This window comes from Procambarus clarkii, chromosome 16 (genome assembly GCF_040958095.1).
Source record: "Procambarus clarkii isolate CNS0578487 chromosome 16, FALCON_Pclarkii_2.0, whole genome shotgun sequence".
NCBI classification, from domain to species: Eukaryota; Metazoa; Arthropoda; class Malacostraca; order Decapoda; family Cambaridae; genus Procambarus; species Procambarus clarkii.
Genome location: NC_091165.1, coordinates 35,673,405 through 35,745,493, shown reverse-complemented (window position 1 = coordinate 35,745,493; position 72,089 = coordinate 35,673,405). Strand labels below are relative to the sequence as shown.

General features: G+C 41.9%; 4 protein-coding genes across 4 annotated transcripts; all 4 read left to right on the top strand.

Moving 5' to 3' along the window:
- Positions 1–12,974: 12,974 nt before the first annotated feature.
- On the top strand, positions 12,975–16,233 carry LOC138365332 (micronuclear linker histone polyprotein-like). Its single transcript, XM_069325627.1, has 3 exons — positions 12,975–13,559; positions 13,747–15,644; positions 15,939–16,233. Exons 1-3 carry the CDS (start codon positions 12,975–12,977, stop codon positions 16,231–16,233), a joined length of 2,778 nt encoding a protein of 925 aa, XP_069181728.1.
- Positions 16,234–23,728: 7,495 nt separating this feature from the next.
- Positions 23,729–40,062, top strand: LOC123752671 (peptide transporter family 1-like). Its single transcript, XM_069325442.1, has 4 exons — positions 23,729–23,778; positions 36,448–36,668; positions 37,175–37,341; positions 39,085–40,062. Exons 2-4 carry the CDS (start codon positions 36,466–36,468, stop codon positions 39,939–39,941), a joined length of 1,227 nt encoding a protein of 408 aa, XP_069181543.1. The 5' UTR covers positions 23,729–23,778; positions 36,448–36,465; the 3' UTR covers positions 39,942–40,062.
- Positions 40,063–41,356: 1,294 nt separating this feature from the next.
- LOC138365331 (solute carrier family 15 member 1-like) lies at positions 41,357–45,414 on the top strand. The gene is made up of 2 exons (XM_069325626.1): positions 41,357–41,374; positions 42,127–45,414. The coding sequence occupies exons 1-2, from the start codon at positions 41,357–41,359 to the stop codon at positions 42,766–42,768; spliced, it is 660 nt and encodes a 219-aa protein (XP_069181727.1). The 3' UTR covers positions 42,769–45,414.
- Positions 45,415–64,144: 18,730 nt separating this feature from the next.
- On the top strand, positions 64,145–70,586 carry LOC138365427 (peptide transporter family 1-like). Its single transcript, XM_069325740.1, has 4 exons — positions 64,145–64,439; positions 64,881–65,047; positions 67,085–67,887; positions 68,766–70,586. Exons 1-4 carry the CDS (start codon positions 64,297–64,299, stop codon positions 69,369–69,371), a joined length of 1,719 nt encoding a protein of 572 aa, XP_069181841.1. The 5' UTR covers positions 64,145–64,296; the 3' UTR covers positions 69,372–70,586.
- Positions 70,587–72,089: the final 1,503 nt, after the last annotated feature.

Sequence of the window (72,089 nt, the reverse complement as noted above, 5' to 3'; positions counted from 1 at the left end):
TATTAGGGTAATAAAAGTTTCAACACAAGACATAACACTAAACAATGTATATAAAAGTTTGTTGAGTTCGTGAAGTCGGATTGCGAAAGGAATCTGGGAGATATGATTAGTAATTATTTAAAACCAAAATAAAATCAATGCATAAATGTTCGTAATAATACAAATAGGACACTGGATTTATTATTCGAAGCGGTACTAATGGGACACCTAGAGTTGTTCTTCACCTGTAACCTGCTTTGGTTTAGATTTGGCAGTTCTGATTTGGTAGCCGTACTATAGAATGGTTATAAGTTTGACCAGACCACACACTAGAAGGTGAAGGTACGACGACGTGTCCAGTCCGTCCCTGGACCACTCTCAAGTCGATTGTGATGAGGAATGATTGATTAATGAAGATTAAGCCACCCAAAAGGTGGCCGGGCATGAATAGCCCGTAAGTGGTTGGCCCTTCTGATCCATTACCAGTATCAATAGATGATACTGGAGATCTGTGGAGGTGCGACTGCACCCTGCGTGACGGGAGATCCCTTTCCATTGTGATGAGGAAGTAGATGCAGGGAATAAATAGGCAAGAGAGATATTAGGAGCAAAGTGTAATAGAGGGGATAGTAGTAGGAACAAGAACTGCAGAGGGCCTCGTATGGGCCTATTGGCCCATACGAGGCACCTCCTATTATAACCACCGAATGGGAAGAAAATAGTAATAGTCTTTCCATATATATGAAAGATATTGGGTGGATATATATAGGAACTGCCTCATATGGGCCATTGGGCCTTTCTGCAGTTATCTTCATCCTTATGTTTTTATGTCTATCCGTGAAATATTTTAGATTTTAGCTCCATGTATTTCCCAATAGATCTTCCGCAACTCCCATACTTCTTATGTTTTGAAGTGAGGTGAACGGAGAAGCGTTCACATTAGCCCCAGTGAGTTGAGTGTACTTTTAGTATAAACGGAGACCCTGCCAGACGCGGATCGTCACTTGTCCTACTCTCTCAATACTTCCGTGAGTTAGACCTCATCTCTCAACACCTGTGTGAATTGGAAATGAAATAATTAATTTACGTGCGCGGCTCCAAGAGAAAACGGAGTGAGCATCACTACAGCAATGACGCTCCGACAAAAAAACAAAAATACAGGCAATGGAGCAGCTGATATAAAAACATTCTACAAAGGACGCACTGGATTACAGAACCACCGGGATAACTCATCTAGAATACAGGAATACTGGAATAGAAAAACTGAAATACCGAAACGCTGCAATGAAGAACAGAAGCACTGGAATAAATCATCATACAGCAATGTAGCAGCTGATATACAAACATTCTACAGAGGACGCACAGAATTACGGAACCACCGGGATAACTCATCTAGAAACAGGAATACTGGAATAGAAAACTGAAATACCGAAACCCTACAATGAAGAACAGAAGCACTGGAAATAAATCACCATACAGCAATGTAGCAGCTGATATTCAAACATTCTCCAGAGGACGCACTGGATTACGGAACCACCGGGATAGATCATTTTAGAATACAGGAATACTGGAATAGAGAAGCTGAAATACCGAAACCCTACAATGAAGAACAGAAGCACTGGAATAAATCATCATACAGCAATGTAGCAGGTGATGTACAAACATTCTCCAAAGGACGCACTGGATTACGGAAACACCGGGATAGATCATTTAGAATACAAGAATACTGGAATAAAGAAGCTGAAATACCGAAAACCCTGCAATGAAGAACAGAAGCACCGGGATAAATCATCATACAGCAATGAAGCAGCTGATATACAAACATTCACCAAAAGACGCACTGGATTACAGAAACCACCGGGATAAATCATTTAGAATACAAAAATACTGGAATAGAGAAGCTGAAATACCGAAACCCAGCAATGAAGTGCAGAAGCACCGGAATTAAATCATCTGAAATACAGAAATTCTGTAACGAAATTTCTAGAGAACAGAAAAAACCGGGATAAGTTATCTGATATACAGAAATACCGAGATAAATCATATGAAATACAGAAAAATTCAATAAATCATCTGAAATACAGAAATCCTGCAATGAAGTATACATACTCCTGGATAAATCATCTGAATTACAGAAACAAAGGGATAAATCATCTGAGTTACAGAAACAAAAGGATAAATCATCTGAGGTAATGAATCACCGAGATAAATCATCTGAATTACAAAAAAGACCAGGATAAATTATCTGAAGTACAGAAACCCTGTAATGGAGCATCTGAAATACAGAAAACGCCAGGATAAATCATTCTGAAATACAGAAACACCGGGATAAATCATCCGAAATACAGAAACACCGGCATAAATTATCGGAAATACAGAAACCCTGTAAGGGAGCATCTGAAGTACAGAAACACAAGAATAAATCATCTGAAATACAGAAATCCTGTAATGGATCATCTGAGGTACAGAAACACCTGGATAAATCATCTGAAATACAGAAACCCAGCATTGAAGCATCTGAAATACAGAAACCCAGCATTGAAGCATCTGAAATACAGGAAAACGGAAATGAAACACCTGGGTATGAGGTTAGTTTCAGATGGTGAAGTCCTCACATTATACCTATCTTTTCCTCCTATTCTAACTTGTCACCCATCGTTGGAGGGTTTGGAAGAGATTTCTCTAGACGGACATAACTACCTCCCGGTGGAAGTCAATGGTAAATGCTGTAAAATGTTTGTCGATTCTGGAACAACAAGCAATGGTATTGAACACAGACTCGCACAGAAGCTGGGATTAGATAAGAAAGTCGACTCAACCATTCTCCGTGATTCTTGGTTTTCGAGTGAAAACAAACACCTCAAAATAAGGCAAGTAGAAAATTGTAAAATTAAATTACAAAATGGCAAAGAGCTCGTTGCCACTGTAAATATTTTTCCCACCAGAATTGGACAATTACTTCATCTCTGAGGACACACCAATGTTCTTCTTTAGCTTCCCACTGATGACAGAGAATCACATAATTCATCAGTTTAAAAGCAATAAATCTTCCATCTTTTTAAAACCTTTGAGAAGATTTACGAAAAAAGGATATGGGTTGAGCAGTTCTCCCTTGCCTTATCTTAGGATAAAGTTTCCATTATCTGCCAAAAGACAATTATTGCAGCGATAAAGTTGTGGTCAATACTGGCTCCGATGCTTCAACCATTTCACAATTATTTTTGAAGCACATCGGCATGGAAACATGTCCTCCCAAAAAACTAAGAATACATGTGAAGGGTGACCTTTACCTGGAGGATGACTTGGAGGTGCTGGAGAATCCAAAGACAGAAATTCCTCTAACTTTAGGCACAACGTTCTTGTCAAAATACAATTGCACATTAGATTCCTCATCTTATTATCTGTTTTACAACATTAATAATAAAACCTATATGTCTTTACTCTACTGAAGACACAGGCCTAATTTGCTAGGTGTTTATATGGACGGTGTCTTTCAAGTATGGACAGTGTCACTCAAGTATGGACAGCATCACTCAAGTATGGACAGCATCACTCAAGTATGGACAGTGCAACTCTTGTAAACATTTTTAACAAATAAAATGTATTAAAAGTTTTAATAATTGTATTATTTTTTCATATTAAAATGATAAAGAATTGTATAAATTGTAGAATCTTATTATGTAGCAAATGTTAGCACCCAAACTTCTACAGTTACCTATGTTCTTATGATGATAGATTTCCTTATGACTAAAAAGATAGATGCTCATTGTATTGGGATGCTATAATAAATTGAAATTGCTATATTAAATTGGTTATACCAAAGGAAACAAAGAGTTAATATAAATGGCGCTAAGTCAGACTGGAAAAATGTTGCAAGTGGAGTGTCTAAAGCCTCTGTCCTGGGATCACTGTTGTTCATAATATACATAAATGATTTAGATTCAAGTTTGAGCAGTAATATTTCAAATTTGCCAATAATACAAAAATCGGAAGAGAAAATAAACACAGTAAAAGACTCAGTATCACTTCATGGCGATCTAAATAGGGTTTTGAAATAGCGAAGAGTTTGGCAGATGCAGTTTAATGCTGACAAATGTGAGGTTTTGAGGCTAGATAATGATGATTGAGTACGAGCTAAATAGTGTTGAGATTGCGAAAGCGATCTAGGAGCAATGATTAATAGAAATTTAAAGCCAAAAAATAAATGCATATATGTTCGTAATCAGGCAAACAGGACACTGGGATTTATTAATCGAAGCGTTAGTAACAACACACCTGGTGCTGTTCTTTAAACATAAGAACAAAGACAACTGCTAAAGGCCTATTGTCCCATACGAGCCAATTCCTATTTATATCCACCTAATCCCACTCATATACATGTCAAACCCACGCTTGAAGAAGTGATGGGACCCCCACCTTTACCACTCACTGTGGCAACTGGTTCCTATTACCTAACCAGTTTTTTCCCATGAACAAATCTACAAGGGCCGTGATGAGGATTCGAACCTACGTCCGAGAGCATCCCAGTTGCTGCCTTAATCGACTGAGCTAAGGCAGCGTCTGGGATGATGTCGGACGTTGGTTCGAATCCTCGTCACGGCCCTTGTGGATTTGTCCATTTAATGCATCACGCTATTGTGATTTCTGTGTGTTGTGTAGTATTTACCCAGGTTTTCCTAAATTTAAACTTATTCAGTTAATACCGATTGTTTCGTGTTCTGTCTTTTGTTAATACTTTTAATTCCCTATTAATATCCCCATTTAGATTATGCAGTTCAATTATGGTCGCAATACTACAGAATGGATATAAATTTACTTGAACACGTCCATCATAGGATGACCAACTTAATCCCTCAGATTAGAAACCTGTCATATGAAGAAAGATAGACAAAGCTTTCATTATATTCGTTGGAAAGGCAAAGAGTCAGGAATAACATGATAGATGTGTACAAGTGGATGAATGGATATCACAAAGGACACATTATTAGGGTAATAAAAGTTTCAACACAAGACATAACACTAAACAATGGGTATAAAAGTTTGTTGAGTTCGTGAAGTCGGATTGCGAAAGGAATCCGGGAGATATGATTAGTAATTATTTAAAACCAAAATAAAATCAATGCATAAATGTTCGTAATAATACAAATAGGACACTGGGATTTATTATTCGAAGCGGTACTAATGGGACACCTAGAGTTGTTCTTCACCTGTAACCTGCTTTGGTTAGATTTGGCAGTTCTGATTTGGTCGCCGTACTATAGAATGGTTATAAGTTGACCAGACCACACACTAGGAGGTGAAGGTACGACGACGTGTCAGTCCGTCCTGGACCACTCTCAAGTCGATTGTGATGAGGAATGATTGATTAATGAATATTAAGCCACCCAAAAGGTGGCACGGGCATGAATAGCCCGTAAGTGGTGGCCCTTCTGATCCATTACCAGTATCAATAGATGATACTGGAGATCTGTGGAGGTGCGACTGCACCCTGCGTGACGGGAGATCCCTTTCCATTGTGATGAGGAAGTAGATGCAGGGAATAAATAGGCAAGAGAGATATTAGGAGCAAAGTGTAATAGAGGGGATAGTAGTAGGAACAAGAACTGCAGAGGGCCTCGTATGGGCCTATTGGCCCATACGAGGCACCTCCTATTATAACCACCGAATGGGAAGAAAATAGTAATAGTCTTTCATATATATGAAAGATATTGGGTGGATATATATAGGAACTGCCTCATATGGGCCATTGGGCTTTCTGCAGTTATCTTCATCCTTATGTTTTTATGTCTATCCGTGAAATATTTTAGATTTTAGCTCCATGTATTTGCCAATAGATCTTCCGCAACTCCCATACTTCTTATGTTTTGAAGTGAGGTGAACGGAGAAGCGTTCACATTAGCCCCAGTGAGTTGAGTGTACTTTTAGTATAAACGGAGACCCTGCCAGACGCGGATCGTCACTTGTCCTACTCTCTCAATACTTCCGTGAGTTAGACCTCATCTCTCAACACCTGTGTGAATTAGAAATGGAAAGAATTAATTACGTGCGCGGCTCCAAGAGAAAACGGAGTGAGCATCACTACAGCAATGACGCTCCGACAAAAAAAACAAAAATACAGCAATGGAGCAGCTGATATAAAAACATTCTACAAAGGACGCACTGGATTACAGAACCACCGGGATAACTCATCTAGAATACAGGAATACTGGAATAGAAAAACTGAAATACCGAAACGCTGCAATGAAGAACAGAAGCACTGGAATAAATCATCATACAGCAATGTAGCAGCTGATATACAAACATTCTACAGAGGACGCACAGAATTACGGAACCACCGGGATAACTCATCTAGAAAACAGGAATACTGGAATAGAAAAACTGAAATACCGAAACCCTACAATGAAGAACAGAAGCACTGGAATAAATCACCATACAGCAATGTAGCAGCTGATATTCAAACATTCTCCAGAGGACGCACTGGATTACGGAACCACCGGGATAGATCATTTAGAATACAGGAATACTGGAATAGAGAAGCTGAAATACCGAAACCCTACAATGAAGAACAGAAGCACTGGAATAAATCATCATACAGCAATGTATGATGATGTACAAACATTCTCCAAAGGACGCACTGGATTACGGAAACACCGGGATAGATCATTTAGAATACAAGAATACTGGAATAAAGAAGCTGAAATACCGAAACCCTGTAATGAAGAACAGAAGCACCGGGATAAATCATCATACAGCAATGAAGCAGCTGATATACAAACATTCACCAAAAGACGCACTGGATTACAGAACCACCGGGATAAATCATTTAGAATACAAGAATACTGGAATAGAGAAGCTGAAATACCGAAACCCAGCAATGAAGTGCAGAAGCACCGGAATAAATCATCTGAAATACAGAAATTCTGTAACGAAATTTCTAGAGAACAGAAAAACCGGGATAAGTTATCTGATATACAGAAATACCGAGATAAATCATCCGAAATACAGAAAAAATTCAATAAATCATCTGAAATACAGAAAAAATTCAATAAATCATCTGAAATACAGAAATCCTGCAATGAAGTATACATACTCCTGGATAAATCGTCTGAATTACAGAAACAAAGGGATAAATCATCTGAGTTACAGAAACAAAAGGATAAATCATCTGAGGTAATGAATCACCGAGATAAATCATCTGAATTACAAAAAGACCAGGATAAATTATCTGAAGTACAGAAACCCTGTAATGGAGCATCTGAAATACAGAAACGCCAGGATAAATCATCTGAAATACAGAAACACCGGGATAAATCATCCGAAATACAGAAACACCGGCATAAATTATCTGAAATACAGAAACCCTGTAAGGGAGCATCTGAAGTACAGAAACACAAGAATAAATCATCTGAAATACAGAAATCCTGTAGTGGATCATCTGAGGTACAGAAACACCTGGATAAATCATCTGAAATACAGAAACCCAGCATTGAAGCATCTGAAATACAGAAACCCAGCATTGAAGCATCTGAAATACAGGAAAACGGAAATGAAACACCTGGGTATGAGGTTAGTTCAGATGGTGAAGTCCTCACATTATACCTATCTTTTCCTCCTATTCTAACTTGTCACCCATCGTTGGAGGGTTTGGAGGCGATTTCTCTAGACGGACATAACTACCTCCCGGTGGAAGTCAATGGTAAATGCTGTAAAATGTTTGTCGATTCTGGAACAACAAGCAATGGTATTGAACACAGACTCGCACAGAAGCTGGGATTAGATAAGAAAGTCGACTCAACCATTCTCCGTGATTCTTGGTTTTCGAGTGAAAACAAACACCTCAAAATAAGGCAAGTAGAAAATTGTAAAATTAAATTACAAAATGGCAAAGAGCTCGTTGCCACTGTAAATATTTTCCCACCAGAATTGGACAATTACTTCTTCTTAGAGGACACACCAATGTTCTTCTTTAGCTTCCCACTGATGACAGAGAATCACATAATTCATCAGTTTAAAAGCAATAAATCTTCCATCTTTTTAAAACCTTTGAGAAGATTTACGAAAAAAGGATATGGGTTGAGCAGTTCTCCCTTGCCTTATCTTAGGATAAAGTTTCCATTATCTGCAAAAGACAATTATTGCAGCGATAAAGTTGTGGTCAATACTGGCTCCGATGCTTCAACCATTTCACAATTATTTTTGAAGCACATCGGCATGGAAACATGTCCTCCCAAAAAACTAAGAATACATGTGAAGGGTGACCTTTACCTGGAGGATGACTTGGAGGTGCTGGAGAATCCAAAGACATAAATTCCTCTAACTTTAGGCACAACGTTCTTGTCAAAATACAATTGCACATTAGATTCCTCATCTTATTATCTGTTTTACAACATTAATAATAAAACCTATATGTCTTTACTCTACTGAAGACACAGGCTTAATTTGCTAGGTGTTTATATGGACGGTGTCTTTCAAGTGTAACGGTTCTATTGTTACGTAAAGTATGGTGACAAATAAACACAGACACTAAGATACTATATATATATTTGGTCGAATATACAGAAGTACACAGGTGATACGTTTGGTGTGAGTTGAGCGCACTGAGCGTTGGTACAGTATCTCGCAAGTGTCTGCTCTAGACCACACTTGAAAGTAGACTAGTTAATGTTCGCTACACCGCTGCTTATATTGCTCGGGCATCTCACCGTGTTGCCCGGGCAACGCCTCACCTCATTCATCTCCAAAGGTTGACAGGAACATTAACACTATACTTGGAGCGAGTATATTATTGGGATAATCTACTCGCTACAGAACTCCCCCTCCCAGGGGATGAAAGGAAAAATACTTGATCAAGGAACTTAGCTGGTCGGCGAATTGTACGCCCTGCTCGCGTTACATAACCATTAAAGTTAACTTCCTCCTCTTCGCTGATGTCATCTAACTGGGATCGTAGGGTGGGAGGTCGCACAGGATCGTCCGTCGTCGCAGGATCAGGTTGTGGTGCGGCTGGTAACTGGGGTTGTAGGGTGAGAGGTCGTACAGGATCGTCCGTTGTCGTAGGATCAGGTTGTGGTGCGGCTGGTAACTGGGGTCGAAAAGTGAACTGCGTAGTCGGCGGATGTGTCTCTGGATTTAGCAGTGTCGCAGACGTTGAGACGAAGCCTGGAGCAGAGCAGAGAGCTGAGTGAGGCCGGAGTCGTGGAGCTCTATGTGGGAGAGCGTGGCGGCTCGATTGAGAATTGTGAGTGTCTGAACTCTGGGAGCGAGAGCGTGGCGGCTCGATGCGGTCGTAGTCTGCTGTCTGCTCTGTGTCGAAGCTGTAGCGTCTTGGGTTGATTAGGACTGTACACGCCGAGTACTACATTGTTGACTGTGGAAATTGTAGTCTGGTACCAAAAGATGTAGGCAGTGTGTGGACAAGCTCGGTGTAGCAGGAGAGAAGAATGTGCATAATTGTTGCGTCCTTGGGTCGCTGGTGGAGCATTTAGATCCGGGGCGGATGGGCTCGGGCACCAGGACATTAGGAGGTAATGTAGGCACGTAGTTAGGACAACGAGGTAATCACATCTAGAGCTGAATTGTCCTGAAGGCGACGAAGTGTCGGAAACGCAAGCTGTAAGTCCTGTACTGCGCAAAGGGCTTGAGTCGGCCGAGTATCAAAATGCAGTGAACGTGTAGACGAATCTGATGACAGAGCAGCTGTCGTGGGCGTAGGACGAGCAGTGCCCTGGCAGCGACGGAGAGTCGGCAGGACAAGCTGTAGATCCAACATGATGTAATCATTGATGAGGCTGTCAGATGAGTGAGTAACGATCGTGGAGCAGCAAGCCGTAGATGAAAATGCAGAGATGGACGCGATGAAAATAGCTGTGGCGAGGGTGTTGGCAGTGTTCCATCACAGCAAACAGTAGCAGTAGAGGTCCAGTGAGAGTCCATGTTGTAGTCCATCGTGGCTGGGTATCGTCGAAACTTCGTGAAGGTCGAAAATAGCCTCCATCTGCATGAACCAAAATTCTGAATCATCTGCGTTGTATGCTGGAAACCTGGTAGATAAATCCATGACGAAGATCTAGTTTGTGACTAGGTGTTCTTTTTCACTCACTGGGTCACCAATGTAACGGTTCTATTGTTACGTAAAGTATGGTGACAAATAAACACAGACACTAAGATACTATATATATATTTGGTCGAATATACAGAAGTACACAGGTGATACGTTTGGTGTGAGTTGAGCGCACTGAGCGTTGGTACAGTATCTCGCAAGTGTCTGCTCTAGACCACACTTGAAAGTAGACTAGTTAATGTTCGCTACACCGCTGCTTATATTGCTCGGGCATCTCACCGTGTTGCCCGGGCAACGCCTCACCTCATTCATCTCCAAAGGTTGACAGGAACATTAACACTATACTTGGAGCGAGTATATTATTGGGATAATCTACTCGCTACACAAGTATGGACAGTGTCACTCAAGTATGGACAGTGTCATTCAAGTATGGACAGCATCACTCAAGTATGGACAGCATCACTCAAGTATGGACAGTGCAACTCTTGTAAACATTTTTAACAAATAAAATGTATTAAAAGTTTTAATAATTGTATTATTTTTTCATATTAAAATGATAAAGAATTGTATAAATTGTAGAATCTTATTATGTAGCAAATGTTAGCACCCAAACTTCTACAGTTACCTATGTTCTTATGATGATAGATTTCCTTATGACTAAAAAGATAGATGCTCATTGTATTGGGATGCTATAATAAATTGAAATTGCTATATTAAATTGGTTATACCAAAGGAAACAAAGAGTTAATATAAATGGCGCTAAGTCAGACTGGAAAAATGTTGCAAGTGGAGTGTCTAAAGCCTCTGTCCTGGGATCACTGTTGTTCATAATATACATAAATGATTTAGATTCAAGTTTGAGCAGTAATATTTCAAATTTGCCAATAATACAAAAATCGGAAGAGAAAATAAACACAGTAAAAGACTCAGTATCACTTCATGGCGATCTAAATAGGGTTTTGAAATAGCGAAGAGTTTGGCAGATGCAGTTTAATGCTGACAAATGTGAGGTTTTGAGGCTAGATAATGATGATTGAGTACGAGCTAAATAGTGTTGAGATTGCGAAAGCGATCTAGGAGCAATGATTAATAGAAATTTAAAGCCAAAAAATAAATGCATATATGTTCGTAATCAGGCAAACAGGACACTGGGATTTATTAATCGAAGCGTTAGTAACAACACACCTGGTGCTGTTCTTTAAACATAAGAACAAAGACAACTGCTAAAGGCCTATTGTCCCATACGAGCCAATTCCTATTTATATCCACCTAATCCCACTCATATACATGTCAAACCCACGCTTGAAGAAGTGAAGGGACCCCCACCTTTACCACTCACTGTGGCAACTGGTTCCTATTACCTAACCAGTTTTTTCCCATGAACAAATCTACAAGGGCCGTGATGAGGATTCGAACCTACGTCCGAGAGCATCCCAGTTGCTGCCTTAATCGACTGAGCTAAGGCAGCGTCTGGGATGATGTCGGACGTTGGTTCGAATCCTCGTCACGGCCCTTGTGGATTTGTCCATTTAATGCATCACGCTATTGTGATTTCTGTGTGTTGTGTAGTATTTACCCAGGTTTTCCTAAATTTAAACTTATTCAGTTAATACCGATTGTTTCGTGTTCTGTCTTTTGTTAATACTTTTAATTCCCTATTAATATCCCCATTTAGATTATGCAGTTCAATTATGGTCGCAATACTACAGAATGGATATAAATTTACTTGAACACGTCCATCATAGGATGACCAACTTAATCCCTCAGATTAGAAACCTGTCATATGAAGAAAGATAGACAAAGCTTTCATTATATTCGTTGGAAAGGCAAAGAGTCAGGAATAACATGATAGATGTGTACAAGTGGATGAATGGATATCACAAAGGACACATTATTAGGGTAATAAAAGTTTCAACACAAGACATAACACTAAACAATGGGTATAAAAGTTTGTTGAGTTCGTGAAGTCGGATTGCGAAAGGAATCTGGGAGATATGATTAGTAATTATTTAAAACCAAAATAAAATCAATGCATAAATGTTCGTAATAATACAAATAGGACACTGGGATTTATTATTCGAAGCGGTACTAATGGGACACCTAGAGTTGTTCTTCACCTGTAACCTGCTTTGGTTAGATTTGGCAGTTCTGATTTGGTCGCCGTACTATAGAATGGTTATAAGTTGACCAGACCACACACTAGGAGGTGAAGGTACGACGACGTGTCAGTCCGTCCTGGACCACTCTCAAGTCGATTGTGATGAGGAATGATTGATTAATGAAGATTAAGCCACCCAAAAGGTGGCACGGGCATGAATAGCCCGTAAGTGGTGGCCCTTCTGATCCATTACCAGTATCAATAGATGATACTGGAGATCTGTGGAGGTGCGACTGCACCCTGCGTGACGGGAGATCCCTTTCCATTGTGATGAGGAAGTAGATGCAGGGAATAAATAGGCAAGAGAGATATTAGGAGCAAAGTGTAATAGAGGGGATAGTAGTAGGAACAAGAACTGCCGAGGGCCTCGTATGGGCCTATTGGCCCATACGAGGCACCTCCTATTATAACCACCGAATGGGAAGAAAATAGTAATAGTCTTTCATATATATGAAAGATATTGGGTGGATATATATAGGAACTGCCTCATATGGGCCATTGGGCTTTCTGCAGTTATCTTCATCCTTATGTTTTTATGTCTATCCGTGAAATATTTTAGATTTTAGCTCCATGTATTTGCCAATAGATCTTCCGCAACTCCCATACTTCTTATGTTTTGAAGTGAGGTGAACGGAGAAGCGTTCACATTAGCCCCAGTGAGTTGAGTGTACTTTTAGTATAAACGGAGACCCTGCCAGACGCGGATCGTCACTTGTCCTACTCTCTCAATACTTCCGTGAGTTAGACCTCATCTCTCAACACCTGTGTGAATTAGAAATGGAAAGAATTAATTACGTGCGCGGCTCCAAGAGAAAACGGAGTGAGCATCACTACAGCAATGACGCTCCGACAAAAAAACAAAAATACAGCAATGGAGCAGCTGATATAAAAACATTCTACAAAGGACGCACTGGATTACAGAACCACCGGGATAACTCATCTAGAATACAGGAATACTGGAATAGAAAAACTGAAATACCGAAACGCTGCAATGAAGAACAGAAGCACTGGAATAAATCATCATACAGCAATGTAGCAGCTGATATACAAACATTCTACAGAGGACGCACAGAATTACGGAACCACCGGGATAACTCATCTAGAAAACAGGAATACTGGAATAGAAAAACTGAAATACCGAAACCCTACAATGAAGAACAGAAGCACTGGAATAAATCACCATACAGCAATGTAGCAGCTGATATTCAAACATTCTCCAGAGGACGCACTGGATTACGGAACCACCGGGATAGATCATTTAGAATACAGGAATACTGGAATAGAGAAGCTGAAATACCGAAATCCTACAATGAAGAACAGAAGCACTGGAATAAATCATCATACAGCAATGTAGCAGCTGATGTACAATCATTCTCCAAAGGACGCACTGGATTACGGAAACACCGGGATAGATCATTTAGAATACTGGAATAAAGAAGCTGAAATACCGAAACCCTGCAATGAAGAACAGAAGCACCGGGATAAATCATCATACAGCAATGAAGCAGCTGATATACAAACATTCACCAAAAGACGCACTGGATTACAGAACCACCGGGATAACTCATCTAGAAAACAGGAATACTGGAATAGAAAAACTGAAATACCGAAACCCTACAATGAAGAACAGAAGCACTGGAATAAATCACCATACAGCAATGTAGCAGCTGATATTCAAACATTCTCCAGAGGACGCACTGGATTACGGAACCACCGGGATAGATCATTTAGAATACAGGAATACTGGAATAGAGAAGCTGAAATACCGAAATCCTACAATGAAGAACAGAAGCACTGGAATAAATCATCATACAGCAATGTAGCAGCTGATGTACAAACATTCTCCAAAGGACGCACTGGATTACGGAAACACCGGGATAGATCATTTAGAATACAAGAATACTGGAATAAAGAAGCTGAAATACCGAAACCCTACAATGAAGAACAGAAGCACTGGAATAAATCACCATACAGCAATGTAGCAGCTGATATTCAAACATTCTCCAGAGGACGCACTGGATTACGGAACCACCGGGATAGATCATTTAGAATACAGGAATACTGGAATAGAGAAGCTGAAATACCGAAACCCTACAATGAAGAACAGAAGCACTGGAATAAATCATCATACAGCAATGTAGCAGCTGATGTACAAACATTCTCCAAAGGACGCACTGGATTACGGAAACACCGGGATAGATCATTTAGAATACAAGAATACTGGAATAAAGAAGCTGAAATACCGAAACCCTGTAATGAAGAACAGAAGCACCGGGATAAATCATCATACAGCAATGAAGCAGCTGATATACAAACATTCACCAAAAGACGCACTGGATTACAGAACCACCGGGATAAATCATTTAGAATACAAGAATACTGGAATAGAGAAGCTGAAATACCGAAACCCAGCAATGAAGTGCAGAAGCACCGGAATAAATCATCTGAAATACAGAAATTCTGTAACGAAATTTCTAGAGAACAGAAAAACCGGGAAAAGTTATCTGATATACAGAAATGCCGAGATAAATCATCCGAAATACAGAAAAAATTCAATAAATCATCTGAAATACAGAAAAAATTCAATAAATCATCTGAAATACAGAAATCCTGCAATGAAGTATACATACTCCTGGATAAATCATCTGAATTACAGAAACAAAGGGATAAATCATCTGAGTTACAGAAACAAAAGGATAAATCATCTGAGGTAATGAATCACCGAGATAAATCATCTGAGGTAATGAATCACCGAGATAAATCATCTGAATTACAAAGAGACCAGGATAAATTATCTGAAGTACAGAAACCCTGTAATGGAGCATCTGAAATACAGAAAGGCCAGGATAAATCATCTGAAATACAGAAACACCGGGATAAATCATCCGAAATACAGAAACACCGGCATAAATTATCTGAAATACAGAAACCCTGTAAGGGAGCATCTGAAGTACAGAAACACAAGAATAAATCATCTGAAATACAGAAATCCTGTAATGGATCATCTGAGGTACAGAAACACCTGGATAAATCATCTGAAATACAGAAACCCAGCATTGAAGCATCTGAAATACCGAAACCCAGCATTGAAGCATCTGAAATACAGAAACCCAGCATTGAAGCATCTGAAATACAGGAAAACGGAAATGAAACACCTGGGTATGAGGTTAGTTCAGATGATGAAGTCCTCACATTATACCTATCTTTTCCTCCTATTCTAACTTGTCACCCATCGTTGGAGGGTTTGGAGGAGATTTCTCTAGACGGACATAACTACCTCCCGGTGGAAGTCAATGGTAAATGCTGTAAAATGTTTGTCGATTCTGGAACAACAAGCAATGGTATTGAACACAGACTCGCACAGAAGCTGGGATTAGATAAGAAAGTCGACTCAACCATTCTCCGTGATTCTTGGTTTTCGAGTGAAAACAAACACCTCAAAATAAGGCAAGTAGAAAATTGTAAAATTTAATTACAAAATGGCAAAGAGCTCGTTGCCACTGTAAATATTTTCCCACCAGAATTGGACAATTACTTCATCTCTGAGGACACACCAATGTTCTTCTTTAGCTTCCCACTGATGACAGAGAATCACATAATTCATCAGTTTAAAAGCAATAAATCTTCCATCTTTTTAAAACCTTTGAGAAGATTTACGAAAAAAGGATATGGGTTGAGCAGTTCTCCCTTGCCTTATCTTAGGATAAAGTTTCCATTATCTGCAAAAGACAATTATTGCAGCGATAAAGTTGTGGTCAATACTGGCTCCGATGCTTCAACCATTTCACAATTATTTTTGAAGCACATCGGCATGGAAACATGTCCTCCCAAAAAACTAAGAATACATGTGAAGGGTGACCTTTACCTGGAGGATGACTTGGAGGTGCTGGAGAATCCAAAGACAGAAATTCCTCTAACTTTAGGCACAACGTTCTTGTCAAAATACAATTGCACATTAGATTCCTCATCTTATTATCTGTTTTACAACATTAATAATAAAACCTATGTCTTTACTCTACTGAAGACACAGGCCTAATTTGCTAGGTGTTTATATGGACGGTGTCTTTCAAGTATGGACAGTGTCACTCAAGTATGGACAGTGTCATTCAAGTATGGACAGCATCACTCAAGTATGGACAGTGCAACTCTTGTAAACATTTTTAACAAATAAAATGTATTAAAAGTTTTAATAATTGTATTATTTTTTCATATTAAAATGATAAAGAATTGTATAAATTGTAGAATCTTATTATGTAGCAAATGTTAGCACCCAAACTTCTACAGTTACCTATGTTCTTATGATGATAGATTTCCTTATGACTAAAAAGATAGATGCTCATTGTATTGGGGATGCTATAATAAATTGAAATTGCTATATTAAATTGGTTATACCAAAGGAAACAAAGAGTTAATATAAATGGCGCTAAGTCAGACTGGAAAAATGTTGCAAGTGGAGTGTCTAAAGCCTCTGTCCTGGGATCGCTGTTGTTCATAATATACATAAATGATTTAGATTCAAGTTTGAGCAGTAATATTTCAAATTTGCCGATAATACAAAAATCGGAAGAGAAAATAAACACAGTAAAAGACTCAGTATCACTTCATGGCGATCTAAATAGGGTTTTGAAATAGCGAAGAGTTTGGCAGATGCAGTTTAATGCTGACAAATGTGAGGTTTTGAGGCTAGATAATGATGATTGAGTACGAGCTAAATAGTGTTGAGATTGCGAAAGCGATCTAGGAGCAATGATTAATAGAAATTTAAAGCCAAAATATAAATGCATATATGTTCGTAATCAGGCAAACAGGACACTGGGATTTATTAATCGAAGCGTTAGTAACAACACACCTGGTGCTGTTCTTTAAACATAAGAACAAAGACAACTGCTAAAGGCCTGCTGCTAAAGGTCCCAACTGCTAAAGGTCCCATACGAGCCAATTCCTATTTATATCCACCTAATTCCACTCATATACATGTCAAACTCACGCTTGAAGAAGTGAAGGGACCCCCACCTTTACCACACCCTGTGGCAACTGGTTCCTGTTACCTAACCAGTTTTTTCCCATGAACAAATCTACAAGGGCCGTGATGAGGATTCGAACCTACGTCCGAGAGCATCCCAGTTGCTGCCTTAATCGACTGAGATAAGGCAGCGTCTGGGATGATGTCGGACGTTGGTTTGAATCCTCGTCACGGCCCTTGTGGATTTGTTCATTTAATGCATCACGCTATTGTGATTTCTGTGTGTTGTGTAGTATTTACCCAGGTTTTCCTAAATTTAAACTTATTCAGTTAATACCGATTGTTTCGTGTTCTGTCTTTTGTTAATACTTTTAATTCCCTATTAATATCCCCATTTAGATTATGCAGTTCAATTATGGTCGCAATACTAGAGAATGGATATAAATTTACTTGAACACGTCCATCATAGGATGACCAACTTAATCCCTCAGATTAGAAACCTGTCATATGAAGAAAGATAGACAAAGCTTTCATTATATTCGTTGGAAAGGCAAAGAGTCAGGAATAACATGATAGATGTGTACAAGTGGATGAATGGATATCACAAAGGACACATTATTAGGGTAATAAAAGTTTCAACACAAGACATAACACTAAACAATGTATATAAAAGTTTGTTGAGTTCGTGAAGTCGGATTGCGAAAGGAATCTGGGAGATATGATTAGTAATTATTTAAAACCAAAAATAAAATCAATGCATAAATGTTCGTAATAATACAAATAGGACACTGGGATTTATTATTCGAAGCGGTACTAATGGGACACCTAGAGTTGTTCTTCACCTGTAACCTGCTTTGGTTAGATTTGGCAGTTCTGATTTGGTCGCCGTACTATAGAATGGTTATAAGTTGACCAGACCACACACTAGAAGGTGAAGGTACGACGACGTGTCAGCCCGTCCTGGACCACTCTCAAGTCGATTGTGATGAGGAATGATTGATTAATGAAGATTAAGTCACCCAAAAGGTGGCACGGGCATGAATAGCCCGTAAGTGGTGGCCCTTCTGATCCATTACCAGTATCAATAGATGATACTGGAGATCTGTGGAGGTGCGACTGCACCCTGCGTGACAGGAGATCCCTTTCCATTGTGATGAGGAAGTAGATGCAGGGAATAAATAGGCAAGAGAGATATTAGGAGCAAAGTGTAATAGAGGGGATAGTAGTAGGAACAAGAACTGCAGAGGGCCTCGTATGGGCCTATTGGCCCATACGAGGCACCTCCTATTATAACCACCGAATGGGAAGAAAATAGTAATAGTCTTTCATATATATGAAAGATATTGGGTGGATATATATAGGAACTGCCTCATATGGGCCATTGGGCTTTCTGCAGTTATCTTCATCCTTATGTTTTTATGTCTATCCGTGAAATATTTTAGATTTTAGCTCCATGTATTTGCCAATAGATCTTCCGCAACTCCCATACTTCTTATGTTTTGAAGTGAGGTGAGCGGAGAAGCGTTCACATTAGCCCCAGTGAGTTGAGTGTACTTTTAGTATAAACGGAGACCCTGCTAGACGCGGATCGTCACTTGTCCTACTCTCTCAATACTTGTGTGAGTTAGACCTCATCTCTCAACACCTGTGTGAATTAGAAATGGAAAGAATTAATTACGTGCGCGGCTCCAAGAGAAAACGGAGTGAGCATCACTACAGCAATGACGCTCCGACAAAAAAACAAAAATACAGCAATGGAGCAGCTGATATAAAAACATTCTACAAAGGACGCACTGGATTACAGAACCACCGGGATAACTCATCTAGAATACAGGAATACTGGAATAGAAAAACTGAAATACCGAAACGCTGCAATGAAGAACAGAAGCACTGGAATAAATCATCATACAGCAATGTAGCAGCTGATATACAAACATTCTACAGAGGACGCACAGAATTACGGAACCACCGGGATAACTCATCTAGAAAACAGGAATACTGGAATAGAAAAACTGAAATACCGAAACCCTACAATGAAGAACAGAAGCACTGGAATAAATCACCATACAGCAATGTAGCAGCTGATATTCAAACATTCTCCAGAGGACGCACTGGATTACGGAACCACCGGGATAAATCATTTAGAATACAGGAATACTGGAATAGAGAAGCTGAAGTACCGAAACCCTACAATGAAGAACAGAAGCACTGGAATTGCATCATACAGCAATGTAGCAGCTGATGTACAAACATTCTCCAAAGGACGCGCTGGATTATGGAAACACCGGGATAGATCATTTAGAATACAAGAATACTGGAATAAAGAAGCTGAAATTCCGAAACCCTGCAATGAAGAACAGAAGCACCGGGATAAATCATCATACAGCAATGAAGCAGCTGATATACAAACATTCACCAAAAGACGCACTGGATTACAGAACCACCGGGATAAATCATTTAGAATACAAGAATACTGGAATAGAGAAGCTGAAATACAGAAACCCAGCAATGAAGTGCAGAAGCACCGGAATAAATCATCTGAAATACAGAAATTCTGTAACGAAATTTCTAGAGAACAGAAAAACCGGGATAAGTTATCTGATATACAGAAATACCGAGATAAATCATCTGAAATACAGTAAAAATTCAATAAATCATCTGAAATACAGAAAAAATTCAATAAATCATCTGAAATACAGAAATCCTGCAATGAAGTATACATACTCCTGGATAAATCATCTGAATTACAGAAACAAAGGGATAAATCATCTGAATTACAGAAACAAAAGGATAAATCATCTGAGGTAATGAATCACCGAGATAAATCATCTGAATTACAAAAAGACCAGGATAAATTATCTGAAGTACAGAAACCCTGTAATGGAGCATCTGAAATACAGAAACGCCAGGATAAATCATCTGAAAGACAGAAACACCGGGATAAATCATCCGAAATACAGAAACACCGGAATAAATTATCGGAAATACAGAAACCCTGTAAGGGAGCATCTGAAGTACAGAAACACAAGAATAAATCATCTGAAATACAGAAATCCTGTAATGGATCATCTGAGGTACAGAAACACCTGGATAAATCATCTGAAATACAGAAACCCAGCATTGAAGCATCTGAAATACAGAAACCCAGCATTGAAGCATCTGAAATACAGGAAAACGGAAATGAAACACCTGGGTATGAGGTTAGTTCAGATGGTGAAGTCCTCACATTATACCTATCTTTTCCTCCTATTCTAACTTGTCACCCATCGTTGGAGGGTTTGGAGGAGATTTCTCTAGACGGACATAACTACCTCCCGGTGGAAGTCAATGGTAAATGCTGTAAAATGTTTGTCGATTCTGGAACAACAAGCAATGGTATTGAACACAGACTCGCACAGAAGCTGGGATTAGATAAGAAAGTCGACTCAACCATTCTCCGTGATTCTTGGTTTTCGAGTGAAAACAAACACCTCAAAATAAGGCAAGTAGAAAATTGTAAAATTAAATTACAAAATGGCAAAGAGCTCGTTGCCACTGTAAATATTTTCCCACCAGAATTGGACAATTACTTCATCTCTGAGGACACACCAATGTTCTTCTTTAGCTTCCCACTGATGACAGAGAATCACATAATTCATCAGTTTAAAAGCAATAAATCTTCCATCTTTTTAAAACCTTTGAGAAGATTTACGAAAAAAGGATATGGGTTGAGCAGTTCTCCCCTGCCTTATCTTAGGATAAAGTTTCCATTATCTGCAAAAGACAATTATTGCAGCGATAAAGTTGTGGTCAATACTGGCTCCGATGCTTCAACCATTTCACAATTATTTTTGAAGCACATCGGCATGGAAACATGTCCTCCCAAAAAACTAAGAATACATGTGAAGGGTGACCTTTACCTGGAGGATGACTTGGAGGTGCTGGAGAATCCAAAGACAGAAATTCCTCTAACTTTAGGCACAACGTTCTTGTCAAAATACAATTGCACATTAGATTCCTCATCTTATTATCTGTTTTACAACGTTAATAATAAAACCTATATGTCTTTACTCTACTGAAGACAGGCCTAATTTGCTAGGTGTTTATATGGACGGTGTCTTTCAAGTATGGACAGTGTCACTCAAGTATGGACAGTGTCATTCAAGTATGGACAGCATCACTCAAGTATGGACAGCATCACTCAAGTATGGACAGTGCAACTCTTGTAAACATTTTTAACAAATAAAATGTATTAAAAGTTTTAATAATTGTATTATTTTTTCATATTAAAATGATAAAGAATTGTATAAATTGTAGAATCTTATTATGTAGCAAATGTTAGCACCCAAACTTCTACAGTTATCTATGTTCTTATGATGATAGATTTCCTTATGACTAAAAAGATAGATGCTCATTGTATTGGGGATGCTATAATAAATTGAAATTGCTATATTAAATTGGTTATACCAAAGGAAACAAAGAGTTAATATAAGTGGCGCTAAGTCAGACTGGAAAAATGTTGCAAGTGGAGTGTCTAAAGCCTCTGTCCTGGGATCACTGTTGTTCATAATATACATAAATGATTTAGATTCAAGTTTGAGCAGTAATATTTCAAATTTGCCAATAATACAAAAATCGGAAGAGAAAATAAACACAGTAAAAGACTCAGTATCACTTATAGCAACAGTGACGGTGCCACCCGTCAGCGTCTGTCTGCGTCTATTTATAGCAACGACGAGGACCATCATACACATGTTGACGCAATACACAATTATAAAGTAGAATTTGGTACTATTGAATTTGGACAAATCGGAAAAGGTTTTTGTATTTATTTTGTTAATAAAACCTAACCATCCTAGGCTTAATACACGCTATAAAAGGACTGACATAGTCCTATACTAGGCTTAAAAATGTTTAAGTTTGGTTTTAGCTTATTTTTTCCAGACTCAAATAAAGAGAATAGTACCAAATTCTATCTAACTGTCCATTACGTCAATATATGTACGACAGTCCATATAACTACGAGAGGTACTATCTAAACAGGAGGATGGGCAGGTTTACATTGTGCCCAAAACTGTGTATTAGTGACTTTTATAATGTACAGTGTTTACCTGCGAGTTCTCAATTGTATCTCGTATCAAATTTATGTATTTTCTATAAATATAAATTATTATTATTATTATTATTATTATTGTTATTATTATTATTATTAAACTGACGGGAGAAATGTGCTGAATGGAATACAGCTTTCTGTCACGTACGTCAATGACAGTTTAGGATATTACAAACCGCATCATCAAATTTGCAGATGACATATATTAAGATCCATGTTATCTTGAGACGATTTCGGGGCTTTTAAGTGTCCCCGCGGCCCGGTCCTCGACCAGGCCTCCACCCCCAGGAAGCAGCCCGTGACAGCTGACTAACACCCAGGTACCTATTTTACTGCTAGGTAACAGGGGCATAGGGTGAAAGAAACTCTGCCCGCTGTTTCTCGCCGGCGCCCGGGATCGAACCCAGGACCACAGGATCACAAGTCCAGCGTGCTGTCCGCTCGGCCGACCAGCTCCCTCCAAAGTAACATGTTAACTTTAACATGACATGTTAAAGCAACAGCCAGCCTCCCCACAACAACTGTTGGGCAGCTGGCTGTTACTGATGCTACTGGGGTCAGTGTGGACCTGAACACGGTGGGTACCGCAGCTCCTCCCCACCACAGTTGTTCACTCTGGTAAGCTCACCATTACTGTTCGTATTTTATACAGTAAAATGTCATCTCTGAATGTGCAGAGGTCGGTGTTATCATGTTGATATTTTTGCATATGAGCTTAAGGTTGTGTGGGGTAGACAGTTCCAGGAATGGTTGTGGGGTTACGTTAGAAGGGGTGACGTTGCCTACAAACAACGTTACCATATTATTCATCAAGGTTTACTTCATGTTCTGTGTACATCCTCTCGTCTGCCCAAGTAATAAAATGTCTGGAAAAGGTTGATACAAAAATAAGGAATGCTGACAATATTATAAATTCATAATGACTACTCATAACTAGAAAAAAAATGAATTTTACTAAATAAGCAATCTTTTATAGTAGTGATAAAATGTGTATTATGCCACCAAGATCAAGAGGTACCTGCAATTACACTATGTGTGTGCGTGAGTTTATAATTATCTAAGTGTAGTTGCAGGATGTGAGCTACGCTCGTGGTGTCCCGTCTTCCCCTTCATCTTTGTCATATGACCGAACCCGCTGATAATTTTGACCTCTACTGACATCCCTTAAATTGTTGTAACCTTCTACAACTGTTCGCAAAGCAGAACTTTTGCATACCTTTTCGACACTATTGCTTTCTAAGCTTTAGGCTGTGGCCTCTTATAATAATTCCACTTTGGCAAATTTTTCAATTCCTGTCAGGGGTTTTATGTGGTGATTATATCTCCTTACCTTCTCTTTCATGGCTTGTGCCTGTTTTACGCCTCAAGCTCATAGCTCTTGTGTGCTTTAGGTCTGGAAGCCATTTAGACGCTTGTCTTTGTACCTTTTATATTTTGTGTATGTGTTTTTTTATATGACCACCATACAAGTACTCAACCTAGCCCCCATTGCCGGCGCCATCCTGGCCGATGTCTATCTGGGCAAGGTGGGTCGGGTGTGTGTGTGTATATACTCACCTAACTGTACTTGCGTGGGTTGGGCTTTGGCACTTTGGTCCGCCTCTCAACCTGATGTAATCTGATGTAAAGGTTCCTGAGCCTATTGGGCTGTTATCATATCTGTTTTTGAAAATGTGTGTGGAGTATTCCTCCACCACAATACTGCCTAGTGCATTCCATTTACTAAACACTGAAAAAGTTCTTTCAAATGTTGTGTGGCTCAATTGGTTACTAGGTTTCCACCTGTGTCCCTTCGTGTGCCTTAACGACTCTTCTCGTTAGTTTTGCATCATTTTGCGTTTTGCATATTTATATGAACGCGTCTCTTGTTTAGGACATTATCAAATGTTTTCTGATAGTCAAAGAATATACAGTCTACCCATCCTTCTCTCTCTTATTTCATTTCTGTCTTATTACAGAACTGCAGCAAATTTGTCAAGCAGGATTTTGCTTTACAAAATCCGTGCTGGTGTTTTGAGACAAAATTTATCTGTTCGAAATGTTCGATTAGTCTGCTTCAGATCAGTCTCCTCTATTAAGTGGCTGGGGATACGTTAATGATACTGTTTTACAGTATAACGGTTTCTGCCGTTATAGTATAGAATGCAGAGTGGTACCACATTAGCCATCTTCCAGCAATCAGGAAACTCTCCTGTTTTTGAAGAGGAATTAAATCATTATAGCAAGGGGGACTGCACAATTGCTTCAGCTGCCTCTTTTAGTGTCCATGGCAATATTTTGTCTGGTCCTACAGCTTTCGTCACGTCCAGTTCCTGTAATTGCGTCCTTACTTCCTCTGGTGTCATTATCATATCAGTGAGGCTTCCCTGTATAAGTCTCCATTCGGTTTGGACTCTTAGCTCTAGTGGCAAAATTAGATTCCAGCTTGAATACTTCTTAGAACTTTTGTTAAGTTCCTCATCATTCTTATTATTACCTCCTTATGATGTTTCCTCTCTCCCATTTTACAAGTCTGATAACTTGGTTATTCGCAGTCATCTTCCTCCTGATGTTGCTATACAACAGGTTTTGGCCGGGACTTAGCACTGTATTCACTGTTAGTCTTGTAATGTTTCTCTGCCTCTCACTAGTTTCTGTGTACTCATTTCTGGACACTTTGTAAATATTGTGATTTCCTTCTGTTCTGTGTTCTCTTTATTTCTTGCATGTTCTTTTGCTTCTTTTCTCAACTTCCAGCTCAACCACTTGGGCTGGATGGTAGAGCGACGATCTCACTTCATGCAGGTCGGCGTTCAATCCACAACCGTCAAATGGTTGGGCGCCATTCCCTCCCCCCGTCCCATCTCAAATCCTTATCCTGACCCCTTCCAAGTGCTATATAGGTTATATTGTCTTAGCACTTTATCCTGGTAATTACCTTACCTTTTCTTTACTTCCCAAACACTGCCACTTTAACCATCAGGTAATGTTCGTCGTGCTTCCTTTAACCCTTAGTGGTGGTATAAATCTTTCTTCAACTTCTCTGAGTTTGTTCGTTACGTAGTCCATCATGTCGTGTTGATTTTCCTCTGAGGTCTCATTCTATCCTCTCTCCAGGAATTATCTGATCTTATGTATTCAAAGACTAAAACACAGGGGGGGTCATTGGCCTCTTATGGCCAATGTTTTCAATATCATCTCATTCTGTGTGCAGACCAGGTCTAATCTAGCTGGTTTGTGTTGACCCCAGGCAGCCTGGTGAAGTGAGTCTACCAAGTGAGAGTTATTCTGCACACCTGACCAGAGATTAAGATAGCAGAGGAAGTAATTATTAAGTAAACGTCAGTGACTTTAAAGGAGACAGTCAAAGGATGAGCATCTTGTAAAAGTTAGATGGAATAAGATGTCGACATTTTGTGACGTGACGTGACACCGACTGATGTCATAACGCATCACTTGAGTTACCACAGTCGTCACGATCAGATGTACGAAGTGAAGTCTGCAGTCTCCGCAGAGTAGTGGTAAGACGCTCGCCTGGCGTTCTGCGAGCACTTTGTCCTGGGTTCGTATCCTGGCCGGGGAGGATTTACTGGGCGCAAATCCTTAACTGTAGCCTCTGTTGAACTCAACAGTAAAATGGGTACTTGGTTGTAAAAACGATTCTTCGTGGGGGTCGTATTCCAGGGGAACATAGGATTAAGGACTTGCCCGAAACGCTACGCGTACTAGTGGCTGTACAAGAGTGTAAGAACTCTAGTATATATAAATAAAAAAATCTCCTGGGAAGAAGGAAGAATACAGTTCCCTGTTTGGTAGTTGAGTGGAGGCTACTTGTTATCAAGTGTGAGGGACGCCGTGCATCAGTTCTCAGTGCTAGTAAAGATATTAGAGGCGACCTGAAGCATAGTGGGGTGGTCGTGCCTGTGCGGACTCTAATGTTTTATATCCTTAAGTGGAGGAAATTGAGCAGGTATTTCTGTGTGGAGCCTGCCAGGCGACTTTGTGTGCTCAAGTCAGAACTGAAGGAAGCTGCGAGGGACAGTTCTAAAGGATTTTCTTGGACGACCAAGAGTAGCGCCATCTTGGGGCGCCAGTGGGCGAGGTCGTCACGTTGTCACTTTATACAGTAAGGTCCCATTAGATTATCCTACAGTGTTTATTAGTGCTTGATCGTATGCCCAGCGATTGTAGATGTTTATGTGCATAGGTTAAATATTTTTATTAAGATAGTGAGCTGATATATGAAGTTAGAGATGATAAGTGGACAAGTGGACATGCTGAAGAGAGAAGCGGCATATGAACTTCATTTGCAGCAGATATTGGAAGATCTGCAGGAGTACCTACCTGATTTTGAGGACCCAGATAGATGTTCTCAGTAGTGGGCCTCGAGAAATAGAACAGAGAATCATATGGACACATTGAGATGTTCGAGGGAGTGCTTGATTGCATTTTGGCATGAAAGGGGTAGTGTAAGGTGAGAGATTGATTTATTTTTCTTATTGGAGATAATTTGTGTACCAGGTATTTCAGCCCCAAGCAGTGAGGGGGCAGTAGATTGTGAGCTGAAGATTAAGCAGCAGCCTAATAAGTTTTATTTTGTGTAGGTCTGAAGTAATATTGGAGTGCTATCGGTTGGTAGCAGCCTAGGGTGCTGCACTGTAATATTATCTATATTATATATTTTTTGTTGTATGTGTTCTCATGCATTAAATGTTTGAATGTTAACAGCTGATTTTTGCCTTTGTCTGGGTGAGGCTTCCTGGATAGTAAGGGAGAGGGAGAGAGACACGATTGCAAATTGGTGGGCAAAGGTCATTAACACCATGAAGGGAACTCAATAGATTATCCAATAATATGGAAAGTGTGGGAGTCACGGCGGCTCGTGTGGGTGGGTACTCATGACAACTAGTCCAGTTTGGAGCTGCGCCCTTGAATAAAGGAGACGCTGATCCCCTCTGAGGGAGCCGGTCGGCCGAGCGGACAGCACGCTGGACTTGTGATCCTGTGGTCCTGGGTTCGATCCCGGGCGCCGGCGAGAAACAATGGGCAGAGTTTCTTTCACCCTATGTCCCTGTTACCTAGCAGTAAAATCGGTACCTGGGTGTTAGTCAGCTGTCACGGGCTGCTTCCTGGGGGTGGAGGCCTGGTCGAGGACCAGGCCTCAGGGACACTAAAAGCCCCGAAATCATCTCAAGATAACCTCAAGATAACTCTCCGAAAAAAAGACAATTACAGGGTGATCTCCCAACAATTGCAAGCACTCCAGTGTTCATTGCTGGTCGACTGACGGCAGCAGAAGTGTGGTTGGCGTGGTCGGTCATATTTTTATCAGGGAGTGGTAGGGGGTTTCTGTTCGTCGGTAAGCAAGTATCAGTTTGGTTCAATAACCAGTTTCTAAAACCCCCCAACCCCTGATATTTGTCACCACCCCTTCTTGTTTACTTTCTTAATTATTTATTTATTTTTTTATATATACAAGTGTTCTTTCATTCTTGTACAGCCACTAGGACGCGTAGCGTTTCGGGCAAGTCCTTAATTTATTTATTTACTTATTTATTTATTTATCTATTTATTTATTTATTTATTTATATACAAGAAGGTACATTGGGATTGTGAGGATACATAACATAGTAATTACATTCTTGTAAAGCCACTAGTACGAGCAGCGTTTCGGGCAGGTCTTTAATTTAAGAAAATTATAAGTAGGCAAATACTAGCAAAATTTATAAAAATGATAACAGGTACAGAGCAAGAAAAAAATGGAAGATGAGAGAAATTTGTAGGTATATTAAAGCACACAGGTAGCTCAAATTGATTGCATTGACAGCTTGAATGGTAGTTTAACAAAAATTAGTAGGCACAATACAGCATATAGCTAGCACATAAAAGAAGACAGCAATGAACACAATGATAAAGTTGTTTGGATTAAGTACATAAAGATTGGGAGATTGGGTAACACTAGATACAGAGCAAATTAAAGCTCAGCATAGGAAACTATGAAGGTGAAATTAGGTACTCTTTGGTTTTGTTTTTGAATGGTGTATCTCTTTGATATCCCTAGGGATATCAAAGAGATATTTATTTCTGGTGTGGTGATAATGGGTCCTATTACATCTGTGCAGGGAGAGTTTCAGAGCATGGTTTGCATTTAGGAACAGGGTTTTGTAAATGTAGTTGACACAAGAGAATGTGTGGAGGGAGTTAATATTTAGCATGTTAAAGGATTTAAATAAGGGAGCTGAGTATTGTCTGAAAGCAGACTTTGTTATTATTCTGATAGCAGATTTTTGCTGTGTGATGATGGGCTTAAGGTGGTTTGCAGTTGTAGACCCCCATGCACAGATACCATAATTAAGATAGGGATAGATTAGTGCATAATATAGTAAGAGGAGAGCAGAGTTAGGAACATAATATCTGATTTTAGAGAGTATACCAACTGTTTTAGAGACTTTCTTAGTTATGTGTTGAATGTGGGTGCTGAAGTTGAGTCTCTTGTCTAGGAATAGGCCAAGAAACTTGCCATCATTTTTATTACTGATGTTAATGTTGTAGCTGAATTGTAGCTGAATTGCATTCGATGATTTGCTTCCAAATAAGATGTAGTAGGTCTTTTCTATGTTTAGTGTTAGTAGACATTCATAAGTGGACTTTTTTCATTCATTATTCACAACATTATTTAGTGTATGTGGGTTGGGGTCTAAATTGATGAGGGTAGTATCATCAGCAAACATATGTTCCCCAGAATAAAACCCGCCAAATCGTTTAACAACAAGGTACCCATTTTACTGTTGGGTTAAACAAAGGCTACAGTTAAGGATTTGCGCCCAGTTACCCCTCCCCGGCCAGGATACGAACCCAGGACAAAGCTTTAGAGAAACACCAGGTGAGCGTCTTACCACAATGCCACGGGGACTGCTAAACATATTGCACCAGGAAGTTTAACTTTTCCACTTCTACAAGCTTTGCTCGTTGTCTCATCTCCTACTTTTGGGCCCATTGTTTCTCAGTCAGTTTAGCCATGTCTGAAGTCTCCTGTTACTATATATAAGCTTTACATTCAGTCTATGGGCTACCATCCCTTGGTATTCTTACCTCAGTCTTCTGTTGTTCTTTGAAGGGTTGTAGATTACAGCAACGACCACTTTCTCAATATCCAGTGAAATTATTAGCATGATGCAGTTCTTGTAGTTGTTTGCCACCTACAAACAAACCCCTTCATATATCCAGTTTCTTTTTACCAACAGTGCCACACCTGCCTTCTCTCTGAAGTCTTTCCCTTCTCATTATTCGGTCCCTGATAGACTACGCATCACCAGTTTTGTCTTACACAGGCCAAGGCAGAATTAAAAAAATTAAGCTGATACAGAACGAGGTTTTGAAAATTATTCTTGGATGTCAAAGAAATGCAATGATTGAAATAATGAGAATGGAATTTAATTTACAGAGTGTGTATGATAGAGTCCGTGACATTAACACTAGAGTATCTATTCGTTTCATGCGGAGAAAAGGAGGGGATAAGCTGTTTGAGAGCGTTCAGACCTGCTTGAGTGACGTACACACTTCCAGGAAACTGAGGGAGACACGCTACACGAGGGGATTAGCTCATGACCTCAGGGAATACGATGTACTTGACTGCTGTAAACCCTCTCGACAGTGTAATATGTCTGCTTCCTGGAAAGTACAGAAAATAGACGTCGAAATTGTACCCCTCAAGGTGAAAAAGATTCCTCATGAACCGGGACAATTACGGTGTTTGTATGGAAGCATGATATCTGGGTTACCAAGAGGCAACACTTTACATGTATATTGTGACGGGTCGGTGGCGGAGGATGGCAGGGCCGGGTGTGGTGTCCTAATAAGGGAATATACTGAGTTTGGGACTGTGGACAGGAAAATTGAACTCCGTCTTAGTAATTATATATCATCCACACAAGCTGAACTGCAGGCCATTCTGGCGTGTTTGGAGGAAGTACGTCGTGACGACAAAGATGTTTTTGTATTTGTCGATAGCCGAGGAGCACTGGAGTCCTTAAACAGTCGAAACCCAGTCTTCATGTTCATAGTTGAGGATTGTAAGAAAAGGATAACTGAGATACAGTTGAAAGGTCATAGTGTGAAATTCATGTGGATTCCATCTCATCTTGGAATAGTGCTCAACGAGGTGGCGGATGACTTGGCCAAACGTGCCACATCAAAACCACAAGTTGACATCGAATATGAATTCACAATGAGACAAATAAGAAGCAAAATCAGAAATATTCAGGCACAGGCAGAAGTGGAGAGGAGAGATATAATGTATGAGAGAAGTCAAACCATGCAATACTACATGTGTGTGAGTCAAAACACCCATTTCACTTATGGTAAAAGGAGAAATGCTTGGAGTGACTCTGTGTACATGCGGCTTAGGCTTGGGTACAAATATTACTGGGAATATGGGATAGGTGTTCATGATAATGACACGAAGTGTAAACTATGTGGTATGTTAAGGTCTCACACCCTTGCCCATTATGTTCTTGATTGTCCGTTGATTAATGTATATAGAAACACTGAGATAAGGACTGTTCCTGAACAAATAGCCTGGATTTGTCACAACGGAAAGGTTGATGATATTCTTGAGAGATATAAGAATTTTGAACCAAGACTATAATCTTTTGTTGAATTATCTGCATGTCTCTTGCAAATTGTCTATACAGTATACCTAGGTCATAAGAGTATTTGTGTGTACGTCTGATACCATACTATTTGAGTAAAGGAGGAAATGTATATGTTTATCTCTCAGAATGTTCGGTAAAATGTTTATTGTTTGTGATGTGTGTCTATGTATGTATTAACACGTTGTACTGAACGGGGTGAGAATAGCTTGAGTTACCTCATCCCTTTGTGTGTATTTTACCTCAATAAACTTATTTCTATTTCAATTCAATTTCAATTTCTCATTATTTAGTGTTTCCTTGGGAATGTTGCATTGCAGTACTAATCATAACAGTTAGCTTGGTCTCCAACAGAGTTTGTGTTCTCAGTCCTTTCTTTGAGTTCATCTGCTTTATTTGACAGTTCATCAACATTGGTCTACCAGATCTTCAGAGTATTCATTGTTGTGCTGTCCTCTGGGCAGTTAGTTTCCAGTCTAAGTATGGGGTTTAGGTCAGGTTAGGTCGAGTTCGTAGGTAGGGAAGAGGGGAGGGTACATTTGGAATGTGGAAGGGAACAGGGGGGGTGGATGTCTGTGGTGCATTTGAGGTTGAGTAGGGGGTTTGGTGGGGTGGAAATTGTGGGGCTTGGAGCTGGGAATGGGAAGGTGGTAGAAAGCAGTGGCTGAGTTCCAAGGAGAAGTGTGGGAGGCGGTATAGGTGGTAGTTGATGATTAATGGGTGGCAATTAGTGGTTGGTGGGTTGCAATTGATGGGAGTGGGACATTGGTCCTACTGCGATGGAAGGAGGTTTTTATTATTATTATTATTATTATTATTATTATTATTATTATTATTATTATTATTATTATTATTATTATTATTATTATTATTATTATTATTATTATATGGAAGGAGGTTTCTGTGAGTGTGTTTGTGGAGGGGTACATGAGCAGGAGTATCAGGGCCTGGGTTACCAGGATCTGGGTTACCAGGATCTGAGTTACCAGGACCTGGGTTACCAGGATCTGAGTTACCAGGACCTGGGTTACCAGGACCTGGGTTACCAGGACCTGGGTTACCAGGATCTGAGTTACCAGGACCTGGGTTACCAGGACCTGGGTTACCAGGACCTGGGTTACCAGGATCTGAGTTACCAGGACCTGGGTTACCAGGACCTGGGTTACCAGGACCTGGGTTACCAGGACCTGGGTTACCAGGACCTGGGTTACCAGGACCTGGGTTACCAGGACCTGGGTTACCAGGATCTCAGTTACCAGAACCTGGGTTACCAGGATCTCAGTTACCAGAACCTGGGTTACCAGGATCTCAGTTACCAGAACCTGGGTTACCAGGATCTGAGTTACCAGGACCTGGGTTACCAGTACCTGGGTTACCAGGATCTCAGTTACCAGAACCTGGGTTACCAGGATCTGGGTTACCAGGATCTGCGTTACCAGGATCTCGGTTACCAGGACCTGCATACCAGTCAACATTGCCAGCCATGGTTGTGAGAGCAGTCGGGATAACTGTCAAAATAAAACAGCCGGGATTATCAAGGTATACATCAGGTAGGGGTAAGGAATGACGGCATCAGGGAGCGCGCTCAGAATTATTTCTAGAAAGGCGAGCAAGACAAACAAGTGTACGTGTTTGGTCTTTAATCTAAGGCAGAAGGTCGTGAATTACATCTTATATATCAATACGAAGCTGTTTGCATGGTCGGCGTGTATACTAACGAAGTTGATAGTTCAACCAAATCTGGCATGGCCGCAGAGGACCTCCAGGAAGAGGGTGGTGGTTGCAAGAGGTTTTGCCGCAATGTTGGCTGCGGGAGGCTCTCAAAACACACGAAATTGGGAGCCAGGGAGGAACTCAAACTTGAAATCGGGGGAACCACGTGAGCGTCGACAACAGTAAAGAAGGTGCTGAGTCCACTTAGTAATCCCCGGCCAGTCGTAGCCAAGGGGAAGCTCATGTGTAGTGAAGGAGTGGGTGTATAGCCTCGTATGTTTACCCAGGCCTACCTTACCTTAAACTCCGGAGCTTGAGCTCGTGGAGCAGTTCGTTGTTGCCTTCACCCTCGTTCTGACAGTTCCTGCGACGGCGCTGGAATCAATCGCATTGGCGTTTGCCTTTCCATTGGAGAGTTTCGGTGCCGAGGAGAGGGGGGACCTGCTGCATAGGTGACTTTTTCTCCCTCGTATCAACCTACCCTGGCTTTGCGCCCTGGAGAGGCCACTCCAGACCGACAACCAGAGCGCAACGCCACAATTTCTTGAGATTGATGGATGCCTACTACTACCTAACCTTGCGATGCCAATCCTTCCAATGCCAATCCTTCCAATGCCAGTCCTAAAAATAACTCATGAGTGACTGAGCCTAACCTAACGTTGTCCAAGGTGCTGTCTTTTGCCCTACCGGTTAAAGAAAGAAGCAACCAGACCCTGTACACCAGAAAGAAGCAATCAGGCCCTCTACACCAGAAAGAAGCAACCAGACCCTGTACATCAGAAAGAAGCAACCAGACTCTGTACATCAGAAAGAAGCAACCAGACTCTGTACACCAGAAAGAAGCAACCAGACACTGTACACCAGAAAGAAGCAACCAGACCCTGTACATCAGAAAGAAGCAACCAGACTCTGTACACCAGAAAGAAGCAACCAGACACTGTACACCAGAAAGAAGCAACCAGACTCTGTACATCAGAAAGAAGCAACCAGACTCTGTACACCAGAAAGAAGCAACCAGACTCTGTACACCAGAAAGAAGCAACCAGACTCTGTACATCAGAAAGAAGCAACCAGACCCTGTACACCAGAAAGAAGCAACCAGACCCTGTACATCAGAAAGAAGCAACCAGACTCTGTACACCAGAAAGAAGCAACCAGACTCTGTACACCAGAAAGAAGCAACCAGACCCTGTACATCAGAAAGAAGCAACCAGACTCTGTACACCAGAAAGAAGCAACCAGACCCTGTACACCAGAAAGAAGCAACCAGACCCTGTACACCAGAAAGAAGCAACCAGACTCTGTACATCAGAAAGAAGCAACCAGACTCTGTACACCAGAAAGAAGCAACCAGACTCTGTACATCAGAAAGAAGCAACCAGACCCTGTACACCAGAAAGAAGCAACCAGACTCTGTACATCAGAAAGAAGCAACCAGACCCTGTACATCAGAAAGAAGCAACCAGACCCTGTACATCAGAAAGAAGCAACCAGACTCTGTACACCAGAAAGAAGCAACCAGATTCTGTACACCAGAAAGAAGCAACCAGACTCTGTACACCAGAAAGAAGCAACCAGACCCTGTACATCAGAAAGAAGCAACCAGACTCTGTACATCAGAAAGAAGCAACCAGACCCTGTACATCAGAAAGAAGCAACCAGACACTGTACACCAGAAAGAAGCAACCAGACACTGTACATCAGAAAGAAGCAACCAGACTCTGTACACCAGAAAGAAGCAACCAGACCCTGTACACCAGAAAGAAGCAACCAGACACTGTACACCAGAAAGAAGCAACCAGACCCTGTACACCAGAAAGAAGTAACCAGTCCCTGTACACCAGAAAGACGTAACCAGTCCCTGTACACCAGAAAGAAGTAACCAGACCCTGTACACCAGAAAGAGAAAGCAGCGAAGAAAGGGACGGTCGTCTATCCTCACTTCGGTCAAGGCACCTTGTACATCTATACTATATTAACATTACAAATAAAAATTGAGGCCAGGTTCCTTGGCTTATATATAGACAAGAGACTGAACTCAGCACCCACATATAACACAGCCAAAAAAGTCTCAAAAACAGTCGATATACTTTCTAACAACAGATATTATGTTTCCCCACTCATTATACTAAGCACTAATTTATTCCTATATAACACGGTATCTGTGCATGGAAATCAACCACTAGAAATTACCTCAAACCTATCGTCACTCAGCAAAACTCTGCTATCAGAACTATAACAAACTCTGTCTTCAGACACTCAGCCCCTATATTTAAATCCATTAACATGCTAAACACACACTTCACACATTCTCAGGGACTATTTATATGTACAAAACCTTGTTCCTAAATGCTAATCATGATGTGAAACTTTTCCTTGATAGATGTACTAGCATGAGCACCACACCAGAAAATATAAATCTCTTTGATATCCCCAGAGTCAGACTAAATCTGTGCAAACACTCCATGTAAATAAAAGGGCCCAGTTTTTAGAACTCACTCCCTGATGAATTAAAACAAAATTCCAACCCATGCCCTGGTTACCTGGTTGATACCTGGTTGATGGGGTTCTGGGAGTTCTTCTACTTCCCAAGCCCGGCCCGAGGCCAGGCTTGACTTGTGAGAGTTTGGTCCACCAGGCTGTTGCTTGGAGCGGCCCGCAGGCCCACATACCCACCACAGCCCGGTTGGTCCGGCACTCCTTGGAGGAATAAATCTAGTTTCCTCTTGAAAATGTCCACGGTTGTTCCGGCAATATTTCTTATGCTTGCTGGGAGGACGTTGAACAACCAACCAAGCCCTGTTCAAAAGTAAAATAAAAAGTACCTAATTTCATCCTCATAGTTTCCTACCTTACGCTTCAAACTATTAGTACTTCAGACATATATCCTTACCAGTGTAATCACCTCTGTCAACTTATGTTTTAGGTATTTATTCATATAAAACCTTGCTACAATGTACCCTCTCATCTTACCTGATATGTTAGATTAAGGATCTGCCTGAAACGCAATGCGTGTTAGTGGCTTTGAATGAATGTAAAAATACCAAACTTATGTAATCTCACCAACTCATTGTACTTTTTTGTAAAATAAATTATTATTTTTATTATTACCATTATATTGACTTCACAAGGGGACTAGATAGTACAGTTGGCTTCGTTCTCGACAATTTATGTGTTTACATCCTTGTATGTCTAATGAATATAACAAATTTTTCCAATTTGACACATCAAACCTATTTGTTGAGGAAGCGCTTTTAGTCATGTGTGTCTATAGACACGAGTTAATGGGCACTGTACAACATAATGGGTGAGTGGAAACCCTTAAGACGCGACACAATTTACATATATTTATATCAATACCTGTTCCGTTTTCTAAGTAAAATTTGCATGTGTCAGGTAATGTCCAAAAACCTCTCGTTGGACTGATAACATAACAACGTAATCATTAGTTATTGAATATTCTAGTGTATATATAAATAACATATAACAAAGAGGTTATCTCTTTTGGATGAGCATGAATATACCCGAACTGCTCTGAGTACTCTTGGTGGCATTATATACAGTACTCTGTATACTTACAAGTACTTGCCAGCTGGCGATGTGAGCAGCAAGGCAGGGAATTAAGGCCGTCGGAGAGTAGGAAGAGATCGAGCCTGCTGCTGTCCTATCATGATAAAACGTAGAGTCTTTAAGCTGTCTGACTACCAGATAACCGAGTTATGGATCACTGTAGGTCCTATTATCTGTATATATCTTCCAAGCTGAACTTCACTCTCGCTCGAGCTACCTCACGCTGTCATGTTCCCCGTGCCTCTTCAACACCTCTTAGCCTCTGTCACCCTCCTCATACAGGCTCGCACGGTGTTCCTGATGTGCTGCGGGTGCACAGTGGGCGCCGTCATCTTCTCCCTCTCTTCGGTCACTCCCATCATGGCCTCCTTCAGCGCCGCCAAGTTCACAGGAGTCTTGGGCATGCTGGTGATGGGTGTCTGCACAGGGCTCATGAAAGCTGCATACACCTCCCTTGGGGCCGACCAGTTTAAAGTCCCAGAACAACGGGAGCAACAGAAGAGGTATGTTAAAGTGTGGAGGTTCATCAGGAGGTAAATTGGGAATATTGATGGGTGAGGGAAGGCTGGGAAGAGGGAGTTCATAGGTTGGTGGGTTTTGTAAAGGAGTTAGATGGGTTTGTAGTGTGGCTAATATTTGTCCTTGCTATACACGGTAGGAAGTGCAATTAAAAAGTTGCCGGCAAGTTCCCGAACAGACTTGGTAAGGAAAGCGTTCACAAGGACTTAATGCTTTATGATGGAAAACTATGGATGAAAGATCATGGCTCCTACTCCATGGTCATATATATATAAAAAAATAGTAAGATCTGTGTATAAGAATGTGCATTTTAGTTTGCTTCAATAATACTTTGTAATTTTATTGAAATGGTCAAGTAGTTAGGAAAGACAAAACATTCCTGCTCTCGATGACGTGTTAGATGGAGTTATTAATTCGTTTTTTGCACATAAACCAGAAAACTGGTAAGTTGTCATCTTAGCATTCTCTCAACTTGTCATTTCTGTTGCAGGTTCTTTAACGCCTTCTACTGGATGATCAACGCTGGCACCTTCGTCGGGCTATTCATAACAGCTCAAATACGAGACTCTGTCCAGTGCTTCGGTGATGACTGCTACTTCCTCTCCTACATTATAATGGCCGGCCTCATGGTTGTCTCCACCGTCATCTTCGCTGCTGGTCAGTCCTCTAGGATAATAATATTTAAACAATTTTTATTATTTGTTGATGTATTTTAAAGATGGCACCATGGACTATTTTAATACAAATTTGGTGACTTAATAAAACGTTTTAATAATTCGTGTAAATAATTCAATTTCTCTCACCCTACCCATCAACATTGGTTTTCCTCAGGGCTGCATACTTGGCCCTATCCTCTCTCTCATCTACATTAATGACCTTCCAAATGCCTCCCAACACTGCTAACCTCCTAATTGCTAACAAACTCACCCTTAACATTGACAAAACTTTCTATATTTTGTTTAGCAATAAATCCTCAAATCAAATAAATCTCAGGATAAACAATACCCAAATTTGTAACAAAGTAGATGTCAAATTCCTTGGCGTTCTCATTGACCACAAGCTGTGGTCAAGACCACACCAGAAGTTCTACTAAACTTACTTGGATCCTGCAAGGATCTTGGATTCATTTGATGCATCACGCTATTGTGAGATCTGTGTGTAATTAAGTAAGGGCGGAGAGGTAGAACGGCCTATTGACATAGCTCGGGTGCATGGGGAAATTGTGTAAAACCCTGGTTTGTGTCTCGGAGAGGCTGCAGGATCTAAGTAAGTTCAGTAGAACTTTTGGTTGCAATTCTTTTACCATGTCGTAGCTCAGTCGATTAAGGCAGCGTCTGGGATGCTCTCAGACGTAGGTTCGAATCCTCGTCACGGCCCATGTGGATTTGTTCATTTGATGCATCACACTATTGTGATTTCTGTATGTACTACTCATCTCTTCATCATTATCAGTTATCTAACCTGTCTCAGTTTATAATGGACCTATTCTTTCCCTAATCTTTGTTAAATATAATTGAATAAAATCCTTTAGGATTTGTCTTTGCTAGCCCTGCAATGCGAACTTCATAGTTTCTTTTTGCCCTCCTTATCTATTTTTTAACATTTCTAACCAATTGTACGAATTCTTGTTAAACTGGTACAAATCCTTTTGTACCAAGCTCTCTTTCTACCTATAACGTTCTTCAGCTTTTTTTGTCAACCATTTCGGGTCATTATTATTCGATCTATTCAATTTGTATGGTATACAACGTTCCTGTGCTGTATAGTTCTGCATGCATATTGTATACAACCGTAGTGTGTGTACTCTTGCATTTACAAGCTGATTTCCCAACTGTAGTGCACACCGTGTACACCATTGAGTCAGCTGTGGAATTAATTCTTTCAGAAAATGAATAAATCCACTAGGGTAATGAGGAGGACACGAACTTACGACCTTGGCATTGTCAAGCCTCATAATTTACCACTAGACCACCGCTGACTTGTAAAAGTCATACAACCTGATTTTCAAGGAAATCACAGGAAGTGCTTGTGGGTCGTACGTAACACCACAGTTATTACGTACGGTGTGTTGAAGTTGTTGTTGTTGGGGCGTACGGTGAAGGGACCACTCTTCCTTTCCACCTGAGTGCTTGTGGATTATACGTAAAACTTGGACTGGCTTCAGTAGGGGCCTTCATACTTCCTGTGATTTCAGTAGAAATCCGGTTGTATGACTTTTACAAGTCATCGATGGTCTAGTGGTTGAGTATGAGGCTTGACAACGCCAAGGTCGTAGGTTCGCGTCCACCTCATTTCCCTAGTGAATTTTCTCGTTGATATACATCACGTTAATGTGATATCTGCGTGTTTTAATTCTCTAACATTGTCTCTATTAGTTGTTATGTTTTTGTAATATTACAGGACGGTCGCACTACAAGGAGGGGCTCCCAGACAAAATGATGATAAGAGCAGTTCGCTGCGTTGCATACGCGGTCACCAAGACCTGGGATAAGGACCGAGAGCCTGTGCAGCACTGGCTTGACCGTGCTCAGGACAAATTTGATGCTCAGTTGCTGCTGGACGTGAAGGTGACCTTGCGTGTCCTTCTGCTGTTCTGCACTTTCCCGCTCTTCAATACTCTTTACTACCACACCTCCACTGGTATGATATTCCAGGCTAAACGTCTCGACGGTATGGTGGGCAGCTATAGGATCCCGCCAGAAATGTCTTACACTGCCAACCCACTGCTCGTTTTAGCTCTAATTCCGCTCTTTGATTTTGTGGTCTACCCTTTGTTGGCCCGCGTTGGCGTCCTCACCAAGACCACATCCCGGATGATCGCGGGGATGTGCTTCACCATCATTGCCTTCCTGGTCTACGCACTGGTGAACATGAGCGTGGAACAGACTTTCATTCCTCCAGAGCACGCGAGAATCCACGTTTACAACGCACTGCCTTGCCAGATGGTGGTGGAGGTGCCCTTCGTCAAGACCGGTCAGCTGAGTGTGGAGAGCGGAAGCCAGGTGGTTCTGCCTAGCTTGACTGTCACACATGGTGATGAGGTGGAGGCCAAGGTGACAGCCTCCTGCCTCGCCCCGGACATGAGGCAGGTGAGAGTGAGGGTGCTGGGTGCCCATGAGACAACACTCCTTGTCACCTCCACTGGCGTGCTGGCTCTCCCTCCCACACTCGAGTACATCAAGGACGAAGATGCCGACACCAAAGTGAGTCTCCGCACCCAATCATTTCCTCTCAGTTTCATAACTTTAAAAAGTTAAATGCTAACAATGAGAGCAGACTTTACTAAAGATTCAGCGCTAATCATTTCAAGTAACTAGCAACTGGAAAGTGTCTCATAAAGTGTCACCATGACGCCAAGTCAACTGTAAAATACATTAATAAAACACAACAACGGGCGAGTATGATGCTTCACAACACAGTTCAGAGTACGACAATATCCTAGCACTTATTTTTACTTTTACAAATACTGAAATATTTTCATAAATGAGATTTTTACAACTTTCTCCATCCTCATAAATTTATTAAGTAAGTTTTAGAATACTTTTGACTGATGGAGAAGAGTCTTATATTACAGATCTATTAAGTAGAGTTTTTAGTGGTTTGTTACTATTATTATTGATAGTCACAAGACAATCATAATAGCGTGATTTATCAATGATAAAATCACTCCCACAAATTTGAAGGGAGAAAATTCGTGGAGAACCCTATACTCACTCCAGAGTGCATGCGGCTCTTCATAAAAACTGTTTGTGACAACAATTTCCTTAGCAGCAGACTCCTTAGAGGACACAGTAGCGTCTGGAGGAATATATTTTTGTGCATGTTATGGCTCAGGGGTATGGCGCACGTCTGTCAGTTAGGTTAGTTCATTTATTATGACCCCCCCATACCAATGTTGTGGGCGGTAGTGGAAAGGGTTACAAAGGCACATAATGGGCTCAGGGACTGAACCCCACAATTCATTTAGATAAACAAGTTACAATCTTGATGAGCTAGTTAAAATATTCATTGCACATCGTCACATTATCAATGGGCTCGAGACCGACCACAAGTACAGTTTCTAAATTAAGCAACTGACATATGTAAGAAGCTAGTGTCACAATTGATATATTTGTCCTGCACACCGCCCCCCATCCAGTGGACAGCGGTGCATAGGATATAATCACTTAGATACTACCTACAGTTAGCAAACTGGGGAGATTTGACCAAGACTTCTGGTAGCAGATAATTTAGAATGAAATATTTACACATGTCTGGAACATTTGTCATAGAATTGTCTCTGAATTCACGTATCTTTTTGCACTCCATCACATAGTGACGGAGGGTGTGCGAATAATTTTGTTGACACAGTTTACATTTGGTCAGGTCTACATCGGCAGATAATGAGAATTCCCAGAGATACTTGTACTTAGATACCGAGTCTAAGCCAAGCAGTAGTAACATCTAGAAGTCTGCTGATTTTATTGGATAATCCATAGATGTGTGGCTCCTCTTGCATGATAGTATGATGATAGATGGAATTATTGGTGTCGATTTCATTTTCCCACAGATCTACAAGATTTTGTTGAAGTTCTCGGTGTACTATTGCTCTCAGTCTGCTTATTGACAATTCAAGGTTATACTAAATTTCTTCTCTTAATGCAGATTCTTTGGCTAACTCATCAGCTCTATCATGCATTCGGAGGCAAACGTGAGATGGAGTCCACATGAAATGGACTGTGTTACCATCATTAATAATTTGGTTGTATTAGTATCTAGCTTCAGACACAAGCACGTTACAGTTCTGTCTTAAAATGTTTAATGCAATTAAGGATGATAAATAGTCACTTATAATTAATGTATCAAATTTGGAGACTTGTACGCATTTCACTGCTAGAAGCAAGGCAAATAGTTCGGCCTGAAGGGTAGAGGCCCAGTGGTTTATACGGACTCCCCACTCAAAATATAAGCCATCGCCCATTGTCAGGACAACTGCACTTCCAGCTGCACCCGTCGGGCGGTGTAGGGAACCATCAGTGTATATGATTTGAGAGAGAGAGAATGCTCTGTGGACAGAGCATCAATATGGCTTAAGGCGTTGAGCTTTGCCTCAAGACGAAGCTTGGGCTGATCTCTAAGTTTCTTCTTGGGTGGAAAGGGAGGGATTAAAATTGGAAAGGGTGTAATCTCCCGCGGTGCAGGAAAATGCCGTTGTTGTCTATCTTGATACAAATTATAAATCTGATTCTGACCACAACATTCTGATCTCAGTTCCAGTTTTAGATACTCTGGCATTCACCAAGATGTTGTGTTGATCCCCGCTCTGTAAGAGGGATTTTCTCATTACTGATATTAATACTGGTATTGTTAATATTATTTGATGGTTCCTAAAAAATAAATATTCTGTAAAATTTAGGGCCTGATTTCCTGGTGTTGTTCAGTTGTGTTGGTTCGCCCTGACAGGTGCGAGTGTTGGCGCCTGCGCACAACGAGCTCAAAGTGACGCTCACGTACGACACCATCCTCCACAACTTCCAGCTCCTGGAGGGAAAGACGGAGTTCCAGCGCATCAGCCCCCAGGAGTACAAGGTGATGGTGGAAGAGGTGGAAGTTGGAGAGGCTGCAGTGTACCAGGACGGTGTGTACGACATCGTCATCACCACCACCGACGTCTTCCTCTTCCCCATGACGGCCCCTGCAAACGTCCACATGGTGTGGCTCCTTCCCCAGTACGTCCTCATCACCATCGGCGAGGTCCTCTTCTTAGTCTCTGGCATGGACTTTGCCTACTCGCAGGCCCCGATGGCCATGAAGTCTTCACTACAGGCAGCCAATCTCTTCACAATTACTGCCGGCTTGTGGCTCTTTGCAGGACTAACAAGCCTGAGCTCTGCCACGGGGGCCTTCAAGCACCGAGCCTCGCACGAAGCCTTCTTCTATGCTTGTCTCATGTCCGTCAACACAATAATTTTCTTCATGTTGATTAAGAGATACAACAAAAACTCGCCAGTAGACCCCGGAAAGGAGTCGAAGATGACAAGTGAAGCCTGTGAGCGAGACCAACAACAATTAGCTTCTCACGACAATCCCACTTTTGTCATGTAACGGTCTGTGTAGCCATATTTCCTGTGACGACGGTCACGGCCGGATTGTCCAAGTGTCACGTATTAATAATGAATTCATCACGCAGTTCCCATGGTAAAGTGGTAAGACACTCGTTTGGCGTTTCGCGAGCGCTTTGTCGTGGATTCGTATCCTGGCCAGGGGAAGATTTACTGGGCGTTAATCCTTAACTGTTTACTATGTTCTGCCTCTGTTTACCCAACAGTGCCTGGTGCCAAGTGTCCTGAGGTCAGTGAGTGTCCTGGTGCCACGTGTCCTCTTATCTTGAGGTTATCTTGAGAGGATTTCGGGGCTTTTTAGTGTCCCCGCGGCCCGGTCCTCGACCAAGCCTCCACCCCCAGGAAGCAGCCCGTGACAGCTGACTAACACCCAGGTACCTATTTTACTGCTAGGTAACAGGAGCATAGGGTGAAAGAAACTCTGCCCATTGTTTCTCGCCGGCGCCCGCGATCGAACCCGGGACCACAGGATCTCAAGTCCAGTGTGCTGTCCGCTCGGCCGACCGGCTTACCCGGACCGGCTTAGTCCTGAGGTCAGTGAGTGTCCTGGTGCCACATGTCCTGAGGTCAGTGAGTGTCCTGGTGCCACGTGTCCTGAGGTCAGTGAGTGTCCTGGTGCCACGTGTCCTGAGGTCAGTGAGTGTCCTGGTGCCACGTGTCCTGAGGTCAGTGAGTGTCCTGGTGCCACGTGTCCTGAGGTCAGTGAGTGTCCTGGTGCCACGTGTCCTGAGGTCAGTGAGTGTCCTGGTGCCACGTGTCCTGAAGTCAGTGAGTGTCCTGGTGCCACGTGTCCTGAGGTCAGTGAGTGTCCTGGTGCCACGTGTCCTGAGGTCAGTGAGTGTCCTGGTGCCACGTGTCCTGAGGTCAGTGAGTGTCCTGGTGCCACGTGTCCTGAGGTCAGGGTTAAATTTGAACTTTTTAAATTAATATATGCAGTGTGATGCACATTGCATGCTTTCTGGGGGATGAATTTGATTTATATACTTATTTATTTATTTGTTTATATACAAGAAGGTACATTGTGTTTGTGAGAGTACATAACATTGTTCTTCTTACAAAGGCATATGTCATTAACAGATGCCTTTAACAATATTTTGCAATGCCATTAACAGGCATAGCGTTTCGGGCAGGAATGAAGTCATTAGTAGTTTACCTGAATATATCTGAGGGCTAGTGACCTCGAAGGAGACAGGAAGCTGGCATCTTGTCAAAGGTCCCACCATTGCTCCTGAGGATTTTTTCTATTTGGATTTTTAAATGATGTAATATCTTGGCATTTACGTCTCTGCGGGTAGGCGGTTCCATGGGTTTATGACCCTAGCTATGGGTGGTTAGCAATTTATATGACTAGGATGTGGATCACCTAAAACCTTCATGCCAGGGAAGGCCTAAAGTTTCGGTTGGACAGCAGATAGGATTCGAACCCAGACAGCTAGAAGCACTATGCACCATAGCGTACCTAGTTCCTTAACCACTCGACCACCATGACTGTACAAAATGTCATTGATAGCCGAGGTGATATCCCCAACGACCCGACAGCACTTGGTGGTAAGCTCGGGCATAGATATTTCGTCGAATCACCTCACTTTGTGGGACCACGTGAGCAACACAAATGCGAACAAGCTTGAATGGTCCCCAAGCCAATATGCAACTGAAAACTCCACACCCCAGAAAGATTCGAGCCCAGACAGCCAGGAGCACTATGCACCATTGCGTTCTTGGTTTCTTAACCACTCGACCATCATGACTACGAAAAAGTCCTCCTTTCTGGAGAATTTTTCTAGGGTGTGGAGTTTTCAGTTGCATATTGGCTTGGGGACCATTACCGAAAGTCTCCAATGGAAAGGCAAACGCCAATAGGATTAGTTCCAGGGCAGTCACAGGAACTGTCAGAACGAGGTTGAAGGCAACAACGAACTGCCTTAGGGGCTCCAGAGTTTACCTAGAAGTTGGTTAAAGAAGCCACAACAACTCCAAACTCGGAGACCGCCGTGGTCGGGGTCGCAGAAGAACCACCCCAGCAAGGGCAAGAACAACACTATCCTCCTGAAGCAGAGCTTGGGGCTGCACGAGTTCCAGGAGACGGACGTCCGAGCCCCGCATCTATGTGTTCCAGACAGAGATCGTCACAGCCCCCCTTCACCCGTGGCTGACTTCCTTCATGACCCAGCATGAGGAATAATAATTATTAATTACAACAATTATTATTATAATTATTATATTAATATAACTAATCATTATTACTCATCATTCTGCTGGGTCACGAAGGAAGCCGGCCACAGGTGAAATATATATATAGGGCCACAATGCCCCTTGACATGCCCAGTACTATAACCACTCACCCACAGACTACAAAAGTTTTGGAAAGTCATTTGACTTTAAACCTGCAATACCCGACAGCGCTCGTGACTACTTTGGGCAAAGATATTTCATCAAATCACTTCAGCATTTCAGTGCTGCATGAGCATCATTTGAGTGCGCACGTGCACAGGCGCATTTGTGTGCTGTGTTTTCATTTTCAAATTGTAAATGATTTGCTAAATATCTTTAACAACTCCTATATGTAAACTAACTTTCTGTTTAGTTTAAAGTATTACCCAATTATACATGTAAATAAATATCCAAATTATGTTTATATCAGCCCATCCTCCTGTTTTGATAGTACTGTTGTTGTTGATATAGGGGCGATGACGATCGAGGACTCGGATGCGCCCCAGCTGCACGATACCAGAAAAGTGCGGAGAGGGATGGTAACCCTAAAGTCTACTGTCGACAGACGTGTCCAATAAAGTGAAAGGTATAGAGAAGGTTGCCATAATGGACGTCCTCATCTTCTGCAGCCGCTCTATCAAGGAGAATGGGAACCGGCGAATGAGAATGGCGAGGAATATGCAGCCTACAGACAGCACTGTAGTCTGACGTGCACTGTGAAACCGTGGGCAATGGAGAAATAGATGTTCCACAGTATCCTCCTGGTTCGAACACCACTGACAGTAGGGGGAATCCACCAACTTAAAGACGATGGAGATGCGCACCCAGAGGTGTACCCAATCCGAAGGCGAGTAAGGGTCATGTCAAGTATGTTGCGAGTGTTGACGGGCCTGAGGACGGGGAAAGGCACCTTTTTTTTATTAATATATGAGGTACATCTGCATTAGTGCAGCTACCCTAGGCTATATGAAGTGGAGTACAGTGTGTCAAACAAGCTAACTAGGTGATGCTAAGAAATCCCCATCACACAGGATAGTTAGTCATACAGAGGCATGTGGTGGGCAGTCTGCACTGGCAGACTCCGGATGCATTTTGAGGATATCATCAACACAAGATTGAATAAGGTAGCAGTGGTAATAAAAGTCCCCATCTCGCAGGATGGTTAGTCATACAGGGCCATATGTTTAGTAGCCGGCACTGGCAAATTTTGGGTACACTGTAAGGATATCTTCAAGAGGCACCCTATCGGAGGCTACCCAGAGAAAACCTAAGGACAGTCAACATCTCCGCCCAAGCCGTGAGGCAGGCTGCTTGAAGATGCTACAGAGTCTTTGTTAGGTCCAGAAGTACCTGTGTAACTTCATGGTGAACATACACCAATCCCGCTACTTCATCTACCTCCTCATTGCCATGAATCCCGGCATAAGACAGAATCCATTGCAGAGATTGACCAACCCGGGGAACCTGAGTAAGACAGCAATTCCCGACGTATCTGTGCCCCCGTATGATGGTGGACCCGCGGACGCCGAGATGATATCAGACACAGGGCTGTAAGACAGTCCACGTAGAAGACGCAATGAAGGCCTGGAAACGTGATGGAGGAGTCTAAATACGAGCAAAATTGCGAAGTTCCCCAGCCAGGCACGGATGATCAGGGAAAAGCTTCCATGTCTGACACAAGGAGACAGGAGCATAGAAAGCAGCCGCCGAGGTTGACGGCAACTGACTAACATGGGACCCATCTGTGTAAACCTTCAGGTATCCTTGGTATAAGGCACGCAGGTCAGCAAATATCGAAGGGTCCAGATCCCCTCTAAATCCTTCTTCCGGTAAGGAGGCATGAAAAAGTCCACCGAAACACTGATGAACTCCTCCGCCCATGGGGGGCACTGGAGAGACGACCAAACCAGAGATGGGTTCTGGGACTGGAAGGGAAAACTCCGAATAAGCGTCAAAGGCCCAGACTATGAAAGGCAGATGACGGCGCCTGAAACGTCCCGCCGGCACATCGCACTAGTGTTCATCGGGCAGCAAGCGAGTAAGCAGATGTGCAGTTGGGAGACGCACTATCCGTTGAGGTCGTCGACAAAAGGTTAGAAGGTGTTCAAATCGTAGTGGCCAAACTTTCGACTCTGCATGGAGAGAGAGCACTGGCAAGGAGGGAATATCCTCAAGCGCAGAGCGAAGGGCACCATTTTGGAAAGGATATAGCTGCGCTAAGATCGATGGAGCCGCCGAGCCATAGACTTCAATCCCATACATAATCCTGCTACATAAGAAGGCCTTATAGAGAACTAAGATAGAGAGAGATATCCGCGAAGCCCCTATACCACCCCGGAGAGCCGTTTCATGATGGTGATACGGTGCAGATAGGAGTCCGCCCCCCCCCCCTCCCAAGAAAGCTACATGATGCTTTTCCGTTAGCCGAGGGCCATCAACAACCTCTCCTAGCCACCTGTGATCCGTGGCGACCGGGAGGCGACGACCCCCGATGGTCACCACCGGTTGAGCCTGTAGGCAGGTCCTGGTCCAGGTCCACCTGCAAGTCTTCTCCGGACCTGCAACTCTTCTTCGAACCTGCAACTCTTCTCCGGACTGATTAAGAGCCTCTTCCCCATCACACTTGCAGAGAGCGCACACTCCGCCCCTTGCAGGAAACTCTGCACCTCCAGAAGAGTGGCACCATCTCCACAAGGGTTATGTCATCTGCGTAACCTAAAACCTGGGCACCACGGAAAACCGGGAGATCAGACAGACTGACAGACATAATGGAAAACGGGAGTGGGCAGTATATCGCTCCGTGTGGGAACATCATGGGTGACTGGGCAGGACGAGGGGACGACACCACCCATCGCCACTCCAAAAGACGACACTCTAGATAGTTTTCAAACCACCTCATCGCGGAACCTGAGAGTTCTAGTCGAGCCAAGCCCTGAAGGACAGCAGTGTGTGATGCAGAGTCAGACGCACTCTGGATGTCAAAGAAAGCTGCAAGAAGCAGCCTCCTCCGGCGATTAATGTCCATTTTGCAATGTTCCATGCTGAGAAGACAGTCCATGATGCTCCTTCCCGCTCGAAACCCACTTTTTTTTATATTACTAATAGTAACGTTGTGGACCATCATACATATATATTGACGTAATGGACAATTATAAAGTAGAATTTGGTACTATTGAATTTGGACAAATCGGAAAAGGTTTTGTATATATTTTGCTAATAAAACCTAACCACCCTAGGCCTAATACACGCTATTTAAAGCCTAACATGCTAAATACACGCTATTTAAGGCCTAACATAGTGCTATACTAGATCTAAGAATATTTAAATTTGGTTTTAGCTTCATTTGTTTCCAGACTCAATAAAGTGAGTAGTACCAAATTCTATCTAATTGTACAAATCCACAAGGGCCGTGAAGAGGATTCGAACCTGCGTCCAAGAGCATCCCAGACGCTGCCTTAATCAACTCGTCTACGACATGGTCCTTCATTTTTGTTCATTTGATGCATCACGCAATTGTGATTTCTGTGTGTCTATCTAAGTGTCCTTTACGTCAATGTATATGTACGACAGTCCATATATTGGTGTTCCACAGAGCAGCATACTTGGCCCTCTCCTCTTTCTCATCTACATTAATGACCTTCAAAATACCTCACAACACCTCAAACCAATTTTATTTGCTGATGACACAACTTTTATTTTCTCCAGTCCTGACCCTCTAGCTCTAAATGTCACAGTGAATACTGAACTAAATAAAGTCCATCTTTGGCTAACTGCCAACAAACTCACCCTCAACATTGACACAACTTTTTATATTTTGTTTGGAAATAAATCCTCAAATAAAATTCATCTAAGAATAAACAATATCCAAATTAGTAACAAAGTTAATGGTAAATTCCTTGGTATCGTCATCGATAACAAGCTGAATTTCCAGGGACACATTCTAAATATAGCAAAAAAGTTTCTAAAACTGTTGGCGTTCTTTCTAAGATCAGATATTATGTACCTCGCCCTGCCCTGGTGACACTCTAGTACTCTCTCATCTATCCATATCTCAACTATGGTATTTATGCTTGGGGTTCTACTACCTAAGGGGCCTCGTAGCCTGGTGGATAGCGCGCAGGACTCGTAATTCTGTGGCGCGGGTTCGATTCCCGCACGAGGCAGAAACAAATGGGCAAAGTTTCTTTCACCCTGAATGCCCCTGTTACCTAGCAGTAAATAGGTACCTGGGAGTTAGTCAGCTGTCACGGGCTGCTTCCTGGGGGTGGAGGCCTGGTCGAGGACCGGGCCGCGGGGACACTAAAGCCCCGAAATCATCTCAAGATAACCTCAAGATAACCCAAAATCATTTACATCCTCTTATTACTCAACACAAAGCTGCTATTAGAACAATATCTAACTCTGGCCCCAGACATCACTCGGTACCCCTACTCAAATCTCTAAATATGTTAGATATTAAGTCACTGCACATCCTCTCATGTGTACTCTATATATTTAAAACTCCGAACTATAATGTCAATTATGACCTTAAAAGCTTCATTGAAAGTTGTAACAGAGCCCATGGGCACCACATCAGAAACAAATACCTATTTTATATTCCAAGAGTACGACTTAATCAAACTAGAAATGCTCTACAAATCAAAGGACCGAGAATGTGGAATGACCTTCCCAATCATGTGACAGGCTGAACCTCTCTCAACCAGTTTAATATAAAAACGGGGTGACATGGCAGAAATATCTATGTTAAAGCAACAGCCAGCCTCCCCACCACAACTGTTGGGCAGCTGACTGTTACTGATACTACTGGGGTCAGTGTGGACCTGAATACGGTGGGTACCGCAGCTCCTCCCCACCACAGTTGTTCACTCTGGTAAGCTCATCATTACTGTTCGTATTTTATACAGTAAAATGTCATCTCTGAATGTGCAGAGGTCGGTGTTATCATGTTGATATTTTTGCATACGAGCTTGAGGTTGTGTGGGGTAGACAGTTCCAAGAATGGTTGTGAGGTTACGTTAGAAGGGGTGACGTTGCCTACAATAAACATTACCATATTATTCATTAAAGTTTACTTCATGTTCTGTGTACATCCACTCGTCTGCCCAAGTAATGAAATGTGTGAGAAAAATTGATCGAACAAAAATAAGGAATGCTGACAGTATTATAATTCATAATGACTACTCATTACTGAAAAAAAAGAGAATTTTACTAAAGAAGACCTATTGATTGGTCTTCTTCTAAAATAATTTTTCCTGTCTATACTCTACACAGACGCCGTCTTGTCGAATCGGCTCTGATACACTTACTCAAGCTGAACCTGAGTCCTGGATTTGTTGCTGTTGACTCTCCCTTTCACAGAATATACTCATATGTTCTAAACTTTCTAACAAACGTGACCTAACACAAGCCTACCTTTCCTTTTTCTCTTTCTTTTTCTTTCTCTTGTTTCTCGTACGTTCCCATTCTTACTCCTATTATTACATCCTATATTACATCCTATATTACATCCTATATTACATCCTATATTACATCTTACCTTCCGTACATTTTGCCTTGCTCTTATCTTCCTCTAGGATTTCCATCTCCTCACCTCTCTCTTGCCTTACTTAATGCCCTTGCCTCCCTTGTCTCATTACGGACTCACCATAGCCCGTGCTACATGGACACTTCGTTCTGAGTAGCTAAATCTAAAACAACAACAACCTTGTCTCACAAGTTACAGCCCCGTTCCTGTGTCGTTGCAACCCGTTCTCGCACTTTCGTATAGTCAATATTGACTTATTAAATACGTGCATATGTGACATACTAAACATACTAGTTTACCTTGAAAAGCTTCATAGAAAACACCGACATTACCTAACCTTCTTAGTATGTTAAGATAAGCATCTTATTGCTTCGTAATTACAATTATTACTTAACCTATTATAGGTACAGGTTAAGTAATAATTGTAATTATGAAGCAATAAGATGCTTTTCCTAACATACTAAGAAGGTTAGGTAAGGTCGGTGTTTTCTATAAAGCTTTTCAAGGTAAACTAGTATGTTTAGTATGTCACATACGCACGTATTTAATAAGTCAATATTGACTGTAAGAAAGTGCGAGAACGGGTTGGTCAGGTAAGTCCACAACGGGCTCACCATAACCCGTGCTATTTGGAACTTTTTGTTCCCAGTAGCTGAATCTATAACAATAACAACAACAACAACCATGTCTTATCACATTCGACTTGATAATGGTCCAAGATGGACGGAAACGTCGTCGTCTCTTCAATTTCTAGTGTGTTGTTTGGTCAATATTTTCAGCCACGTTATTGTGATTTTTCATCTGCACTAAATAAGCCATCTTCCACGGTGGTGATAATAGGTGTATTATGCCACCAAGATCAAGAGGTACCTGCAATTACACTATGTGTGTGTGAGTTTATAATTATCTAAGTGTAGTTGCAGGATGTGAGCTTCGCTCGTGGTGTCCCGTCTTCCCCTTCATCTTTGTCATATGACAGAACTCGCTGATAGTTTTGGCATCTACTGATATCCCTTAAATTATTGTAACCTTCTACAACTGTTCGCAAAGGAGAACTTTTGCATAAGTTTTCAACACTATTGCTTTCTAAGCTTTAGTCTGTGGCCTCTTATTCCAGAAGTCTCAGTTTTTAATAATTCCACTTTAGCAAATTTGTCGATTCCTGTCAGGGGTTTTATGTGGTGATTATATCTCCTTACCTTCTCTTTCCTGGCTTGTGCCTGTTTTACGCCTCAAGCTCATAGCTCTTGTGTGCTTTAGGTCTGGAAATCATTTGGTGGCTTGTCTTTGTACCTTTTATATTTTGTGTATGTGCTTTTTTTTTAGATTTGGCCACCATACAACTACTGGGTACTCAGATGTCAGTTTCACGAATCTCGTGAATAATTTTTAAGTATCCCTTTTCATCCATGTATTTAAAAGTTATTTTGAATTCTGCAAGTCTAGCATAGACTTCTTTCATAATGTTTAAAATAAAAAAATCCAGGCATCCTTCATTATGGTTTTTAATTGTGTTTATACTGAAACAGGTGAAGTAAGAGAGGCGTCATGGCGTACGGAAGAAGTAGGTCTAGCGGGGCGGTCATGATGGCCTACCCTCGAGGAGCCATAGTCATCCTGGTGTCCTACCTGCTCGAGCGCCTCGTCTACTTCGGGCTCTTCGGCGGTGCTGTGTTCTACATGCAGCGGATGTTGGGCTTCACCTCCTACTCGGCCACGACGGTCACGGCCATCATGGAAGGCGCCGTCCTGCCGATGTCTATCTGGGCAAGGTGGGTCGGGTGTGTGTGTATACTCCCCTTGTTGTGCTTGCGTGGATTGAGCTTTGGCTCTTTGGTCCGTCTCTCAACCATCAATCAACTGGTGTAAAGATTGCTGAGCCTGTTGGGCTCTTATCATTTCTACATTTGAAACTGTGTGTGTGGAGTCATCCTCCACCACACTGCTGGCTAGTGCATTCCATTTTCTAACTACGCGGACACTGAAAAAATTCTGTCTAGTGTCTCTGTGACTAAATTGATTTATAAGTTTTCACCTGTGTCTCCTTGTGTGCGCCCTAATGACTCTTCTCATTCACTTTGCATAGTCTGCAAACATTAATATGAAGGAGTCTCTTGTATGGGACATTATCAAATGTTTTCTGATAATCAAAGAATATACTGTCTACCCATACTTCTCTCTTATTTCATTTCTGTCTTCTTACTGCAGAACTGCAACAAGTTTGTCAAGCAGGATTTTGCTTTACTAAATCCGTGCTAGTGTTTTGAGACAAAATCTGTCTGTTCTAAATGATTGATTAACCTGCTTCAGAGCAGTCTTTCTAGTAAGTGGCTGGGGATACTCGTTAGTGATGCTGTTCTATAGTATAACGGTTTCTGCCGTTATAGTATAGAATGCAGAGTCGCACCACATTAGCTATCTTCCAGCAATCAGGATGTTCTGTTTTTGAAGAGGAATTAATATTATAGCAAGGGGGACTGCACAACTGCTTCAGCTGCCTCTTTTAGTGTCAATGGGAATATTTTGTCTGGTCTTACAGGTTTCGTCACGTCCAATTCCTGTAACAGCGTCCTTACTTCATCTGGTGTCATTATAATTTCAGTGAGGCTTTTCCTGTGGAAGTCCCCATACGGTTTGGACTCTTAACTGTAGTGGCAAAATCAGGTTTCATCTTGAATACTTCTTAGAAGTTTTTATTAAGATCCTAATCATTCTTATCTTTACCTCCTTATGATATCTCTTATCTCCCATTTTTCAAATCTGATAACATGGTTGTTTGCAGTCGTCTTCCTCCTGATGTTGCTCTACAACAGTTTTGGCCGGGACTTAGCACTGTATTCACTGTTAGTCTTGTAATGTTTCTCTGCTTCTCAAATAATAAAATAAATAAATAAATGTTTATTTAGGTAAGGTACATACATCTTCTTGAGGTTATCTTGAGATGATTTCGGGGCTTTTTAGTGTCCCCGCGGCCCGGTCCTCGACCAGGCCTCCACCCCCAGGAAGCAGCCCATGACAGCTGACTAACTCCCAGGTACCTATTTACTGTTAGGTAACAGGGGCATTCAGGGTGAAAGAAACTTTGCCCATTTGTTTCTGCCTCGTGTGGGAATCGAACCAGCGCCACAGAATTACGAGTCCTGCGCGCTATCCACCAGGCTACGAGGCCCCTCAAGAGATTCATACAAGAGATTTTACAAAGAATGATGGATTTATAGATAGAGCTAGTACATACAATGCCTAAAGCCACTATTACGCAAAGCGTTTCGGGCATGAAAAACTTAAATGACTAAAGCTTAATACTAATTGAACATAAAGAATAAAATGTGTTAAGAACAAATAAAATAAGAGATAAAAAGGGGGAAACATGGCTGAAAAAGCAGCACAAATACAATTAGGTCGACAAACAGCGTCGTTTAAAAAAAACAGACATGGGTTGACAATAGAGGGGTATGGTAGGTTACAGAGAATTTATTAGGTATAGCTTCGTTTCTATCTTAAGGGGGCATCAGACCGGTACTATGAGAGTTGTTGTAGGGTATTCATAATTTATCATCCTGATACATGTGAAAGGTGCTGCACCTAGGCCAAGTTTCAGCATCTCAGCCTAAATAGAGAAGGAGAAAAAAAAATATATATATACAATTTTTCAACAATGTTCAATTGCTTTCACAGCCCACAATTGTGAACCAAAATCATTTCTACGACACTCAGCTATGACCTTACTATATAATAAAGATTTGCATGATTGATCTTTATCCCAGATGTATTTAGTGCAATAATACAGATTTTTAAAAGTTTCAAAAAACGTATGCAACAAAATGAAGTGTATCATTATTTATAAAATCAATAAATCTACGTAGATAAGAAAAAAATCATGCGTTTTAGAGGCGTAAACTCTACATATAATGTGCAAGTTTCATGTAAATTGAATAATAAATAAAGGCTGTGAAGGCAGATCTAGTTGTAAAAGTTGGAGTTGCGTAACGCGCCGCGACAAGATACTCATACTTGCGGTCACTCGTGACAATGTGTGATTTACGCATTGCGGCCAGCTCGTACCTTCTATGGAGAGCTCGCATGCATCTAGCTTTCAATGCTTTTCTCTTATTCGTTTGGTAAGTCATATTGCAGTACAAATAGCAAAAATAGCATGAGTTCTGGGAGATATTGTGAGAGCGCATCAGCAATACATCCACTCCCTTTGAGACACACACAGTGACTGAGGGGCTGAGCCACCTACCACCCTCTCTCTCACACGAGACTGTTGCCAATGAGTGAGTTTATATTCATTTTATGCATAACATGTTATTTTCAACGCTATTACGAAAAATAAGACTTCTACAACGTAAGATACAGTACCCCGCGGCGCACCTACGCCGCGAGGACCAGATTCACGAAAGTTGCAGCGGGAAATTTGACTCTAATTACGTTATTTTTCAAGATAAAATTAAACGGTTTGCACCACAGTGTTGCCAGAACGTTGTAGTATTTTTCGTAATTTTTCGTAAATATTCCATTTTTCTTCGGATTTTCGGGAGTTAGCTTAAACTGGTTGAGAGAGGTACAGTCTTTAACATGGTTGGGAAGGTCATTCCACATTCTGGGTCCCTTGATTTGTAGAGCATTTCTAGTTTGATTCAGTCGTACTCTTGGAATATCAAAACTGTATTTATTTCTGGTGTGGTGCTCATGGGTTCTGTTACAACCTTCAATGAAGCTTTTGAGGTCAGGATTGGCATTACAGTTCAGCGTTTTATATATGTATAATACACATGAGAGAATGTGCAGTGACTTAATATCTAACATATTCAGAGATTTGAGTAGGGGTACTGAGTGATGTCGGGCCAGAGTTGGATATTGTCCTAATAGCAGCTTTGTGTTGAGTAATTAGAGGACGTAAATGATTTTGGGTAGTAGAACCCCAAGCACAAATACCATAGTTGAGATATGGATAGATGAGGGAGTAATAGAGAGTCACCAGGGCAGGGCGGGTACATAATATCTGATCTTAGATAGAATGCCAACAGTTTTTGAATTTTTTTTTGTTATATATTTAGAATGTGTCCCTGGAAATTCGGCTTGTGGTCAATGAGAACGCCAAGGAATTTGCCATCTAATTTGTTACAAATTTGGGTATTGTTTATTTTGAGATTTATTTGATTAGAGATTTATTGCCAAACAGAATATAGAAAGTTTTGTCAATGTTAAGGGTGAGTTTGTTGGCAGTTAGCCAAAGATAGACTTTATTTAGCTCAGTATTTACTGTGGCATTTAGAGCAAGGGGGTCAGGACTGGAGTAAATGAAGGTTGTGTTGTCAGCAAATAGCATTGGTTTGAGGTGTTGGGAGGCATTTGGAAGGTCATCAATGTAGATGAGAAAGAGGAGAGGGCCAAGTATGCTGCCCTTGTAATGATCTGGGGCTCAGATCATTGGTTCTCCCTTCTCTCCTCTTTTCCCTCCCCTTCTCCCCTCCTTTCCTTCTCCCCTCCCCTTGGCCGTCATTCGTCTCCTCTCCTCTTCCCCCCCCCCCTGTCGCCCATTTGTCAGGGTCAAGAGGTTGACCTGAGGGTAGGGTGATCGTGGATACCTTGGCTTCTCCCACTCAACTTCCCCACTCAGTTATTTCCCTCTCCACCCCCTCTCATCCCTCTCTGTCCCTCTCAGCAGCGGCCTTCCCCATACCAGGCAGAGTCAAATGTCCCTACTCCTATCTTAGAGGAGACAGGCTTGAACATAAATTATCAGTTTTGTAAACATTGCTCGCAGGTGCCTGGGCTCCATAGACGCGCCTTGTCCCCATTCTCTTTAGCTGGGGAGAGCTGACTCAATCTTCAGGAATTCATGTAGCTTTCCACGACAGATCAGTGAAGGTGATTGGCCTGAGATAAGGGCCAAGTCCTTATTGGCCCTAGAGAGCCAGACCTCAGGCCTACGTGTTAAATGGTTGGCCAGGGCCAAAATAATGGGTGGAGCCCTGGGGCTGTATTAGATGGTGGGAGGAGCAATCCTTCCCAGCAATAAGTTGGAAAAACTAAATTTCATCAGTGTGTCTTGGGAGTGTATTAGGAACAGGGCCGCAAGCCCGTATCCTCGGGGCTGAGGGCAGCCATCAACATCGTGGCCGTAGTGCGGGTATTTAAGGTATAGTAGCACGCTGAGTTTTGTGTCCTCGGTAAATATCCATTGTGCCTCTAGGGGAATAGAATAGGTGATGTGTTCAAATTGTCTTAATTTACATGTTTCATAAAATAAATTGTATAGCTTGTCCAGTGGTATTCACTTAACTCCCCTTTGATATATTTTGCTACTTTGTCATTTTTAGGTGTTGTATTGGAAGCCCCCAGGTTCTCCTACTATTAATAGATACTAAAGTTGCCCTTGGATTCAAATAAGTAACGTAAATTACACAAACTAATTTTCCAAAATTTATTACTGAAATTCATATTACCCGGAGTCCCATGGTTACTGATTCCTTGCCTTCCTGGGGGATCGGTGATTGACACATTCAGGTATGGTTGGTCAGGAAGGTGGTGGCAGTGTAAATGTGTTTTGTTATTGTTTCTTTTAACTAATAACCCTTGTCCTTGGTGTATCTTCCTCATTTAATATTCCTCTTACATACGTGGCCGTCCAGTGAGGGGTCATACTGGACTGTAACAGTGTTAAGCTGGGGTATTGAGTGAAGAGAGACAGAGATGTACAACAGAGAGCGTATATTACGATCACGAGAGATAACAAGATAACAGGATTACTACTGGGGAACATTGGGTTATTACAATAGTGGCCGCGGTTATTACGGCAGGGTAAGCGGCCATTACAATGGTAGCAGCGGTGTTTCAATAATTTCTTGACGATTATTGAAGCCTCACGCGCCTGTCCGTTCGGTTATGTTATGTGGTGAGGGTGCAGCCGGGGCCCATGAGATAGAGTCGACGGTAATCCTATGTGGTGCGATTCGCATAGAGTAGGCGATTCTAGGGTCGTGCGGGCTGGGAAGTTTAATTATATACAGTAAGCGTATGCGCTAATCAGACAGTTTAGCGTGGAGGCCGCCTTGGGTAGTTGGAAAGGGTATTATTTTTCTCGACCCTCTGCAACTACGGACAAGGGTGCTGCGTGGTGGTTTTCGCAGCAACAATTCTAGGTGTCGAATTGTCGGGGCGGGGAAGTATTAGGACGCTAATTATTATCCCCGAGGGCGTGGTAGGCGACCCAATCGCTAGATTTTTACGGTACAGCCATGAAGGTACCAAGAGTTCACTGAGGGATGGCGTAGTAGATTCTCTAGCAACGGAATAACGGTGGTGTCGGACAGTTAGATCCGTCGGTTGTTCCGCATTCTAGTCTAACCGTTGACCGCGAAGGACAGGATTATTTGGTACTGTCGGCATCTAGGTGGTTGTGGTTACCTAGGCTTGGAGAAGCGACAGGGCGGGCCGGGACGGGACGGTTATAGGTTAAATCGAGATTTCCTTAAGTACTAAATTAAGTTCCCTGTATATTAAGTTCCCTTTCAGGTTAAGTATCCCTTCGTTAGTTAAGTGTTTCCCCTTGTTTACGTAATTCTCGAATATAAGTGTTATTATTTTTTCTAAGAATTTGTTTTACATGTTTAAGTCTGGAATTTTTGTTTTCTTATTGTGCAGTATTAATTCTTTGAGGGAATTACTAAAAGGTGAGTGGTTTACTGTGTTCAAGTGAAGTACGGTGTATAAAGTGAAGTCAGTGAAAGAACTGAAATCAGTGAAATCGTGGAAAATTAGTTTGTGTAATTTACGTTACTTATTTGAATCCAAGGGCAACTTTAGTATCTATTAATAGTAGGAGAACCTGGGGGCTTCCAATACAACACCTAAAAATGACAAAGTAGCAAAATATATCAAAGGGGAGTTAAGTGAATACCACTGGACAAGCTATACAATTTATTTTATGAAACATGTAAATTAAGACAATTTGAACACATCACCTATTCTATTCCCCTAGAGGCACAATGGATATTTACCGAGGACACAAAACTCAGCGTGCTACTATACCTTAAATACCCGCACTACGGCCACGATGTTGATGGCTGCCCTCAGCCCCGAGGATACGGGCTTGCGGCCCTGTTCCTAATACACTCCCAAGACACACTGATGAAATTTAGTTTTTCCAACTTATTGCTGGGAAGGATTGCTCCTCCCACCATCTAATACAGCCCCAGGGCTCCACCCATTATTTTGGCCCTGGCCAACCATTTAACACGTAGGCCTGAGGTCTGGCTCTCTAGGGCCAATAAGGACTTGGCCCTTATCTCAGGCCAATCACCTTCACTGATCTGTCGTGGAAAGCTACATGAATTCCTGAAGATTGAGTCAGCTCTCCCCAGCTAAAGAGAATGGGGACAAGGCGCGTCTATGGAGCCCAGGCACCTGCGAGCAATGTTTACAAAACTGATAATTTATGTTCAAGCCTGTCTCCTCTAAGATAGGAGTAGGGACATTTGACTCTGCCTGGTATGGGGAAGGCCGCTGCTGAGAGGGACAGAGAGGGATGAGAGGGGGTGGAGAGGGAAATAACTGAGTGGGGAAGTTGAGTGGGAGAAGCCAAGGTATCCACGATCACCCTACCCTCAGGTCAACCTCTTGACCCTGACAAATGGGCGACAGGGGGGGGGGAAGAGGAGAGGAGACGAATGACGGCCAAGGGGAGGGGAGAAGGAAAGGAGGGGAGAAGGGGAGGGAAAAGAGGGGAGAAGGGAGAACCAATGATCTGAGCCCCAGATCATTACAAAGGGGTCATACTGGACTGTAACAGTGTTAAGCTGGGGTATTGAGTGAAGAGAGACAGAGATGTACAACAGAGAGCGTATATTACGATCACGAGAGATAACAAGATAACAGGATTACTACTGGGGAACATTGGGTTATTACAATAGTGGCCGCGGTTATTACGGCAGGGTAAGCGGTTTTTACAATGGTGGCAGCGGTGGGATTTCTGGATAAGAAAAGTGTGTGTAACTTGCTTTACACACAAATTTCTTAATTTCCGAGGAGGGGGAGTTGTAATGATCTGGGGCTCAGATCATTGGTTCTCCCTTCTCCCCTCTTTTCCCTCCCCTTCTCCCCTCCTTTCCTTCTCCCCTCCCCTTGGCCGTCATTCGTCTCCTCTCCTCTTCCCCCCCCCCCTGTCGCCCATTTGTCAGGGTCAAGAGGTTGACCTGAGGGTAGGGTGATCGTGGATACCTTGGCTTCTCCCACTCAACTTCCCCACTCAGTTATTTCCCTCTCCACCCCCTCTCATCCCTCTCTGTCCCTCTCAGCAGCGGCCTTCCCCATACCAGGCAGAGTCAAATGTCCCTACTCCTATCTTAGAGGAGACAGGCTTGAACATAAATTATCAGTTTTGTAAACATTGCTCGCAGGTGCCTGGGCTCCATAGACGCGCCTTGTCCCCATTCTCTTTAGCTGGGGAGAGCTGACTCAATCTTCAGGAATTCATGTAGCTTTCCACGACAGATCAGTGAAGGTGATTGGCCTGAGATAAGGGCCAAGTCCTTATTGGCCCTAGAGAGCCAGACCTCAGGCCTACGTGTTAAATGGTTGGCCAGGGCCAAAATAATGGGTGGAGCCCTGGGGCTGTATTAGATGGTGGGAGGAGCAATCCTTCCCAGCAATAAGTTGGAAAAACTAAATTTCATCAGTGTGTCTTGGGAGTGTATTAGGAACAGGGCCGCAAGCCCGTATCCTCGGGGCTGAGGGCAGCCATCAACATCGTGGCCGTAGTGCGGGTATTTAAGGTATAGTAGCACGCTGAGTTTTGTGTCCTCGGTAAATATCCATTGTGCCTCTAGGGGAATAGAATAGGTGATGTGTTCAAATTGTCTTAATTTACATGTTTCATAAAATAAATTGTATAGCTTGTCCAGTGGTATTCACTTAACTCCCCTTTGATATATTTTGCTACTTTGTCATTTTTAGGTGTTGTATTGGAAGCCCCCAGGTTCTCCTACTATTAATAGATACTAAAGTTGCCCTTGGATTCAAATAAGTAACGTAAATTACACAAACTAATTTTCCAAAATTTATTACTGAAATTCATATTACCCGGAGTCCCATGGTTACTGATTCCTTGCCTTCCTGGGGGATCGGTGATTGACACATTCAGGTATGGTTGGTCAGGAAGGTGGTGGCAGTGTAAATGTGTTTTGTTATTGTTTCTTTTAACTAATAACCCTTGTCCTTGGTGTATCTTCCTCATTTAATATTCCTCTTACATACGTGGCCGTCCAGTGAGGGGTCATACTGGACTGTAACAGTGTTAAGCTGGGGTATTGAGTGAAGAGAGACAGAGATGTACAACAGAGAGCGTATATTACGATCACGAGAGATAACAAGATAACAGGATTACTACTGGGGAACATTGGGTTATTACAATAGTGGCCGCGGTTATTACGGCAGGGTAAGCGGTTTTTACACCCTGAGGAACACCAATGTTGATGGGTAGGGTGGGAGAAATTGAATTATTCACAGAAACATACTGGAGCCTGTCAGTAAGGTAAGATTTGAGGTATTGCAGGGAGTGTCCTCTGACTCCATAATGATGTATTATAAGAAGAAGGTTTTGGTGGTTGACAGTGTCAAAAGCCTTACGCAGGTCCACAAATAACCCAACAGGGAACTCATTTTTATCAAGAGCTGCATGAATCAAGTTAATCATACTAATAAGTGCATCGTTAGTGCATTTTTTGGGTCTGAATCCATATTGGCAAGAGCTAAGTATATTGTGTTTGTCTAGATAAGAGTAAAGCTGCTTGTAGATTAGTTTTTCAAAAAATTTTGACAAGTTAGGCAGGATTGATATAGGTCTGTAGTTGTTAACATCTGTGAGATCACCACATTTGTGTACAGAGGGTTACTCTCGCTTTTTTACAATATCTGGAAAGGTTTGGAGTTCAAGTGACTTGTTAAAGAGCAATGCAATAGCAGGGACTAAAGATCTGGAGGCTTTTTTGTAAATTAAAGTTGGTATCTCCTAAAGGGCACTAGACTTGGTTTTAAGGGAAAAGATTGACGTCAGTGGAATTAATAGGCTTTAGGTACAGAGACTGTGGATAGTTACCTGTAAGATAGTCCTTAACATCAGTACTGGAAGATGGAATATCATTTGCAAGGGATGACCCAATGGAAGGGAAGAACCTATTGAACTCAATAGCAGAATCAGAGGCTGAAAGCTGACCATCGTTATTGGACAGGAGTGTTGGTTTGTTATTTAAAATCTTCTTTGATCCCAATATTTGTGAAATTGTGCTCCAAGTTTTTTTAATGTTGCTCTTTATTTGGGTAAATTTATCTTCGTAGTATTTAGTTTTGGCTCGTCTAATTATCTTAGATAGCAATAACGAGTAATTCTTTGAGAATTCTTTGGAGATAATTCCTAACCTATACTTCTTCTCAAGGTCATGTTTTTTATTAATGGATTTAAGTATTCCCTTTGTAAGCCAGGGATTGTTAAGCCTTTTGGTTGTGACTTGTTTTGTAAGCATAGGACAGTGGGTGTTATAAAGGCAGAGAGTTTTTTGAAGAAAAGATTCCACTGCTAGGTTGATGTCCCCTATGTTACCTAACTCGGACTCCCAGTTGACATTATCAGCAGCAGTTACAAAATTGTCTATAGCAGTTTCATTGTGCAGCCAAAAAACTTAACTCCCTTGACTCTAGAGGTGGTTTGCTAATGTTAGTTAAGAGAAATGTGGGGTAATGGTCTGTAGTGCTATCGGTGATTATACCTGAAGTAAGCGGAGAGGTTATGTTAGTCCAGATGTGATCTAGAGTCGTGGCAGTACTATCAGTGATTCTAGTAGGTCTAGTGATTAAGGGTATGAGGAAGCAGGAATTCATACAGTTGAGGAAGCTAACAGCAGTAGGGTGTTCAGGCTCGCAGAGGTCAATATTAAAGTCCCCTGCGATAATTAGATGGTTTTTGTTCAGTCTGTTATCGAGTATTAGATTTCTAAGGTTTGAGTTGAATTCGGACACATCAGTGTTAGGAATTCTATAGACTGCACCCACAGACAGGACAGACTCGGCACCCTTGACTCTGAAGCTGGCGAAGATATACTCCCCACAGCAGTCTCTAGTTCTAATTACTTTTAAGCATGTTAGTTTTTGGTGGTAATAAAGAGCAGTACCACCACCTCTCTGAATTTGACGACAGTTGTGAATTGCCGAGTAGTTAGGCATGTTAAAGAGTTGAGTAGTATCCTCTTTCAACCACGTTTCAGTAAGTATAATAAAAGAGAATTTGTTGTCAATAGTTTCAATCAAGGCACTAACATCATCGAAGTGTTTACCTAGGGATCTAACGTTCAAGTTGATTACAGAGATATTGTGATTATGTGTTAACACATTGTTTACATCATGTGCTGTAAAATATCTGCTATTTAGATCATTAAAGTGATGATTGTCATAGATAGTGGATAAGAGGTTTAGTTCTGGGTCTATACTTATCTGCATAAAAAGGCTGGTTGCAGGAAAACAAGGCAAGAATGGCAAATTACAAAATAGAATTATGTTATAAAAGGGGGAAAATATATAAACAAGACTATACAAAACAAACACAAAATGAACAATAAAAGAAAAAATGAGGTAGCTTACAAAGGGCTTACAGGTACTCTCACTAGTTTCTGTGTACTCATTTCTGGACTCTTTATATGCATTGTGATTTCCTTCTGTTCTATGTTCTCTATATTTCTTCCATGCTTTTTTTTGTTTCTTTTCTCAACTTCCAGGCCAACCACTTGGGCTGGACGGTAGAGCGACGGTCTCGCTTCATGCAGGTCGGCGTCAATCCCCGACCGTCTAAGTGTTTGGGCACAATTCCCTCCCCCCGTCCTATCCCAAATCCTTATCCTGACCCTTTACAAGTGCTATTTCCGAAATGCTGCGCGTAATAGTGGCTTTACAAGAATGTAATTACTATGCTATGTATCCTCACAATCCCAATGTACCTTCTTGTATATATATATATATATATATATATATATATATATATATATATATATATATATATATATATATATATATATATATATATATATATATATATATATATATATATATATATATATATATATATATAAATAAATAAGTAAATATATGGGGGCGCCACGAGGGACGCCGGGAACACATTGGTGAGGACAGGGGAAATAATCAAAGTCCACGCTTACAATATCGAAGATTTACACACGATCTTCACTCAAACACATAGAATCGCTTCCCGATTCTTATTTCTCACAGTTACTGAGCAATGAAATGATGGATTGCTCTTGGTGAAGCCGATGATCTGTGATCACTTTGACACAGTCCAGCTGCACCTGCGGTTAGCCCATGTGACGGCTATGACTTCATGTATCTTTGTAATCTTTACCACTAGCGGCATCCTATCGCTGCAGGATTCTGCAACTGCAGCAGGGGCGGCGTTGGGTCGATTTAGGCTGGCTGGAGGTGGATATAAACCGAAAGAACCAAGGTCATGGCGAGCACCTGATCTCCCACGTCGTGACAGCACAGCTCCTCAACACAGAAGGTCTGCCTTAATGAAGGTCCTGTTATCTGTATATATCTTCCAAGCTGAACTTCACTCTCGCTCGAGCAACCTCACACTTTCATGCTCCCCGTGCCTCTTCAACACCTCTTAGCCTCTGTCACCCTCCTCATACAGGCTCGCACAGTGTTCCTGATGTGCTGCGGGTAGTGGGCGCCGCCATCTTTACCCTCTCTTCGGTCACCCCCATCATGGCCTCCTTCAACGCCTCCAAGTTCACAGGAGTCTTGGGCATGCTCGCGCTGGGCATCTGCGCAGAGCTCATGAAAGCTGTGTACTCCTCCCTCGGGGCCGACCAGTTCAATGTCCCAGAACAACGGGAGCAACAGAAGAGGTATGTTAATGTGGGGGAGGTTCATCAGGGTGAATTGGGGATATTGATGGGTGTGGAAGGCTGGGAAGAGGGAGTTCACAGGTTGGTGGGCTTTGTAAAGGAGTTAGATGGGTTTGTAGTGTGGCTAATATTTGTCTTTGCTATACACGGTAGGAAGTGCAATTAAAAAGTTGCAGCCAAGTTCCCGAACAGACTCGCTGAGGAAAGCGTTAACAAGGACTTAATGCTTGATGATGGAAAACTACGGAAGAAGGATCATGGCTCCTATTCCATAGTCATATTTAGCAAAATCTTTGTATAAGAATGTGCATTTTAGTTTCCTTCAATAATACTTTCTCGATGACGTGTTAGATGGAGTTATTAATTCGTTTTTTGCACATAAACCAGAAAACTGGTAAGTTGTCATCTTAGCATTCTCTTAACTTGTCATTTCTGCTGCAGGTTCTTTTACGCCTTCTACTGGATGATCAACGCTGGCGCCTTCGTCGGGCTATTCATAACAGCTCAAATACGAGACTCTGTCCAGTGCTTCGGTGATGACTGCTACTTCCTCTCCTACATTATAATGGCCGGCCTCATGGTTGTCTCCACCGTCATCTTCGCTGCTGGTCAGTCCACTAGGATAATAATATTTAAACAATTTTTATTATTTGTTGATGTATTTTCAAGATGGCACCATGGACTATTTTAATACAAATTTTGTGACTTAATAAAACGTTTTTGTAAAGCCACAAACATATGTGTGTAATGCTGCAAATTAGTCCCAGATGACACCGTAGCATATTAGTCCCAGATGACACCGTAGCATATTAGTCCCAGATGACACCGTAGCATATTAGTCCCAGATGACACCGTAGCATATTAGTCCCAGATGTCACCATAGCATATTAGTCCCAGATGACACCGTAGCATATTAGAGGCAGTCAGAGAAGCTGGTAAAGAGTAGGAGGCGAGCAAGCAAGTAATTAGTCCAAAGGTGTGTCCCGCTAATGGCTTTAATTCCCTTCCTTTTCCTATGTTTTGTTACGGCTATTCATGCCCGTACCACCTCTTGGGTGGCTTAATCTTCATCAATTAATCAATTTATGTTTTGTCTCATACAGCAGTACTCACCCATGTTTGTTCATTAGGAAAAACAGAGTTTAGAAACATTCTACTTAATAACTTAGGACGGGTATATATATTCTTGAAGATAATTAGCGTACATATGTTAACCTTTATTTCATCAATGAGATTTATAGGCTGTCTCTTGATATATAATTGTGCAATACTCTCCCCAGTGTCTCCGCTTGACAGCTCAGGTAGTGCACCATTAGTTGGCTCATCTAGTAAGACCTCACACGTCTGGCTTAGACAAACTTTAGGGGCAGAAGGGATGCTTTGGCGGGCTTTTTTGGGACCCCACAAGCATTCATGGAGAACTAGCGTTCAGATCTATGAATTTGACCATTGAGGAAGAGGCACTGATGCCTCCCACAATCACGTAGACTTGCGCCTACGTGATTGTCCCACTTGCCTTTTCGTAGGCTTGTCCCTAGCCTGTAGACTTATCCTTATCCATGTCCCCTCCCCCTAGCTTGTAGGCCATGGACATGGCGGTCGTTGGGAAATTCAAGATGGGTCTCCTTACCTTCGCTCTCACTGTGCGTAGACAGAAAAGTCATACTGCACACCAAATACAATGGCCAGCTCCTTGGCTATTGATTGCTTCTAGGACAAGGATGTTTAACTCGATCTAATTAATCATAACTGGACAGTTAGTTAGATTAGTTCATTAATTATGCACCACATACCCGTCCTGTGGACGGTATAGTGGAAAGGGTTACAGAGGCACATAATGGGTTCAGGGACTAAACCCCACAATTCATTTAGCTAAGCAAGTTACAGTTTTAATGCACAACGACCCTCGTGATAGCAATGGCCTGCTGGTAATGTAGGCTCATCAGAGACCCAACATGATAGACCCAAGTCCATACATAATGATTTTAGAAAAAATATGTGGTTCTGCATGCATATTGTATACAACCGTAGTGTGTGTACTCTTGCATTCACAAGCTGATTTCCCTACTGTAGTGCACACAATGTACACCATTAAGTCAGCTGTGGAATTAATTGTCTCAGAAAATGAGAAAATTCCCTAGGGCAATGAAGAGGACAAGAACGTACAACCTTGGCATTTGCCAAGCCGCATACACTACCACTAGACCACCACTGACTTGTCAAAAGGCATACAACCGGATTTCTACTGAAATCACAGGAAGTCTGGAGGCCCCTACTGAAGCCAGTCCCGGTTTTACATAAAAGCCACAGAAACACACTATGTGTATCTGAAGTTGGGGCATAAGGTGTGGGACCACTCTGCCCTTCCACCCGAGTGATTGTGGGTTATACGTAAAATTTAAACTGGCTTCAGTAGGGGCCTCCAGACTTCCTGCGATTGCAGTAGAAATCCGGTTGTATAACTTTAACAAGTCAACGCTGGTCTAGTAGTAGAGTATGCGCCTTGGCAACGCCAAGGTCGTACGTTTGCGTCCACCTTATTGTCCTCGTGGATTTTCTCATTGATATATAACGTTAATGTGATGTCTGTGTTTTAATTCTCTCACATCATCTCTATTATCTGTTATGTATTTGTAATATTATAGGTAGGTCGCAGTACAAGGAGGGGCCCCCAGACACAATGATGATAAGAACTGTTCACTGCGTTGCATTCGCGGTTCGCAAGACCTGGGATAAGGACCGAAAGCCTGTGCAGCACTGGCTTGACCGTGCTCAGGACAAATTTGATGCTCAGTTGCTGCTGGACGTGAAGGTGACCTTGCGTGTCCTTCTGCTGTTCTGCACCTTCCCGCTCTTCTGGGCTCTCTTCTATCAGACCTTCACTGGTATGATATTCCAGGCTAAACGTCTCGACGGTAAGGTGGGCAGCTATAGGATCCCGCCAGATATGTCTTCCACTGCCAACCCACTGCTCGTTTTAGCTCTCATTCCGGTCTTTGATTTTGTGGTCTACCCCTTGTTGGCCCGCGTTGGCGTTCTCACCACGACCACATCCCGGATGATCGCGGGGATGTGCTTCACCATCATCGCCTTCCTGGTCTACGCACTGGTGAACATGAGCGTGGAACAGACTTTCATTCCTCCAGAGCAGGCGAGAATCCACGTTTACAACGCACTGCCTTGCCAGATGGTGGTGGAGGTGCCCTTCGTCAAGACCGGTCAGCTGAGTGTGGAGAGCGGAGGCCAGGTGGTTCTGCCTAGCTTGACTGTCACACATGGTGATGAGGTGGAGGCCAAGGTGACAGCCTCCTGCCTCTCCCCAGACATGAGGCAGGTGAGAGTGAGGGTGCTGGGTGCCCATGAGACAACACTCCTTGTCACCTCCACTGACGTGCTGGCTCTCCCTCCCACACTCGAGTACATCAAGGACGAAGATGCCGACACCAAAGTGAGTCTCCGTACCCAATCATTTCCGCTCCTTGGGTTTCTTGGGTGTAAAATGGCTAATTGCTAACAATGACAGCAGACTTTACTAAAGATTCAGCACTAATCATTTCAAGTAACTTGCAACTGGAAAGTGTCTCATAAAGTGTCACCATGACGCCAAGTCAACTGTAAAATACATTAATAAAACACAACATTGGGCGAGAATGATGCTTCACAACACAGTTCAGGCATAATACAATAATATCCTAGCAATTATTTTTACTTTTACAAATATTGAAACTTTATCATAGACTGAGATTTTTACAACTTTCCACATACTCATAAATGTATTAAACAAGTTTTTGAATACTTTTGACAAATAAATAAGATCCATTTATTACAGGTCTATTAAGTAGTTTTTAATTAGTTTTGTTACTATTATTATTGATAGTCACAAGGCAATCACATCAGCGTGATTTATCAATGATAAAATCACTAGAGCCGAGCAGGGATTGGTCCAGCATCTTAAGATGCTGGTTTATCTTAAGATGCTGCTTCGTCTTAAGATGCCACTTCATCTTAAGATGCTGGTTTATCTTAAGATGCTGCTTCGTCTTAAGATGTTACTTCATCTTAAGACAATTTCCTTAGCAACAAAATCCTTAGAGGACACAGTAGTGTCTGGATGAATATCTTTTGTAGAATGTTATGGGGGGCATAGCGCAAGTCTGTCATTCACCAAGATGTTGCTTCTATCCCCACTGCTCAAATGATTTATCATTACTGATATTATCATTGTTATTGTTAATATTATTTGATGGTACCTTAGAAATACATATTCTGTAAAATTTAGGGCCTCATTTCCTGGTGTTGTTCAGTTGTGTTGGTTCGCCCTGACAGGTGCGGGTGTTGGCGCCTGCGCACAACGAGCTTAACGTGACGCTCACGTACGACACCATCCTCCACAACTTCCAGCTCCTGGAGGGAAAGACGGAGTTCCAGCGCATCAGTCCCCAGGCGTACAAGGTGATGGTGGAAGAGGTGGAAGTTGGGGAGGCTGCAGTGTACCAGGACGGTGTGTACGACATCGTCATCACCACCACCGACGTCTTCCTCTTCCCCATGACGGCCCCTGCAAACGTCCACATGGTGTGGCTCCTTCCCCAGTACGTCCTCATCACCATCGGCGATGTCCTCTTCACAGTCTCTGGCATGGACTTTGCTTACTCGCAGGCCCCGATGGCCATGAAGTCTTCACTGCAGGCAGCCAATCTCTTCACAATTACTGTCGGCTTGTGGCTCTTTGCAGGACTAACGAGCCTGAGCTCTGCCACGGGGGCCTTCAAGCACCGACCCTCTCACGAAGCCTTCTTGTATGCTTGTCTCATGTCCGTCAACACAATAATCTTCATCGTGCTGATTAGGAGAAACAAGAAATCTCGCATGAGGACCCCGGTATGGAGACATACACAAGTGAATCCTGTCTGTGAGCCCATCAACAATTAGCCTTTCACGACAATCTTGTTTTCATAGCCGTCTACGTGGCGTAGTGGTAAAGCACCCGCCGGGCGCTTTGCGAACGCTTTGGCCTGTTTTCGTATTCTGGCCGGGGAGGATTGACTGGGCCAATCCTTAACTGTAGCCTCTTTACCCTGCAGTGAATGGGTATCTGATTGTTAAAGGATTTGGCGAGTTGTATTCCGGGAAGGAAGGAACTCCCTTGTGAATTGAAAAGCTTTCAAACTTTTGCCTCATTCAAAAACAAAAAGTACCTAATTTCATCTTCGTAGTTTCCTACAGTTAGTTTAGTTCATTAATTATTCACCCCATACCCATCTTGTGGGCGGTAGTGGAAAAGGTTACAAAAGCACATAATGGGCTCAGGGACTGAACCCCACAATTCATTTAGCTAAGTAAGTTACGATCTTGATGAGCTAGTTACAAAATTCAGTATAAGTCGTCACATCAACAATGGGTTCGAGATCGACCACAAGTACAGTTTCTAAATTAAGCAACTGACATATGTGGAGAGCTAGTGTCACAATTGATATGTTTGTCCTGCACACCGCCCCCCATCCAGTGGGCAGCGGTGGATAGGTTACAATCACTTAGTTGCTACCTACAGTTAGCAAACTGGGGATATTTGGCTAAAATTTCTGGTAGCAGATTGTTTTGAATGAAATATTTACACATCGTTGGAACATTGGTTATAGAATTGTCTCTAAATTCACGTATCTTTTCGCACTCCATCACATAGTGACGGAGGGTGTGTGAATAATTTTGTTGACACAGTTTACATTTGGTCAGGTCTACATCGGCAGATAATGAAAATTCCCAGAGATACTTGTAACCGAGTCTAAGACGAACAGTAGTAACATCTAGAAGTCTGCTGATTTTATTGGATGATCCATAGATATGTGGCTCCTCTTGCATGATAGTATGATGATAGATGGAATTACTGGTGTCAATTTCACTTTGCCTCAGATTTACAAGATCTTGGTGAAGTTCTCGGTGTACTGCTGCTCTCAGATTGCTCATTGACAATCCAAGGTTATACTCAACGGCTCCTTTAAAGGCTGATTCTTTGGCTAACCTATCAGCTCTATCATGCATTCGGAGGCCAACATGAGATGGAGACCACATGAAATGGACTCTGTTACCATCCATAATAATTTTGTTGTATTTGTGTCTAGCTTCGGACACGAGCATGTTACAGTTATGTCTTAATTTAAAGAGTTGAGAGCATTTAAGGATGATCAGGAGTCACTTACAATTAATGTATCAAGTTTGGAGACTTGAAAACACATTTCAGTGCAAGGATCAAGGCAAATAGTTCAGTCTGAAGGGTAGAGGCCCAGTTGTTTATACGGACTCTCCACTCAAAGTATAGGCCATCGCCCATTGTCAGGACAACTGCACTTCCAGCTGCACCCGTGGTGCGGTGTAGGGAACCATCAGTGTATATAATTTGAGAGAGAGAATGCTCTGTGGACAGAGCATCAATATGGCTTAAGGCGTTGAGCTTTGCCTCAAGACGAAGCTTGAGCTGATCTCTAATTTGCTTCTTGGGTGGAAAGGGAGGGATTAAAACTGGAAAGGGTGTAACCGCCCACGGTGCAGGAAAGTGCCGTTGTTGTTTCTCTTGGTACAAATCATGAACCTGATACATTCTGAGTTGAGTTCCAGTTTTTGTTATCCATTTGGAACAATGCTGATCATCAATAAAGAAATTCTGGAGGGTTTCTGTGCAAGGGTTAGGATGAGTTAGCCTAAGCATTTTTATACCAATTTGACAGTTAATTTCAGTAACACGATCAACAACGCTCGGAATATTAAGTTCCTTTCTCATATTAAGTATCTTTGTGGTACGAGGGCACCCAAGGATAATCCTCAAGGCTTCGTTCTGCAATTCTTCAAGCCCTCCAAGCTTTCTCTCAGGTTTGAAAAATTTGCAGAACGAAGCCTCCCTACACTGAGCTTTAAATTTGATCTGTATCTAGTGTTACCCAATCTCCAAATCTTTATGTACTTAATCCAAACAATTTTATCATTGTGTTCATTGCTGTCTTCTTTTATGCACTAGCCATATGTTGTATTGTGCCTACTAATTTTAGTTAAACTACCATTCAAGCTGTCATTGCAATCAATCTGAGCTACCTATGTGCTTTAATATACCTACAAATTTCTCTCATCTTTTAGTTTTTTCTTGCTATGTACCTATTATCATTTTTATAAATTTTGCTTGTATTTACCTACTTCAATTTTTCTTAGATTAAGGACCAGACCGAAACGCTGTACGTACTAGTGGCTTAATTTACAAGAATGTAATTACTATACTATATGCGACTGAAAATTCACACCCCAGAAGTGACTCGAACCTATACTCCCAGGAGCAACGCAACTGGTATCGACAGGACGCCTTAATCCGCTTGACCGTCACGACCGGACAATAGGGAAGTGATAACCGAAGCAATGTGAACCACTTCCCAGCCAGCACTCGGATGGTAATCTTGGGCATAGCATTTTATCAAATCACCTCATTCTTTGGGGCACACGTGAGGAACACAAATGCCAACAAGCCTGAATGGTCCCCAGGACCATATGCGACTGAAAACTCACACCCCAGAAGTGACTCGAACCCATTCTCCTCCTCCTTCCCCCTTTACCTTACCTTAAGTTTCCACAGCAGCTAAGACAAGTATCCTCCTATGTAACCGTGCTACT

Coding starts and splice junctions, on each gene's coding strand:
- LOC138365332 (XM_069325627.1), top strand. CDS start 12,975: ATGGAAAGAATTAATTACGTGCGCGGCTCCAAGAGAAAACGGAGTGAG. Junction 13,560..13,746: donor ACAGCAATGTAGCAGCTGAT/GTACAATCATTC, acceptor ACTGGATTACAG/AACCACCGGGATAACTCATC. Junction 15,645..15,938: donor AACAAACACCTCAAAATAAG/GCAAGTAGAAAA, acceptor CAATTATTGCAG/CGATAAAGTTGTGGTCAATA.
- LOC123752671 (XM_069325442.1), top strand. CDS start 36,466: ATGTGCTGCGGGTGCACAGTGGGCGCCGTCATCTTCTCCCTCTCTTCG. Junction 36,669..37,174: donor CAACGGGAGCAACAGAAGAG/GTATGTTAAAGT, acceptor TTTCTGTTGCAG/GTTCTTTAACGCCTTCTACT. Junction 37,342..39,084: donor CACCGTCATCTTCGCTGCTG/GTCAGTCCTCTA, acceptor GTAATATTACAG/GACGGTCGCACTACAAGGAG.
- LOC138365427 (XM_069325740.1), top strand. CDS start 64,297: ATGGCCTCCTTCAACGCCTCCAAGTTCACAGGAGTCTTGGGCATGCTC. Junction 64,440..64,880: donor CAACGGGAGCAACAGAAGAG/GTATGTTAATGT, acceptor TTTCTGCTGCAG/GTTCTTTTACGCCTTCTACT. Junction 67,888..68,765: donor ACGAAGATGCCGACACCAAA/GTGAGTCTCCGT, acceptor TCGCCCTGACAG/GTGCGGGTGTTGGCGCCTGC.